Source organism: Hermetia illucens, chromosome 1 (assembly GCF_905115235.1).
Source record: "Hermetia illucens chromosome 1, iHerIll2.2.curated.20191125, whole genome shotgun sequence".
Taxonomy (NCBI): Eukaryota; Metazoa; Arthropoda; class Insecta; order Diptera; family Stratiomyidae; genus Hermetia; species Hermetia illucens.
Window position 1 is genome coordinate 140,143,692 of NC_051849.1, and position 51,378 is coordinate 140,195,069.

General features: G+C 41.4%; 2 protein-coding genes across 3 annotated transcripts; one reads left to right on the forward strand and one right to left on the reverse strand.

Annotated features, from left to right (window-relative positions):
* Positions 1-232: 232 nt before the first annotated feature.
* Positions 233-15,680, reverse strand: LOC119649307 (protein IWS1 homolog A-like). The gene is made up of 7 exons (XM_038051408.1): positions 15,438-15,680; positions 15,224-15,379; positions 1,607-1,734; positions 1,129-1,550; positions 927-1,067; positions 577-759; positions 233-510 (listed from the first exon to the last, which is right to left on the reverse strand). The coding sequence occupies exons 1-7, from the start codon at positions 15,519-15,521 to the stop codon at positions 308-310; spliced, it is 1,317 nt and encodes a 438-aa protein (XP_037907336.1). The 5' UTR covers positions 15,522-15,680; the 3' UTR covers positions 233-307.
* A 291-nt stretch (positions 15,681-15,971) lies between these two features.
* LOC119649293 (protein MON2 homolog) lies at positions 15,972-49,622 on the forward strand. 2 transcript variants are annotated; one of them, XM_038051389.1, is made up of 24 exons: positions 15,972-16,481; positions 29,556-29,687; positions 29,744-30,175; positions 30,241-30,366; positions 30,424-30,621; positions 30,684-30,930; positions 31,070-31,214; positions 31,332-31,455; positions 31,513-31,822; positions 31,880-32,181; positions 39,118-39,312; positions 39,372-39,584; positions 39,637-39,812; positions 39,865-40,027; positions 40,092-40,236; positions 40,295-40,575; positions 40,663-40,878; positions 40,940-41,100; positions 41,206-41,368; positions 41,430-41,714; positions 41,780-41,964; positions 42,046-42,465; positions 48,879-48,961; positions 49,019-49,622. In XM_038051389.1, exons 1-24 carry the CDS (start codon positions 16,362-16,364, stop codon positions 49,201-49,203), a joined length of 5,007 nt encoding a protein of 1,668 aa, XP_037907317.1. In that variant the 5' UTR covers positions 15,972-16,361; the 3' UTR covers positions 49,204-49,622. The 2 variants fall into 2 exon arrangements, with proteins under 2 accessions (XP_037907317.1, XP_037907326.1); XM_038051398.1 differs by having other exon boundaries at positions 31,513-31,807.
* Positions 49,623-51,378: the final 1,756 nt, after the last annotated feature.

Genomic DNA, 51,378 nt, shown 5'->3' on the forward strand with positions numbered 1-51,378 from the left:
TAAAGTCCTAAGCCCTAAACGAGGGGTCCGTGGACCAAAAAAAAGAGGGAGTAAGTTGCTCCCCATTTCGTCCGGTCCGTCATCAAGTTGACGCGGACTTAGGACCCCACAATTCTCAAAAAATAGGGGAAGATAGATTTTCCAATTACGTGCTGTCATCAGGAAAGTCTGAATATGACAGTTACGCAACTCACGTGACAGTATGCTCTGTTCTAACTGAGAAAAAAAACAATTCTTTAGGAATAATGTTTAATAATTACTTCAAAATAATTTTTCAAGAATAACAAAAGTGTGTTAGTCCTAAATACTACTTCTTCGTAAAGAAACTCATTATCGATCCTTGTTTTGTTGCGGGTTTCGAAGGAGGTTTCACCGTTTTACCTTTTCCTTTTGTCTGGGGTTCCTTGTTTTCCAGTTTGCTTTCAACCGTCTCCAATTTTACTGTCTTTTCATCAGATGGAGCGTCTTCTGGCTCTGACGAACTGTACTCTTCACTTTCTTTAACTGTCCCTAGGATAAGAACAACAATATATTAAATTATTCGGTATCGTCTGAAATGGTTTTGAGTCGAGTTACTTATAAACCCATCTTCATCCTCGTAAGTTTTTGTCACGATCCGACGTTTTTTAGATTTTCCAATTTTGGGAAGGTTGGGGCTTGAGATTTTGGTCTCCTTTTTTTCTTCTTCAACATTGTTACTTTGTTCTGGCTCTTCCATTTCATCGGATTCTTTTCCAGAGGTTTCAGGCTCGGATTTAACTGCAATTGTTTTTAAATTTGAAATTACCTCTTTGCACTTTGACTGTAATATTGTTGTTATTTGTTCCACATGAATCATAGCTTTTATTCTCAACTAAATATAGCCGACAATGAGAATACTGTTCGCAAATTAAAACAAGTATGTCCTTTTTAACATGTAAGCATACCTTCATCCTCATCACTATCAGCCATAAGCATGATTCTAGAGCCTTTTGACCGTGCTTTCTTTTTCTCTTGTTCGACCTTGCGACGTTTTGGGGGATTATCGGTCGACTCAGCCGGTATTTGCTCATCACTTTCAGAGTGTCCTAAAAGGCAGATAACACTTAGTTAAAATCTTATTAAACAATATTATGATAAAAATATTACCATTGGACACTGAACTTCGTTTACCATTATGTTTTTCAGATTTCGACTCTTCAGGTTTACCGTTTTCTTTCTTGATTTCTTTTTCAATTGGCGGACTTGTCACCTTCTCACTTTTAGTCTGAGATTTTGCAGAAAAGAATGATCCTATTAAGCCATTTTTCTTGCCCACTTCTTTTTTGATGGGGGACTTCTTCTTGGGTGAAATCTTTTCAGTTTTTGTTGAGGTTTGATGTTTAGTTGGAGATTTAGGTTCGGTTTTAACAGACTTGCTACTTGAAACACCGTTCTTTATCTTCAGCGAGTTTGCGGTGGCAAATGGTTGGGAGCCTTTTTGCGTTGATGCTTCATTTTTCAGTGGAGGTGAATCTATCTCTTTGTGAGATTCCCGTTGTGAACCACTGTCTGATAACTGTATCCGCTTCCTGAAGTACGGACGACAATTAATTTAAGAATATTATTTCGTGGGATTGACCATTACCTTTTTGTTTCTAGTACTAGTGGCGTTACTATTGTTGGTGTGTCTGGACCCAGCCGAATGCTATATAACATTGGAAAGCCTTCACTGAGCTTTCCCGAGAGTGATGGAATTTTCTCCTCTGAAGCTATCTGTAGTTGGTTTACAAAAAGGTGTCTTTATTTTAGTCATTGGTAAATACTGCATTACAAGTGTAAAATTTGGGATAGTTGTTAAATAGAGCCGGAAATTAGTTTTAGAGGTTTTGGGATAAATACTCAGACGTCTCTGAAACAGGAAGCAGATACCATTGGAGAGTTTATGACGTTAACTTATTTCAATGCATCAAGCAAAGCAATAGTAGCTACCTCCTCGAGGTTTAGAGTAAAAGGTCATACCCAGAATAATCTGCTTACTTAGTAGTTACCAGAAGAGGTCGAAAGCTGTAGGAGGTAGCAACTTATCAATATAAACATATCTTTTAAAGAAATGACAGTCATGCCACGGATATCTAGGTTACTGTTTATCATCTTAGATATTGAAGTGGAGGATATAATACCCTCCCCTGGAACCTGCTTCTCTAACATGATTACCGTAATGTGGATAATTTTCCAGAAAAAAGAAAAATGTATATCTCCTGTTAATTCCGTTGTGGGGCATAGAGTGTCCACACAGTTTCAGTTTTTAATGAGACTGTGCTTCAATTTCAGTATTATAATATTATGCTGTGCTGCTACAGCAGTGGGAAGGAATCATAAAGAATGACAGATTTAATGTATGAGCTCCATTTACCCCTTAATGGACATGACAGGTCAACGATGCCTACACGACATCGTTCACCACTCGCTGAAATGAACTTTCAGCTCCTTTCTGGATTTCCTGAGACCTTTGCACTTCTCCTCCACTGTTGTGCACCGTGTGGTCCTGTAACGTTTCACTCGTTGGCCATCTTTTGATAGAAGATTACACTGCATGGCGTAGCCAAAGGTGGAGTTATCGTCCTTCCTTAATTTGTGACCTATCAATTCCGCCGTTCGATCAATTTGTCCTGGGTAATTAGCCTGTACATAAGCCCACGAAGTTACTCGTTCGAAATTGTATCAGATGAGACGGTACAGACAAGTGTTGACGAAGGCTTGGAGCTTTCCAATAACAACTGTGGTTCCTTTGCAAGTGTTACTGCCATATAAGAACACAGAAAAAACATTAGCACAGAACAGTCTCAACTTGATCTTGGTGTTAAGATAAATGCATCTCCAGATGCAGATGCATCAATCACATCAAATTCGGTGCCACCATCAGCCTTCGATACTCTGCCCATTAATGCAGATAGATGGAATGGAGTGAAAGTCAAATTGAGAACTTGAATTTTCTTAGTGTTTATTTTTAGTATGACCCTACTGACCTCTCTTTTCAAATCTAGAGCCATTTGACCAAGATTCCTAACTCGATGAGCGAACAAACTGTTGTCATTAGTGTGGTTGAAGTGTTCGAGTGTCCGAGGCGTTGTTGACATTTCAGTAGCAATAAAATTTGCAAATTTGCAAGGTGTTTTAAGATCATAGTAGCACATATATAAATGTACTACAACTATCAAAGGGGCACAGTAGTTCTTTAAGATGCAGCACACATCCAATAAAACAATAAAAATAAAGCAGTTACACTTCCTCATTTTTGATAAATTAATAAAAAGAGCGTAGAGAAGATACATGGATTGTTCTATCCCTTGAATATTATGTCCGATAACAGTAAACTTTCGCTAATTTGCAGGTGGCTTGCCCACAAATTTCTATCCCTTTTAGTCGGCTTTTACGACAAACAGGGAATATTTGGAGTGTATTCGTAGACCCGAAATCACAGGGCAATTGAATGAATGGATTTGAGTGAATTGATATCAGGAGCCATGGATGAAATCAGGCAACTCCCTGAACTCTAGTATTATATAATAATGAAACAATTGTATGCATTGAAGAAATGGTCATTGACTTATTTGTATTTTAGTATTGGAAATTTCCGTGCTAGTTTACAGGTAGATGGATTCTTTAGTAGAACAGCTCAGGCAATATCATCAAAATCAACGGCGCAACAACCGGTATCCGGTCTAGGCCTACCTTGGTAAGAAACTACAGATATCCGGAGGTCCACGAATTCGATATCCCTAAGAGCTGTCTGACCTACGCCATCGCACCACCAGACGAGCCACATCTACGTTTCCCTGGGTAGAGAGTATGGGAATAATTCCGAAACTCCTTTGATTGATGCTGGTGAAGCGTCTCTCTGCAATTTGCGTCAGAGATTTCCCTCGAGTGCGTAAAATGTATTGTTGTCCGATCTTGTCTTTGAAAGGCCAGAATTGTTATTTTGTGTCTTAATATATTTAATTTAGCAAAATATCGACAATGAATTCTCATAACTAAATTCTTTTAGGAAAACCTCACAGCAAGGAAAGAACCCATAGTCCTATCTCACCGACACCTGAAACAGAAGAGATAAGGTTGAGGATGTGAACCATTTGGGGATCTCCCCTCTTCGCTGTTCATTTTCGAATTTTTTTTTGTTTTCAAAAGTATATTTTCAGATTATGGTCTAATCTAGCATCATGTATAAGACACTTGAGGAGTAGTACATGTTTGCTGCTGGAGGCTTGTCACTTATACACTTAATGGTAATAAGCACTGTCTCATTGAAAATCAAATGAAATGCTGAAATTATTAAATGAAAATACCGGGTGGCCACAACGACGGGCAATTCAACTCCTTAAAATTAAGCGCCCTTCCTATGAGTTGTGGTTTAATAATAACATCAGATCGTAAAAACCGACTAAATGGGATAGAAATTTATAGGCTAAAAGCCTGCAACTTTTCGAAACTGAATGCTAGACTGACCTCATGGCTACCGGAAACGATTTATAATTGGTTCCTGGAATGTACGCACGCATCCCGACAATAGTATCAAGGGCGCCAGAATACTCGCTTTTTCCAATTCCGCCGGTACAAATGGACCATTATGGGCCTATTCGAATTAATCTGAAGAGCGCTTCTCTCCCTATTAGTGCACTGTGCCTTTATACTATGGAAAACTTAGTGCTCGTAGGCGCAAATTCGGTGTCGGACTATTACTGACAGCTACCTCATGGCGCACGCTCATTACCTGCAGGTGGGTTTCTGACTGGATCTTGAGTAATTCTACTGTGTTGTTTTTAGTTAGAAAAGCCAAAAAGAAAAGCTACACTTTTTAGCAGTCTGCTAGACTAAAACGCACTGAAGAAGAGAATAATTGGCCCTCGAAATATCAGTATATGAGAAATATAAATTCTTATTCGGCAGTTCAGGAAAATTTAGTCTTTTCTTTCTAGTTTTTCTAACTAAGCATATTGGCGCCCAGATTCTGAAAAATGATAAATGACAATTTCGTCCAGAGCAGAGATAACTCACCAGACGGTGCCTTACCTTTGCCCTGGGACTAGCGTGATCGAAAGTGGCCACAAGTGGTAATGGTTCCTTTATATATAATCGCAAGCATGACGTGGCTGCGTATTATATACGCGTGAAAACCGCCTCACCTAAACACAGAAGTGAAAAGAAGTTTCTTCTCATGGTCGCTTACCTTTGCTTAGGGGTCGCTATTGCGAGCGGACCAGTGTATCGGTCTCATAAATTCAATATGGGCCGCCTCCGCGATCTAGTTGCCGTCCATCAGTGTGACAGCACCCTTACTGTGCAAACAACACAAACTCTAAACAACCTGACAGAAACAGGTTAGCACTGGGCCGCCATCAAAGGTGCCCTGGTCTCTATTGGGAATGAAGTTGTCATCCCAAAGACACGTTACAAGACCTGTATAGCTGTGAAAGCGTAGAGGCGATTCAATGAGCGTAAGGAGTTGGGAACTGTTTTGATGACTGCAAGCAGGGATGAGCGCGGCCCATTAGAGTTCCTTACCGCAAGAAAGTACGAAAGGTGATCATTAGCCTTTGGATCTTCGCGTTTGGATGTAATTGGTAGGCTCCTGAATAACGATGATGAGTTGTCGGAGAAGTTCCACATCTTGTAGATAAAGTAGCGGTACAAGCCGATATACATTGCTCCACCAAAAAAGCAAAATTATGATTGCTATTCGACTTCTTTCTTAGCCGATGATCCTTGAGATTCTGAAGAAAGACACCCGTCTTGAGTGCGACAACTGGAGGTTTATTTGCGTCGCAAAAGTGAATACAACGAAGGCTTGATTGACACAGAGCATGCTGGTTTCTTTTCTGGATCCTCCTGCATCGGCCACACTAACACCTTTCGAATCATTGTGGGATAGTGTGCCGAGTTTAGATAACCGCTCGACAGCGTGTACAGGGAGTGTATCTGGGATGATTGAACATTTCGGAGAAACTAATTGCAGTTATCAGAACGACATATGATGGCGCAAAAGTCACGTATTGAAAAAAAGTCGCAAGAGGAGGAGATGCCATTATCATCGATATTTCTTCACGTAATTAGTGGTGTTTTTCATTTTACCTTGGCCGGAAAACGGGGTGGAGTCCAATGGAAGATGCTACCTGACATGACATCTACTTGCTCTTTCACCTAGTAGGCCTTGACCAAATGGTTCCTGATTTGATTAAGAAGACGAGCAAAATCAAATCTGAAAATGCACCTATCTCAACATCAACTTCAAGATTTTTTGCACCGAAGTTCTCTCCCTGCTCCTAAGACAACAACTAATGAAAAACTTCCTCGGTGCACGGCCAGGTGCTTGTGGACATATCGATAAGAAAGCGGAAGTGATAGGTCACACATTAAGAAAAGGCGACCACTCCATTTCGAGTTGCAATTTGACCCACTACCGAAGATGGCCGGCGAGTGGTTCAACCTAGAACTGCATGGTGCAGAACAGTGGAAGAACATTGCAGACTTCTCTCACATAGGAGATCATGCTAACCCTGATAAGTCATGCGGGCAAGTGATTTCAAATGGCTCGAATTCGAACAGGATTGTTCTCCTTTGCTAGGTTGGTGCATGCTAAAGGAGGCAGCAGATACTCCAACATATCTCCGACAGACTCCCCGAAATAGTAGTTTCACCTGCCAAACTACCATATCCGTTAAAAAAAAATAAACTTCATTTGTTAATTACAATGGTTTAAAAATTGAATTCTCATAAGGCGGAACAGAAAACGCGTTGACACCATCAAGCGAGCAATTTGAATCTTATCTACGTGAAGGCATCCGGTTTAGTGTTTCTTACTTGTTATATTTGAAGTAACCAAGCAGTTTCTAACAGGAAAGTGGGAAATTGATGCATGAATGGACAATCCTCCAAGTTACTTTATGTTTCGGCAGTAATGGTAACAAGCTATGTAGCAAATTCTGACATTTTTACCTAAACAGCAATAAAACGTACGTTTCAGAAAGATTCATTGGCCCCAAAAACCGTTCGGCGGGGTTTTTGTGGAGTTATCTGTGCAGCAAGGCGCAAAACAATATTTCAGCGTCCCCCTTGGCATTTCCCGCGGGAAATTAATTTTGACAGTTTTATATTTTTATGAGTAACTGTCAGTTGCCGGGCTACTGAAGTTTCTTGGATCGAGTTGTGACGTCACACATGGCGCGGGCTTTTCAGTCTGTTTGAATTTCGTTTAAATCTAAAATGTTGATAATTTCAAACACACAGTTTTTTCCAAAAAGGGTTTTTGAGAGTTTTGTTAGATTGCACCATAGAAGTGATTTTCGTCATTAGTGAAAATCAGGTGGGGAGTCTACTGTCATCAGATAAACTGTTGCTAAACCCGGGCTGAAAGTGAAAATTATCCTGGCACTCATCAAAATGGCACAATCAAATCTCGTTAGTCCATTTTGTTAGTATTCTGGAAACCAGTAGAAAGTTTCGGCTTCAGGGAAAATCATCTACAGTGCTGGGCAAGAAAATCCGATCAGTAAGAGAATCTGATTTTTGAGAAAAAATATCCAGCTGATAAAAAAGTAAATATTTTAGGAGGGACTTTTATTGAAAATTGGTCTACTTTACGAAAAATAGGTGAATTTAGTTTGTGTTTCATATCAATCACAAAACTCGACGTATTACAATAATTTTTGTTTGTTTGTTTGTAAGCAATAACTTCATAAATACTTAATTAAAATTTCGTTGCATCTCCTTTTGCCTTATTAACGGCTCTAATCCTCGCTGGCGTTGATGAAATGCAATTCTGTAGAATTTGCAAGTCGATTTCGTCATTCCACGTCCTTAAGAGGATCAAATCCATCTCATGTTGGCTTTTCGGATTCTATTTAGCTTCCTTTTTCTTCTTTAATGCCTACAAGTTTTCTATGGGGTTTAAATTCGGACTGTTCCACTGAGTTTTCGGCCAGAAAGTTACGCGCCTCCAAAGTAAAAAAAGTCAAATAATTAGGAATAAAACAGCTAGAGAAAGGAAAATAAATTATTAGTTACAATGTGGGGCCTGTACGAGGGCGCAGAATCTTCCTGAAAGATGACCTCTCTTGAATACTGATATTGCTCTTAAATGCAAGGTATCAACTCCTTCTCCAAAAATTTGTTTATAGACTGGACCATTGACTCTTCCGTCAATTGATGAAAGTCCTCTCACACCATAAAACGAAAAGCAGCCCAAGATCATCCTGCTCACCGACAAATTTGATCTTCTCCATACGTGGTGGATCCCATCCGACCCAGAAATATGAAATTGGAATTCATCGGAGAATGTAACAATTTGCCACTATTGCAGGGTCCAATTTTCGTGATCCTTTGCCCATAAATAGCGTTGCTCCCGCATTTTTCTATTTAAAAAAGTCTTCTTTGCGGGTCGTCCGCTATGAAGTCCGCCCTCTCTATGCCTCCGACGAATCGTTCATGCATCAATTTCTGTCCGAATAGCATCATTGAACTATTTTTAATGTCCGATGGACTTTTGAACCGTTCTCGCGACTGATGTAGTCTTTCTCGTCCTTCCAGGACCCTGTTTTCGGCCAGTAAACCCAGTTGCCCGGCATTTTTATAAAAAGTTAGCTACAGAGGACTGACTAAACCCCACAACGACTGCTATTTGTCGTGTGCTATATTTTTCATGGAATAAGGCAATTATTTTTCTTGTCTCGATATCACTCATTGTATGTGTTTTGGCCATTTTTTTAATTAATGCACTTCAAAAACTCATCACTGCGAGAAACTACAATCTAACGGTGCTAATATTTTCTTCACTTATTTATACACCAAAAAACTGCTTGTCAATTCAAATTGAGACTAAGTAGGACGCACTTAACTGACCGGATTTATTTGCCCAGTACGGTACTCCTCCTCCCATCACTCTCGTCCGACCTCCGAGTTGCATGTATACCTCGAAGCAACCAATTATTTGGAAGGCATGCATAGTCACGTATGAAGTTCTATTCATGCTTACCAGCACGTAGCGTGTCAGACACAATCTTTTCACAACAAGTATATCTTGTCAGAAACAGCATAGGTGCATCCCAGTGGGCCTTTGTTTACTTGGTTTTTATATCAAAGATTTTACCAATGCAAACTGGAGAAAATGAATTCATTTAAAATTAATATGCTTTTCTCGACAAATTTAACTACCGTACTTTCTTCATGACATCGTAATCATTCGTCTAGTCATCCAAGCTGCTGACAAATTCACAGATGAAGAAAGAAGGCGCACACAGGATATGTAATAGGCAGTACCCATACTAAAAGGTACGGAATTGCGAATGCATTGGAGCTTATCCATACTTATCATAGGTCCTGAACCACAGGTAGATACTACTAGATGTTTACGGATAAGCTTACCCGATACATTCGCAAGTCCTTACCTTTTAGTGTGGGTACCGCCTATTAGATATACTCTGGCTGAAGTTGAACACACTTCTAATTAACATCTTAAGATTTTTTTGAATTGCAATTTGTCAAGGTGAATATGAGAGTTACAATAGAGGAATACTTATATGCTACAGGCAGCAACAACATCACATCACACCGACAAATTGCGCAGCTGTTTAAGACTTGTCAACGTGAGGCAACGTACTTTATACTATTCTCAATAAAACGGAAATAAAATGCTGATATCAGGTAAGAGATTAATAAAGTATAGTTCAAGTTACTCCACTATGCTAAATCCTACCTTATTTCTCTTGGTGACAAGGACGCACGACAGGTTGACCAAGAAAACTCACTAGAACGGGTCCCGGTCCTGTCAAGAAATGGGCAAGAGTTCTAGACGCATGGGCGACATCAGGACGTAAGTAAACTAGTCCGAGCAAAACATATACGTGTCTGCACGTTGAATAGTGGCAGCCTCACTGAAAAGATGGAGGAACTCGCAACTCGATGGTGCGGTGCCAAAAGCTGCGACATAGAACACGAACGCGGTAAAAATGGTTATATACTTCTCTATTTTGGTAGCCCACATACTCAATATAGTGTTGATATTGCCGCCTCTGAGGATTTCCGTCATGCCATTAAAGAAGTCGAGCGATTTGATGATAGGCTAATAAAGCTCACCATTATTTCGGCTTCACAATTCACGACCTTGAACTTGTAAATACATGATTCATGAAACGATTATCTCATCTTCCTACATTTTGTAGTGGGAACAGTAAAACGCAAGCCGACTATATCCTCATAAGACGCCGATAATTTATCACCATCTCTGACTACAAAGCCGTTCACTATGAAGCCATTGCACCTCAACATACGCTATTGATTGCTGTTTTTCGGATCAAGAAACCGATAAAACAGTGTGAGGGACGTACTGGCCCGCGCCACATTAAATGGCGGCGATTTCATGAGAAAAAAGAAATAATCTCACACGATTACCAACCATTACGAATATCGAAGAGTCGTGAAATCAGACTCAAAACACGATCCACAAAACGGCCTATGCAACCCTCGTGGTCACCAACCCAGGTAACCTAGAGATGTACTTGGCTTTTAAATGAGGATGTTCAAATGAAGGTCCGTGAAAAGAAACGGCTCTGCCATAAGATTCGGGACGATGAAGACCACAAGAATGCCGACCGGGAAGCAAAGAAAACGATCGCTATTACCTGAACGGTCCATTATAAATATCTTTACGATAAACTAGACACTAGGGACGGCGAGAGAGATCTGCATCGATTTGTCAAAAGCCGACACCAAAGCACACAGGATATCGAACACTTCTGTTGCGTTAATGACAAGATCGGTACTTTGCTCACCGATCGATAAGCCACGACGGATAGATGGCAGGAATATTTGGAGCAAGTTTCAACAGAAGAATCTGCTCTTCCTCCACTTCTACAAGCACTGCCAACATTTGGAATAATTCCATCTGTCAGCGCCACCACACTTTGATCTTAGCGATAAGGCGAGAGAAAGACGGGGCGGCAACCCTGTCGGCCAAACCAAAACCAAGTGGCCGAGGAGAACCTCCATAGTGGTGGCCCCGGGAGACGTTATACTCACTTTGGCTTGCCGGCTTTGATGTAGTAGGCGAATGCTCCAAAAGCCTAATCGGGGCGATCAGACCCGAGTCTGCACGGGGACTCATCTAAAGTGGCAAATTGGTAACGGAACGTCACCAGGGGTATACTGGTACCATGGGAACCGTTGTATGTGAGTACAGCTCGGTTATTTGCGGTTAGCCTACTAGTGGGAGCTTCATGGGGTTGTTGGTTATGCTCAAGTGAGAAGAGACGGGTGCCGTACTCCTTAGTTCGGTAGAGATTTAGGTATGTCTTGCATCCACCAGTATGAATGCTAAGCCATGCACTTGGTATAGACTGGTACCGTTGTTGCTTGTCTCAGCGGGGCTCTGATTGTGGTCAAAAAATCAATCCATGTCTTAAGAAGACCATGGGATTAACTCGTCGCTCACGTAAAACCCTCAAGGACTCACTCACTGTCAGCGCGACTGAAGTCGAAGAAGCAATCAAACGAATGAAATTGGGGAAAAGCAGCAGAATCTGATCTGACTCAGTGAGTTCTTCAATCGGCTTATTGAGGAAAGTGAAACACCATCTCACTGGCAACAACCTTTCCAATTTGGAAAAATATAGTCCAGCAGAGTCTCTCAGAGTGTCATATAATGAAGACTTTTGAACGCATGCGCAGATTTGTCAAAACTGAGGAATTACTGATGCAATACACGTTGCGCGATTACTCATGGAGAAACACCGCGAGAAGCATCGCCCCCTTCACATTGCATTTCTGGATCTAGAGTAGGCGTTTGACCGTATGCCACAAGAACTTTTAGCTAATAATACCCATTTAGTTAATACAACTTTATTTTACACATTATAGCTAACACTATTATTATAAAAACGTATCGGGATCAATTTTTTAATTCGAGTTAATTTTGTAAATAATTAAAATTACAACTTCTATCTCCCGTAAAATTCTCGATCCTAGATTCATAAATCTTTTTTCGTAATCTCCTTCTCTCTATGACGGCTGACGGAAGACTCGCCATTTTTTTCTTGTGATTCCGCCGCCTACTAATGGCATTCTTCCACCGCCTGCTCTTCACTACTGTGGCGAGTTCTAAAAAATGTGTGGAGAGCGCCGGTGGCGTCCTCTGACCGCTCACATTCGCAATATTCGAAATAAATTTCGTATGTCGCGAATACTGCCGCACCACATCGCTCCGCCCCCAGATGAAACCGAACTACGTTCCCCATCAGTCCGCGAAGCGAACGCACCGTTGCTTTGGGGCGCACACGGGCTTCAACCTGGACAGGGAGACCGCCTTCTCGTGTCCACCGATTTCCAGCTGGAAAAAATGTTTTCATCATCATCATCATCAACGGCGCAACAACCGGTATCCGGTCTAGGCCTGCCTTAATAAGGAACTCCAGACATCCCGATTTTGCGCCGAGGTCCACCAATTCGATATCCCTAAAAGCTGTCTGGCGTCCTGGCCCACGCCATCGCTCCATCTTAGGCAGGGTCTGCCTCGTCTTCTTTTCCTACCATAGATATTGCCCTTATAGACTTTCCGGGTGGGATCATCTTCATCCATACGGATTAAGTGACCCGCCCACCGTAACCTATTGAGCCGGATTTTATCCACAACCGGACGGTCATGGTATCGCTCATCGTCGTCATTGTGTAGGCTACGGAATCGTCCATCCTCATGTAGGGGGCCAAAAATTCTTCGGAGGATTCTTCTCTCGAACGCGGCCAAGAGTTCGCAATTTTTCTTGCTAAGAACCCAAGTTTCCGAGGAATACATGAGGACTGGCAAGATCATAGTCTTGTACAGTAAGAGCTTTGACCCTATGGTGAGACGTTTCGAGCGGAACAGTCTTTGTAAGCTGAAGTAGGCTCTGTTGGCTGACAACAACCGTGCGCGGATTTCATCATCGTAGTTGTTATCGGTTGTGATTTTCGACCCTAGATAGGAGAAATTGTCAACGGTCTCAAAGTTGTATTCCCCTATCCTTATTCTTGTTCGTGCTTGTGTTTGACCAGTGCGGTTTGATGTTGTTGGTTGATTCGTCTTCGGTGCTGACGTTGCCACCATGTATTTTGTCTTGCCTTCGTTGATGTGCAGCCCAAGATCTCGCGCCGCCTGCTCGATCTGGATGAAGGCAGTTTGAACGTCTCGGGTGGTTCTTCCCATGATGTCGATATCGTCAGCATAGGCCAGTAGTTGGGTGGACTTGAAGAGGATCGTACCTCTTGCATTCACCTCAGCATCACGGATCACTTTCTCGAGGGCCAGGTTAAAGAGGACGCATGATAGCGCATCCCCTTGACGTAGACCGTTGTTGATGTCGAATGGTCTTGAGAGTGATCCTGCTGCTTTTATCTGGTCTCGCACATTGGTCAGGGTCAGCCTAGTCAATCTTATTAATTTCGTCGGGATACCGAATTCTCTCATGGCCGTGTACAGTTTTACCCTGGCTATGCTATCATAGGCGGCTTTAAAGTCGATGAACAGATGGTGCAACTGTTGTCCATATTCCAACAGTTTTTCCATCACCTGCCACAGAGAGAAAATCTGATTTGTTGCTGATTTGCCTGGAGTGAAGCCTCTTTGGTATGGGCCAATGATGTTCTGGGCATATGGGGCTATCCGGCCTAGCAAGATAGTGGAGAATATCTTATAGATGGTACTCAGCAACGTGATACCTCTATAATTGCTGCACTGTGTGATATCTCCCTTTTTATGTATGAGACAGATTATGCCTCGCTGCCAATCGTTAGGCGTCAATGTTTTCCCTGCTCGAAAACGCGGTACAGGCCTTCATAAGGAGGCTGCAGCGGCTTCCGGACGACATCCGTCCTGACCAGGACGTGCGTACACGTGTCCAGTTCCTCGCGCGCACAGACAGGTGCGGACGCGTGTTGGGTGGGAGGTGTGGCCTTAATGCGTCGGAGATTGTCTCTCAGCAGACGCACCAACCCCGACTCTGTGAAACCCGATCTCTTGTCGATGACCGGATGACTTGAGAGTCTCGGGTTCTCCCCGTATACAAGCTCCGCGGGGTTGGCAGCAAATTCCTCTCGGCGGGTTGTACGTAGGCCGAGTAGGACGAGAAGCAAGGCTTGGATCCAAGACGGATCGTCGCGTGCCATAATGGCGGCTTTCAGCGTCCGGTGCCAACGTTCTAGCATCGTATTGGATTGCGGGTGGTATGCAGTAGTCCGACTCGCCATTTTTTTCTTGTCACTCCGCTGCCTACTAATGGCACTCTTCCATCGCCTGCTCTCCACTCCTGTGGCGAAATTCGCAACATTCGAAATAAATCTCGAATGCTGCGAATCCTGCCGCGCCATAGACTCATCTGGTGTGCTCTGCGACAGCAGCTGGTACCAGAAGAACTCATGCGCTGGGTTAAATTGCTCTACCACCATCCGGAAAGTAAAGTTCGATTGTGGAAAAATAGCGAGAGAGGTGTCTTAGATACACTATGAGGAAGCGTATCCACGGGGGTAGCGCAACACGGCAAAAATATTCTTTGCTACAATTCGGACGTGTGCTGTGGATTGTCTGTGAAAAATGAATGAAAAAATACTTTTGTGACACGCTCCGTGCTGATAGATATGAACAGAGCTTAAAACGTACGCAGAAGGGTAGGATAATTTGATCACCCCTTCCCATCCAGCCCAGCATCTGCGGCGTAGATTGAAAATTCCATCTAATCATTATCAGAGCGGCCAAACTAGACGCATTAACAGCGCAAAATTCACCTTCGCAGTCAGTTTTGTTCAACATCTGGAACTGCAGGAACAGCGAATGGAAGCTTGGAGCTTAGCCCCTCATGTCTGCATCGTTTCATTTGGATTCGTTGGCCTGAGACAATATCAAACAAAGAATTTCGTTCCGTGGACTTATTGACCAGAAAGCGGTAGTGGAAGTGGAGAGAAGACATACGAAAACTCCACTTCCGGGCGCAATGGCCTACGCCGGGCTGCCTTTAGAATTTTTAGCGTAGTAATAGCTTCTCGGGGCTTAGGGCTGAAAAACATTTCCGAACACCGTCGATGGCGCGTAAATGCGGTTGAAGGGTTACGGTCCACAAATAGGAGTTTATGGCAAACGCATATAAAATTAGCTATTTCTAACGACACAGCATATGCCTTACAATATAGATCATATGAATAGCGTCCATAACTTTCGATTTTGAATTGAAAACTTCGCTGAACCTACCGTCATGAACGTGGAACCATCCTCCCGGCTTCCGCGTACCAAGAACTGTTTTACGAGAGGTTTTCCTCCTGCACAATTGTTCATCCATTTCTCCAGAGTTGCTGCACTACTTTTCAAGCTCATCGACCAGTTTTCTGAGAGGACACTTATGTTCACCTGAGGGAAAATGGGAAATCAGCTTCCATTGCACAAATCGTGAAATTTTGTTATCCACCGTCTTCCCACTGTCAAGAATATCACTTGAAATTTCCTTCAAACACAGTTCGCTATCCACTTCATTCATGTTGGGGACCTTCATAGACTTAGGTATCTAAACTATTTATATAATAACAGTTGACGGCAAGTGGGAATTGTGCAAAACGTAATAATCACGAAAACACTTCACTGTTTATTTTCGCGCCTAACTTAGCTGCCACATTTGTCCGTTGCCGAACATATGTTAGTGCTGCCTTGTGGAAATATTTTTTAGTTGATGCTCAGCTGATGGATATCGCCAACTAAAGAATAAAAAAGTGTACAATGCTTCACATTACAAACTCAACACTTCTGATCTAAAGCAATTGTGTAAATTTAGAGAAGATTGCTATCTGATATTGTTATTTGCTGCTGAAATGATTTTTAAACAAGTTTAACCAATATTTATTTGATATTTTCGATACAGTCCCAACGGAAAGTGAATTCGCCGCGTATGATTCGCTTGTTTGGCTTTTCCACCATCAACAAACGTCAGATCGACTTAAGACTATTGTGAACACGCTCGGGATTTGAGTTTTCGATGCAGCCCCTGTGACAGCGCAAATCGCACGGAGAGTTTTCACGGTGTAGCCGAATTTTTCGTGAAGTTATTTCTCGTATGCTTTTCAAGTCCATACGTCGATAGCGGTGTCGCGGTGCACGTAAAATGGGTCAAATTGAATGCCTAATTTGAAAATTTCGGGTGCAGTACGACGTAGTGACTGGAGTGAAGTAATTACGTGTCGTTGAACTGTCAAAAGAGAGGATGTGTCAGCTTTCCGATTCCTTTCCTACATCGGTTCGTTCGGTGAATTTTGCAAAACTGATGCACACAATTTTCAATTTGATGTAAACGGGAAAAACTCAGGAACTCTACTTGCCTACTATAGTTTATAAGGCGAAAATGTCTTTTGTGAGTGGCACGACGGGCAGCGAGGCTGCACAAAAATTCCTGGAGGTTCTGCAGTCGGACTTCCGCATTCTGGCACAAGAAACGAAGAAGAAATATCCGCAAATTAAAGAAGTAAGTTGGAACTAGCAATGCACAAGTCGTGACCACTGCAACGACGTTAATTTTATTTGAAATAGCAACCAGCAAAGTGATGTAAGCAAGCTGTAAACGCCTGCCTTGTTCGAGCAAATTGAATTGATTTCCGAAGAGATAAACGATAATTCAGCCAACCTTGCACTTGCTTTATCTTCCCACACAATTTAGGTGAAACGGCACAGTGTTTGCTTTATGTTGGCATCAACACATTCTCCCTTGCAGTGCATGGTTGCTCCGCTAATCTGTTTTTTGTTTACATGAGATTAACCGGGTGACACGAACGTTTCTCCCTAAACTTCATTTGCACGAAATGTTGACATCATCCGCAATCCATAAAAATTTAAGTGGAATGAAGCAACATAAACTGGGGAACTTCGCACAATTCGTGAAATCGATAACAGATTACAGCTGCCTTTAGCGATAACAACTGAGGCAATCGGCTGGATCATGTCTACCTTCACCATGTGAACCTGCGGCAGAACCCTTCCTAATAACCGTTTGCAAACCGTCGAAAAGTTTGCTGTTGTCCCCGGTCCGTGCGAGAATAGATGTAGGAAACAAGGCGACCATAGTTTTTATTTATCATAGTGGCTTACGCTAATGCATAATTGATTACTTCTAGCTTAAATATTAAGCTTAACTAACTTAACTTTATTTCAATGGGTGGCTATTGCAATTGTTTGGCCTACCCGACCTTCTTTGTAAATTATTACTTTAATTGTGTTAATTTTAATACATATATCTTCACAATTATTTTGTATTCAACTGAACTATTTAAAGACTGCGCTGGCACTAAAAGTGCCAGAAGGCTTACTTAAAATAATTAAAACTAACTAAGCCTAAACTTAATCTAACAATAAATACTTAACCTACTATATACAATAGCACATTACGTTACTTGTGCTTAGCCTCGGTGTACCCCTACCAGGCAAGGAGAATCATAGAGGGAAAGGATGGCGGGTTTAAGAGATTCGCTCACTATTTGGCAGGGCCTTAGGAAGTTGGCCAATGGGAAGGTGCTACCCTGTTGGTAGAGTTGCCGGATCCGTGGGTTTGGATGATTCTCCGTTCTTTCGAAGTTGAGAACGAATTCTCGAAGAGGTTGTACCTTGGCGCGCCGGTACACTTCGGCGTTTCTTCCAACCTTCTTGGTTTTCCAATTATAGGAAAGACCGGTGCAGTACCTTAGAATCCGGCGTTCGAATGCCTCACATTTGGACATGGTTCGGGTGGAGCAAGTGATCCACGTGGGCGCTCCATAGCAGATAATGGGTCTGATCAGGGTCTTGTAGAGAGTTAGTTCGGCTTTGGTGCTGAGTCCTACCTTCTTTCGAAGAAGAAAGTAAGTCCTACTGAGTGCACCGCGTGCCTTACCGATAGCGAGCTCAAGATGTGGCTTGAACTTAAGGAGTTCGTGAAGTTTAACTCCTAAGTACTTAATGGTCTGGGAATTGCTCACTGTAGTGTTTCCGATCTTCATTTTTAAGCGTTTAGCTTTTCTGTGGATTCCTCCAGAAACTAGGTATCTAGCTTTCTTCCGAAAGGTACAGAATTGCGTTTTGACCTCATTAATTTTAATGCCCCATGTCAGGTAATGTTTGCCGAGGTCTTTCAAGTATTTCTCGACCGCTTTGGCTGCCCTGTTGGGGTGAAGGCTTGCAACGAAGATGAGAGTAACATCGGCATATTGAATAAGCTGGGACATCAGCCGTGAAGATATTGTAAAAGGTGGGTCCGGAAATGGATCCTTGCGGTACTCCCGATATTACCGACAAGAGATCGGAGAATTCATTTCCCCACGCTGACGTAGAAATACCTATCTTCGAAGAAGCTCGGTCCAATTCTAATGATCGGAATTGGGAACTCAAGATCTATTAGTTTGTAGATTAGTCCGTTTACCCATACGGAGTCGAAGGCCTTTTCTAAGTCTAATGCACATGCTGGTTTATTATTGACGTTGCCTTGCTACGACAGTGTCGTGAAGGTAGCTAAGTGTATGTTGAGTTCCGTGCTTGCTGCGGAACCCGAACTGATGGTTGGGTATAATCTCTTTGAGATTGCAATATTGGACTAGCCCCATTGTCCATGCTCTCTCAAAGATCGCAATTATTTTAGCTACTTTCCAGGTGGTGGGAAAGTAGCCATTATTTATCCAGTTATTAAATACTGCCAGCAACAATTTAATGGAGACTCGGGGAAGTTGCCTAATTACGTAATTAGGAATTTCGTCAGGTCCGGCTGATTTTTTACCGTTTAGGTTTGAGGTCAAGGCGGTGAGTTGTGATAAACTCAGGAAATATTGCGAATCCGTTGGTTTTACTGAGGAGTTCGTTTGGGAGAATGTCACTAACTTATTTGAATGATTAGAGACGAAGTCGGCGATAGTTGTTTCAACCATCGACATTATTACCGGGTTACTTTGAGGCGGAGGGGTATTGAGCTGAAACTCAAATGATTCCGAAAGGACTTGCGCCTTTCTGGCGTCTCCGCAGATTGGTTCCTTGTTCTTGGTAAGAACGAAATTACGGGACTTATTTTTCCCCGCTAGCCTATTTATATGTTGAAACATATCTGGCCCGGGCTTAATATCTGCAAGATTACGGGTTAATTCTTTATTGCGGAATTGCGCCACCATTTCCCGAATAATTGTATTCAGGCAATTAATCCGGGAGAGCAGTGCTTTGTATTCAGCGTTAACTTTATTTCCATATTTATGGAAGTTGCGCTTGAGGTTCCTGCGCCAAATCTGTCTGACCTTCATATGTAGCATGATTTCATGAGGGTAATTTGTTGTATACAAACTCATCGACTTTGATCAGCCTGGTATTTCTCTGCGTGCAGCAGTATTGATGGCGTCCGCGGCAAAATGATTGCTTCGTCGAATTCTTTGCCCGACAGATTGCGATCTGTAGCGAGTTTCTTCAAGTTCAGCATTGGTGCTAAATCTGACTTGAGTTTGTCCCAATCAGTGTGGGCGAATGATCTGATGATTACCTTAACTCGCTTCTGCAGTTGTGAAGTTGAGGCCATTTTGAGTTCAACTGCAAAATGGTCGGACATGCCTGGCAAGGTTTTACAGGAAGTTACCTGAAAGCTTTGCTTGGTTTCATCAGACAGCAGGAAAAAGTCAATAATGGATTGACTAGCGAGTTTTGTCGTCGAATCCGGCGACACCACCTCAATGTTGGCTGGCGGGAAAGGGTCGTGGATCCAGTTGTACAGGGTTTTCTCATTTAAATTTTCTGCCTTATCGCCCCAGGATTTGTGCCGTGAGTTAAAGTCGCCACCGAAGATAAGATTTTTGATTTTAACTGAAGGTCGCCCAAGACCTTTAAGTCATGGCCCAGTTGCTCACTTGGGGAATTGTATTTGAAATAAACGGAAACTACCAAAATCCGCTTATTATCGATAGTTTTAACTATTGCCACTGCAGCGGAACAGACTAGTAAACCCTCGATGACGACTTCCTCAAAATGGTAGTCTTTTTTGACTAGAAGGGCAGCGCCCGTGTTGCTGTTATGCCGAATAGTGGTGTATCCGGTGAAATTGACATTATGTCTGTGGTTTAGATGAGTCTCAGAAACGCTGAATATGTCCGCTTTCAGAGCGTCAATCAACTCTTAGGCAGTGGCACGTTGTGTGTATGAGACCAGGGACGCGGAGTTAAATGTGACTATGTTTAACTTAAACTAATGGATGGCGGCAAACTGCCGCTGCTCGTTCGTCTGGGCGGTAGGATGACTTTCGACCAGATTCTTGAAGGCCAGTTTGTTGCCTTGTGGAGCTTGAGGTGCTGCAGCTCTTGGAAGATTATTTCTAACTGCTTGGGCGTACGATACGCCTGGCCGAGACAAGCTTTGTGACATATGAGTCACCGTTTGCTTGTTCCTTGCCGTTTCCGCGTTTTTCGTTGCCCTGCCAGCTTCTGGCAACCATATCTTTATATGTCGGGCATCCGTGGTAGTTGGCGGGACGTGGCGTCTCCGCCGAGGGTGTAGGGCATTCCCCACGAACGTGTGTTTTTGTGCACTTCACGCACCTGTGCACAATCGAACAGTTGAGGGCGATGTGCCCGAAATTCTAGCAGTTGTAGCACTGCACTTCTTGAATTGGCTTGACTTTCTCAAGCGAAATCTTTTGGTGAAGTATATATTTCACTTTATATACTTAACTGAGCTCTTGGGAGGGCTCGAACGTAGCTATAAATAGTCCCGATTGTGACTTCATCGGGAGCGCCGGATTTTGGCTGTGCAGAAGCTTGTCTGCTCGCGTGACTAAGTTGGCCACGGTTTTCAATTTGAATTGCGGGTACTCCTCGTTGAGCTCCCGCAATATTTCCGCTGGATTTGTCTCCCTGTGGAGACCGCGAATGATCAGCGACTTCGTTCTTAGGGTCGGTGGGGTGCTGATGGTGGCATGCAGCCCTTTCTCTCTTATGAGAGCGAAAATCGCGGCATGATCTTCAATCGTCTCGGCGAAGATGAGGGTACTGTCAGCCCCCGTGTTTTTCAGGGTTGCTTTCAACCCTTTCTCTTTAATTAATTTTAAAAATTGCAGTACATTTAGTTTGTAGCCAGTTATCGGGGGAATTTTAAGTTTCTTGGGAGGATTGTGGGGGGGTTGGTGGGGCACTTGCAGTAGTGGCACTAACCTTAGGTTTAATTGACTTCTTCCTTCGTTGAACAAAATTGAAGGGATCTCCTTCCACCTCCTGAAGGATGACTTCCAGGCACATGCCGTCATCTTCTTCTGGCTGCTGCTGTCGTTGCTGCTGCTGCTGTCTTTGATGTTTTCGTTGCTGCTGCTGCTGCCGCTGCTGGTTCAGTAGTTGCTGCTGATTTTGATGATCCTGCTGCTGTTCTTGCTGCTTTTCCTCATTAATCTGCTGTTTCGCGGCCATGTTGGCTGCTTGTAGCTCAGCCATCTGCTGCTGCAGCTGATTGATGAACGCCAACTGGCACTCCAGTTATTGGACCATGGCGGCCTTTTCTGGCTCGAGCTCCGCAATCCTGATGAGCAAGCGTGAATCTGCGTCCATTCTCGATGTGGGGCCCGCAGCTCCCTCTTCCTCCGATGACATCTCGTCAGGGAGAACCAGCTTACTTCTCTTGGCGGACATTATTGTCCCCAAGCCCATCCTCTGTTGGTGCCGAATTCACTTTTCACTTTACAATTGGCGATTTGATAAAATCACCATGGACTGTAATCGTAAAACGCTCTGCCACAAGTCTGCTCGCTACGAAGACTCGGAGCGAACTCTGAGGCGACCATATACAATGCACCCCTTTTATGCATAAGGCTCTAACCTGTTCGGAGCATCTTTACCTTAAGTTGGTGTCTAGTGCTAATGTGGCCATGAGGTATCCATTAAATGAACAAGCACACACACTTTACTATATAAGAATGTTATCTGTCCATCGTAGGGACCGTTATGGCACTCGAGGTGTTATTATGAGCATTTGGTAAATTCGTGAATTTATTTAATATAGTGGATAGCTAGTCTCTAATATTTTCGAAAATTAACACTAGGCAGGAAATAATGAATGATTCTGCGAACAACGGAGTTACAATCGAGAAGATAATGATTTGAGTTTTTGCTATTTTTTCCTTTAAATGGAAGGGGATTCATCTATGCGGATTGTGGCTCATGCTGCTTTCCAGGTAGTTTTTCATTTGCTTTGATTCATTTGAGAAGAAAAAACCTGCAAAGTTGACGGCGGAAGGAAAAAAAGTTTTTCTTTTTTTTCAAATAGTGGTGGTTTGTTTTCGAGTCAGCTTGCTTGACAAAGCTGGCAGACTTGTCTGTACAAGAGGCTCGAAAAGATGGTTAGCGCGACCTTATATGTTCACATATCAACGTAATAATATATTCGATTGGAAGCGAAACACTCTGGACGGTGGCAGTGAGTTCAGGTCCCGTGTGAGATTTATTATTTCTGTTTTCCTCACAGTTCCGGTTCTCAGAACAATAGCGAAAAGGTGAGGGAAAAGTGCACTGTGCCGATTGGAATTTAGGGATTTATGTGGAGGCTACCTAGATTGGTACAAAACAAACCGGAAAAATCTCAGTTGATTCCCTGAGGTAGCCTGGAAAAACAGTTTCTCCCACAACCTCAAGAAGCGTTGAGGAATCTTTCTATTTTCTCCACAAATGAATGAAACTTTGAAAAAATTTACTTTTATTTTTAATCTCATTCGTTGTTTTCTTCGTAGTCTATTACATACTGCCAACGCTGTTAGTGACTAAATCCACTTTTTAAATTCCAGATAATTTGGATGAGGAGAAATCCATAAGTTCAGTCTTCAGACCGTCTTCGTTAGTAAAATCCTCTCTTTTCAAATGATTGTCCAAGGAGGGGAACAATTGGATCTCTGGAAAGTCAAGATCAGAGGCGTGCGGTCTAACACCTGATGTTAACCTAGCTCCGCAATGTTTCTCTGAAGAAGTGCGTCAGTGTGAGACCTAGCATTGTCATAGTGAAATTTGACGTTGCTTCTATTCCCCAGAAATGGGAGTTTTTCCTTCAAATCTGCCTCGAGACGGTCTAGCTGGGGACATTATACTTCCGCTTTTAGGATTTGGTGCGTAATAACATGAATAATGCCTCAAATAGCCTGTTAAAACACTTTTCACTGTCGAAAATTATTTTTCGATGTCATGGCCACCGCGAGTCGCACTTGCGTGTGTCCGACACGCAAGTTGCTCGCTCCGCCACAAGCCCAACAAACGGTTTTTCAGCCTTTGAAATGTTTGTATGATCTAAAAACCTTCCGATTTTTTGCCTTTCAGGAGTGAAATGCAATTGTCCAGGTGGTCTTCCTTATTCCTAACTCATGGGGAGCACAGCAATCTAATTTCACAATTTAACCCAGGGATCGAATTCGTACTTTTATGGTGGTGCGCTATACGTTGAACTTTTTTGATAATTCAAAAACAATAAGCTACCCTCCAATCGCACTAACAAGGGGAAGGGATGAAAGTGGTGATGTGGGGAAACCGAAAAATTTATTTTCGGAGTTGTCACAATCTCGGCAGATACCGGATTTTATCTAATGCTAGCATTAGGTGGCAAGGATTTACTACTTAAAAGATAAAGGGGGTCTGAGGATGGTTGCCCAGTTCATGGGAGATATTTTTTATTTATTTAATATTTAAAAACCCAATATATTTTTAAGGTTTTGTGTAAAACAAAACCTTATAAAAATTGATTCTGCCGCACGCACTTTTCTCCAAAACGGAACTATGAAATCCCACGCGTACACTGAGTGACATAAATTTCGGTGGAGTTTAAAGGGGGGTTCCCGATATAATAATAATAATAATCGTTGGCGCAACAATCCATATTGGATCAGGGCCTAGAAGTGTGTTAGAGCTACACTGTAGGAGGCAATGTGGTCAGCATTGCGCTCGTCCGATATTATTACACTGATTTGACTCAGGTACTCATTCACAGCTGAGTCGACGTCAAATCATGATACAAATCCCACTGCCACCAATGAGATTTGAACCTCCAGCTACCGTACGACAGCCTTGTGCTGTAACCACTCAGCTATCCGAGTTCCCGATACATGCAAAACAAAATTCTAAAAAAATCAGGAGGGTGCACTAATATGAAATCTAGGCCTCAAAATATGTCCCATTCCGATATCTGCTCAAATCTTCTTTTTCTTCAGCATTTGTCCCGTTTCAAAGAGGGTCGGCTCGTCGTGATCGGTTTCACCATTTTAATTTATCAAATGATCCAATCCAGATGCAATCGCGAGGCTTCTAAATCCCCATCCAGCGTATCAAGCCACCGTTGTTTCGGCCGGCCTTTTACTCGCTCACCATCGACTTCGATGTTCAGACCAATCTTGGCAAGTGAACTCTCGTTAGCGCGAATTACCTGTCTATACCATTGAAGACGCCTCTCTTGCAGTTCTTCCACGATCGGTACGACCCCATATCGATCGCGGATATCTTCATTTCGGATATGATCAAAACCATTACCGCGAAACGTCGTTCATTGTCTTCTATAATCGGCCAACACTCAGAACCATGGAGGCAGCACGGACGACATTGCGGAAAATTTTAAATTTGAGACGTTCGTTGATACGTCGATCACAAAGAACACCAGTTGCGGAACGCCACTTCATCCAGGTTGGGTTAATATGTGGGATTTAGGTGCAATACCTTTAGCTAACATTATTATTAGAACTACAAATACCCTCTCGAAACAGTTGTATAGTTCACCTTTTTTTTACGTAGGTAGTCAGGTAGCTATAACTGGCCGCTTCGAGGAACCTAATTAGCATCGTGTTGCGCCGTTTCAATCCCAAAAACTCCTAAGACCATGAATGCTGTGGAAAAGCAAGGGAAGCCGGGAATGCCCCGTAGCATTTACGATAGGATAGCAGCACCCGCCCCTATAACTAGGGATCTATACAGATTGTTTAAGTATTCTCCGCAGCGTGGCTCTAACTCTGGACAATCGCAAAGGAAATACTTGAGGGTTTTCCCTCCTTTCCGCGCCTGATGACTTGGTTCCCTATAGACCAAGTGTCCCACGAAAACCGAAGCAATCCTGCATGGATTTGAACGCATCTGTCCGAAAAGCTCCCGCGATGGAGTCTATAGAAGGACTAAATCCTCCTCAACTTGGGGTATCTGAAATCAGCAAATATTAAGTAGTGCGAGCTGATTCTTGCCTCGACAGTCACCAGCGGAGGCCGACTGCGCCCACCTCTAAACTTTTAAGAACAGCGTCTCGCCTGGTCACTTCGACTTACTCGCTTCCCTCTATCTTCCTATGACCAGGAACCCAGAGGGAGGACTTTGAGCGTGCCTCTCAATCTGTTCAGCACGTCCACGCACTGTCCTACCTGCGTGGAATATGCCGTTACTGACTATCAAGCCTTAATGTTCGCTTGGCTATCGACCAGAATGACTGTTACGGTTGGGGTTCGGTTCATAATTCTGGAAGACGGTACGACTGAGCTACTGTTACGTATGTAACAACTGTAACCCCACAACTGTGGCCTCACGTTAGGCGCCAACTATGTTACGATGAGAGTCCAGCGTTGCATCACCTTAGCACCAAAATGGTCATCAGGGGTGTCAACCAATCAAACTCCCCTAACAGGTTTGCCAGTCGTGAGAAGCGACTGCGCAAGTTAATATGAGGAACCGGACGGCACGTGCTCGAGCTAACCAGAATGCTAGCAGTTCGGAGAGATGAGGGTCAAGGCCGGCGATTATTGCTGCGATCTACTGACAAATCTGTTTTATATATATAAAAAAAGTGGTGACGGCCCAATACTGTTTTAAACAGGGTTCAGTATCATGCGAGAGATCCAGCAGCACCATGTGCCAGCTTCTATGATTAGTTCTCGTTATGTTAGAACCTTCTGAAAGAGTTTAAATCCTTATATTCATCATTTTCCTCGATTTTTTTCACACCGACGTAGCCATCGATTTGCTGCTCAGCGAATCGATGTTCTATCATGCCCTGCTTGTTCATCAGCAGGCATAAGTCCAACAGAAAATCCTTAGGCAATTATTATAGTAGCAACAAATGATATTATAACGTCAGTAAACATAAATTACAGGGAAAGGTTAAATCAACCAACCATACTTTAAACTAAAGAGAAAAGAACTGACCAAATTTATACTTCCTTGGCACAGTGTATACAGTAACGTACCAAAAAATACACTAAAAGTTGTGAATTATACTAAAGTTCTGTAACGAATTTTCAAAGCACCTTAAATTTTGTGGGCGTTTCAGCCTAGAGCTTTCTACTTATTTAAAAAAAAAACTACATTCCTAGAGTAATGCGTTCCATGCACGGATGATAAAACCAGCAATAGAATGGTCACGCTTTCTGGATATGTGATTCATGCACTGCCATTTTCGCATATTGTGTGGGGTAGTACCCCGATTTCAAGACCATCTCTCTTAATACCTCGAACGATATCAAAATCAGTGGCACCATCAGCAGACAACAAAGTTACTTAAATATATAAACTAATCGACTCCTTTGATACTCTCACTATTCATGGAGATAGGAAGAGTTCGATACTGTCAAATTGAACACTTTGGCTTTATTGGTAATTATTTTCAGTACGACCCTCATTGCTTCCTTTTTCAAATCAATCAGTGTACCCGATTGATCTGAGGAAAGATGCAATAGTCCATTAAGGGGGGTCATCCTGTGTGTCGGATTCGTGGAATCGAATTTTTTTTTGGCATTGATTATATCTAGATATAGTGTAGAATATATGGGCAAAGTGATTTTTTGATATTTGTTCGGAAGTTACAGTGTTAAATACGTGACAAGTCTCGTATTTATCGATCCGAATGACTTCGCTAAAGGACAAGAATTGAAGCCAAGGCTGTACATGTGTTTCTTCAAGAAACCTAAGGTTTATGGATTAGGTATAGCAGATTAGTGGTCAGTTAAGGTTTTATGGCTTAAAATCGCATTCTACTTTTTGAATGCGTTTTTCTTTTTCATTCATTGAAGAAGCCGTAAAAAATTATCAAAATTCAAAAAAAAAAGTTTAACATGGCACCAAAAATTTAGTTTTTAATATTTTTTAATAATCCTAGTTTGCGGACTGTAGTTAAGTCTGTACGTTAAAATGCCGTTTACTTTTTTCCTCAAAGATGATCGCAGAGGCCTCTAATGTGGCAGCAGAAAAACTCCTTTTTTTGGAGATGGGTATATAAATTACTGTGTATTTTAATAACGAACTATGTGATCGGGCTAGAAAAATTATTATGCACGCTCAAGATATTAATAAATCTATGGTGAAAAATTCGTATTTTTATCTTTCCCCAGTTCTTCACAAAAAATTTCTAAAAAAGCAAAAAAACGCTCTCACACGGGATGACCCCCTTAAACTCCTCACACGAAATACAGCGCCTGAAGATGAATTGTTCGCAATGCAATTATGAAATAAAATCTAAGTTTCAAGGAACATTTTCGGGTTTGCTATGATACTAAGGAAGAAAAGGACGCCTCTCCTGATTACATTTTTACACCAGTAGAAATTCTATTCAAAATATTTTAATCAAGTTTTTGTGTTCTATTAGTGGAATACAAAATACACATGTACTCAAACAATTTGTTCCTGGAAATATTCTATTGGAAATACATAAGCAGGAGCACTTATAAATGATTTGGTTGATATTTGTGTAGTAAACCAAGACCTTATTTAAATTGATGCAGAGTGGGGGTACATTTTTTTCTCTGAATAAAGCCGAGTACTGTATAAATTGAAAGCTATCGATTATGGATTAGCAATTTTTGAAGCCGGTTTTAGTTTCAGCATTGCTTGTGAAATATGAGAGAGGGATAAAAAGATATAAGCTTAGGCTTTTTTCAACAATTTTTTTTTTTTCAAATAAAACATAATTTACCACTGAAGACGCCAATTTAGAGAAATCATTAAAATGAATATCTAAATCGAGCTGAAAGTATTCGCTCGTAGTTGTCCGCTAATCAGTTATTCCTGATCTCCTGATCTTCTGTTGTATTTCGGTGTGCGTTTGAATTGCCAGTCTTTTGCTTTGAAGGGAGTCGACATTGCAAAGTATTCTGGAAATACTACTGAAAAAAGGTTATCAACGGAGAATTGAATTTGATAAGACTGACTAGGGTGACCCTGGCCAATGTGCGAGGCCAGATAAAAGCATTAGGATCACTCTCAAAACAACAACGGTCTACGACAATGGGATGCCTTATCATGTGTCCTCTTTAACCTGATGCTAAGGTAAATGCAAGGGGTACGATCCTCTTTAAGTCCACCCAAGTACCGGCCTATGCTGACGATATCGACATCATGGGAAGAACGACCCGAAACGTACAAACTACTTTAATCCAGATCGAACAGGCGGCTCGAGATTTTGGGTTGCACATCAATGAAGGCAAGACAAATTATATGGAGCACCGAAAACCAATCAACCAACAACATCAAACCGCACTGGTCAAACGGGAAGAAGGAGACTATAACTTTGAGACCGTTGATAATTTCTCCTATCTAGGGTCGAAAATCACAACCGATAACAGCTACGATGATGAAATCGTCGCAATGTTGTTGGCAGCCAATAGAGCCTATTTCAGCTTACAAAAACTGTTCCGCTCGAAACGTCTCACCATAGGGTCTAAACTCTTACTGTACAAGACAATGATCCCCCCAGTGAGCCAGTCCTCATGCATTCCTTGGACACTTGGGTTCTTAGCAAGAAAAATTGCGAACTCTTGACCGCGTTCGAGAGAAAAATCCTCGAAAGAATTTTGGGCCCCCTACATGAGGATTGACGATTCCGTAGCCTACATAACGACGAAATCTATGAGCGATACCATGACCGTCAGATTGTGGATAAAATCCGGCTCAATAGGTTACGGTGGGCGGGTCTCTTAATCCGTATGGATGAGGATAATCCAGCCCGGAAAGTCTATAAGGGTAGTCTATGGTAGAAAAAGTCTTGAGATGGAGCGATGGCGTAGGTCAGGACGCCAGACAACTTTTAGGAATATCGAATTGGTGGACCTCGGCCCAAAACTGGGATATCTCCAGTTCCTTATTAACGCAGGCCTAGACCGGATATCGATTATTGCGCTGGTGCGATGGTGATGATGATAAACGGAGAATTACAGTTCATGTTGGAATCCTGAATCCAACTAAAGAGAGCTGTCCGGGAAATTCATTTCCTCTGAGGCCTTGGCGACTGCAGCTCCTGTCCAAATAGTTTCAATCCCTTCCACTCTGCTTTGACTTCAAACAGATTTTATATGAACATTTTTCTCTATCCATACCTCAATGTCCATAATGGATCTTGCCTGCTCATTTTTCAATCGGGCGTATGTTCACATCTACCGTTTGCCATGGACGACGCAGTGAGGCAAATTGTTTTATCTGCTATTCACTCAAAGATGTGTTTATTGGAACATGCTTACCATGGGCGAACAGCCACTTTTAACTACCGAACTATTACAGAAAACTTTTTGTATGATCTTTCCTGGAGATTTTTCGTTATCTAAATGATTAATTTTTCTTCTTTTCAGTCATGCGAAGAAGCAATATCGAAACTAAACACAGCAGGGGCCAGTCAGCAGACCCCAGTATATTACGTGGTAAATCAAATCTTATATCCCCTCGTTCAGGGATGTGAAACCAAAGATATTAAAATAATAAAGGTTTGTTGGTAAATCAAATTAGTGGTATTTTAAGGTTAACATTGTAAATTTTTCAGTTCTGTTTGGGAATGATGCAACGGCTGATAACGCAACAAGTAGTTGACCAGAAAGGCGCACGATATATAACAGACGCTTTGTGGATGCTTATGGAATACGGGCTCGAAGAAGTGAAAGTGTTGCAAACTATTACATTACTGTTAACAACAAACTCCGTAGTTCATGGTGAAACGTTGGCGAAGACTTTAGTACTATGCTTTAGGCTACACTTTACAAAGGACTCAACAATAGTAAATACAGCAGGAGCTACTATACGTCAACTAGTTTCTCTGGTGTTTGAGAGAGTCGTAACAGAACAAGCTACCAGTAGCACTGACGAAGGAAATGCAAAAGCAAACAATGCAGTGGAGCAACATTCGCAAAACAGTTCATCTGGTGTTGATATAAAAAATCTCAAACCATGTGCTGCAGATGCATTCCTCTTATTTCAAGTAAAACGTTTAATGGTCATTAAAATTTCACATTAAAAAAAGTTTTTTTTTATGAACACTGATAGGATTTAGTGCAATTAGTGAATGCCGATCAGCCATACTGGCTGCTAGGAATGACTGAGATGACAAGGACCTTTGGCTTAGAACTTTTGGAAACGATATTGACTAGTTTCTCTTCTGTTTTTCATAAGGTACAGCTGGAAAACTTCTCTGAGAAATTTCCATTGTTTATTTCAATCTTATTATAGAATCCCGAATTCACTGTACTCCTGAAAGAACGTGTTTGCGCATTAGTAATAAAGTTATTCTCACCTAATATAAAACATCGATCATTGCCGCCAGCTGCTATTCCAGTTGGTGCGGGTCACGACAAGCCGTATTTTCCTATCAGCATGCGACTATTGAGATTGGTTTCGATCTTAATACAGAAATACCACAGTCTGCTGGTATGTTGATTGATTTAAGTCTAAATAGGGCATTTAGGGAAAAACGTATTCTCTCATTTCAGGTTACAGAATGTGAAATTTTCCTATCATTGATAGTGAAGTTCTTAGACCCAGATAAACCGGTGTGGCAACGGGCGCTCGCCTTGGAAGTTATACATAAGATGGTTGTGAAACCGGAGTTGTTGATTTCATTCTGTAAATTCTACGACTTGAAGGATCATGCAACCAATATATTCCAAGACATGATCAACTCTCTTGGAGCTTATGTGCAGAGTTTGTTTATAAACTCACAGATGGCAAGCACGATGGGTATGTTGTATCAAATTCAACCAAATAATGAAACAAGATAGGACTTTGCTATTTTGTTAAATTTTAGCAAATATTTTACTATACATTTATCTATCCACGATAGACTAACAATTTATCGAGAAATTAAATTCTTATTAAGGTTTAAATGGTCAGCCACCGGGATCAAATCTACCTGTAAATCTCCCCACTGGACCATCAGCATCGCCTAACCTTGGATTCATGTTCCGTGGCGTGTGGCTGCCTATTGTAATCACTTTTCCCACTGGCCAGTCAAAATCAGTCTAGTAAGCTTGCACACTATTTTTTACTGTTCATTTGGTAGTGGATTTGTGTTCAACAGCTTGAATATTCTATAATGCTTCATAAATGTAGAAAACAATATCAACCCTTAAACATTTCAGCTTGGAGATGTTAGATAAAATGGAACCGCCTTCAGTGCCCGATGGATACGGAATATCTGTTGGATATGCAAGTCTTCTGGATATTGTGAGATCACTCTCATTGGCAATAATGGGTCCATCCACGGTATAGTTTTTACTTAAAATAATCACGGGTTGTATATATCGTAACATCCACTTCTAGCTGGGCGAAACAACTCAAGTTCCCTATAAGGATCGTGTGACAGAAGAAGACAAAGTTTTGCACTGCCAACTTATAAATTCCAGTTGGTGTGGACTTTTGGCCGCGTTTACGCCCCTTGTTGATGCAGCGACGGATGAGTCAACAACAGAAAGTATCTTAAAAGCGATGCAAAATTATGCGGCGCTCTGCGGAACTTTAGAATTATACACCCCGAGGGATGCGTTTATAACAGCAATATGCAAAGCGTCTTTGCCGCCACACTATGCACTATCTGTTTTGAATGTTGGACATCCAGGTGTAGGCTTTAGATGTAAGGTTGATTGTTAATGCTTATTGTATTAAAAATATGCAAATATTCCACGTGCAGGCCATTCGAGAACTAATAGTCAAGATTTAAGCGGCCAATATATTAGTACATGCGGAGAAAATGATTTCCGGCAGCAGGTAGTTGCAGTTGGTACACCATTACCCACATCTTCACTTCCTGTCGGTGCACAGCAAGGACCGGTGATGCTCACTGCCAAAAATTTACAATGCATGCGAGCATTATTGCATGTAGCTCATTGTCATGGGAGTATATTGGGTACATCTTGGCACATTGTCTTGGCTACTCTTCAACATTTAGTATGGATTTTAGGATTGAAGCCGTCCACTGGAGGAAGCTTACAGGTTCGTTTTTTGAATTGACTTGTCGATGTATGTACACTCATAGACAGACAAATAACACTATAGTTCAAGCTAAAAGGTTTTATGATGGGTTCTGTTGCCAATTGGTTAGATAGGTCCTTTTATTTTGTGCGCAATGCTCTTCAGCCACGAAAAATAAAGATTATAAAGAAAAATACAACAAAATAGCGTTGAAAACTACTGACTGACGCATTATTGCACTCGTTAAAGAAGACCCTTTCATGACTTCGAGGAGTATTATTGCCGAAGAAAACTTCTAGTGTGCAGATGCAAACACAGGTAGAAAATCTACTCGGAAGAATAGCTAGGGGAGCTCCTTTCCTACGTAAACATAATTTAAGTAGTTGGTGAAATTAGCAGGGGTCATCTGGAGTGGGAAGGACTTGAGGGAGAGAAGAAGTTATGAAAAACTTTGTGTACTGATGAGTTTACCTTAAATTTGTTCTTCAATGATTATGCACGCCACGTGTGCAAACTGTTTAAGTCATAAAAGATTTGGTTAAGTATTACAGGATACAATCGGTTGAGAGACTTTGTCAGTCACCGGCCCTAAATCCAATTGGAAACTTATTGGGTGTTTTCTTGTAAAATTTCTGCGAAAAGGAGCGATTTTTGAAACTTCGTCCAGGACGAATAGAAAAATATCCCAATAGCAAGCGGCAGAAATTTAATTTGGACTATGCCTAACAGGATATAACAAGCGGTTCAAAATAAATATGGACACTCCAGATATTAACCGCAGAAACGAATCGAAAGAAAAAATATTTTAAATAATTTTATAGCTATAATTTCGAGGAAACACCAAATGTTCTCATTTCTTTGTCCAGGGTTCTCTCGTTATAATTCCTTTTTTTTGTAAAAATGCATGTTCTTTTATATAACGTTTAACAATGGAATAATTATTTTACTTGAAGCGGAGTTAATGCATTCATTTTAAAAGGCATAAATCGCCTAATAAGTGTTCAATTACGATATATGTTGTGTGATAGGTGTTCTTATTTATCTGTCCATGAGTGTACATATTAAAAATTAGTTTATATCATTTCAATTTTCGTTCGATCAATATAATCTATGTTAAATTAGTATTATGTGCTGTATAAGACGTCATAATTAAAAATTCAGCCGTTTCCTTTAAGTAGATTATCGTTTTCCGAAATGAATGTGCAGAAGACAGTAAGTGGTTAACCAAAATTTGTATCTGGATAGAAACAATCATTGATTTAAAGGAAGCGGCTTATGTTAGATTATCAGCAATCAAATTTATTTGATACAATTTTGAGCGCAGATAATATTCAGTTTAGATGGAACCTAATCAATTATGGTTCTAATTTTTATTTCCAAGTGGTTTCCCACTGTGAGTGACGGAACCTTGATAGTTTATATTGGGTATGATCAATAAGATCCTTCATTTCAAGAATTTTTTTTCTCAACGTTAAGGTATATTTTTAACAAAATTTGACAAGTTTCATTTTTATTCGAAAAGTTTTTCGTTCATTCATTTGGGCCGGCTATTCGTTGAATAACTTCAAAGTTCAAAAGTGAGTTTACTCTGTATGTCAAGAGATCATTGTCACGACAATGTAGTAGCTATAGGAGGGGGGGGGGCAATATAGCGATTGTGTCAAGTATTACAGCAATTGGTAATTGGCGAGTTCCGTGTTATTTGGAAGAGCTAATCATACCCAGGCTTCCCATCTGATGTTTCTTTCGTGGTTGGATCTTGGCATACACTATACACTAATACAACAGGTACAAACGGTATTAACACGGGAATTGAAGTCAAGCCACCATCGTTAATGCGGGAAGGTTGCAGTTTGTACTCCAAAGGCAATAAAACGCGGGCGAATAATATCTTTTTAAGATGAAGTGAAATCATGGTAAGCGACTATTTGCTCGAAGCACACGCTGGAGTAATACAGGGTTATCCATCTCATGTGCTGTTGTAAGTTGAAATTTATCGTCCGCGAAAGTTCATCAATTCATGCAGTGTAATTTTATAAAATATTTGGTCACTTTGATTCCTATTTTTATTGGATATTCTGTATGTTAAATAGTTGTCAAGGGAAAATTATTTGTTAATTTAATGACAACATACCAACTGTCATACCATTCGTTACGCTGAAGAGGATATCATCCTTTTGCAATATACAACGATAAACACTCGTTTTCCTATAGCAGTTCGACGTCGGATTTACTGGAAAAGAACCTTTTTTTGAAGCTTTGATTAAAACACAACCTTGTTAAAAATGTACTGCTTGTCTTTTTGTCCAGGAGGAAAAGATATTCAAAAGGTACTGGCACATATGTTATCATCGTGTGGGATTTAATAAAATCTATGTTAAACGACATTAATTTAGTAATAGCATATAGTTTACAGTCCGAAACGGTCTTGAATGCATGAGACACTCTTATGGTGGTTTTTCTATGAACCGCATCTCTTGAACATCGCGTATAGGGTGGAGTGCAGATACATAGAGCAATACGGAACTCACCACCCTAACTAAAAACATCCTACAAACGCATCGCAGGCTTCCGATGTTTGGCATTGTGCTTACCAGGCTTGGATGCCTTATATTACAACAATTCGTACAATTTTGCAAACATTAGCTTTAGATCTAATCAAGTAGCTTTTTCCATTAAGAATACGTTTCTTTCGAAACAATTTTTTTATGGTTTGCTGTACTTTTTGGAGGAATTACTTAGCCGGTCCTCATCAAATTTCGAGCACATATTCCACACATACAGGGCTTATTGCTACCGAAACGTCCACAACACCTCGGATAGGGGGTGACCTTGTGGCTAGGACCTTTGGCTCTCGAAAATGGGCTATCATTGGTTTCTGTAATAATGTGCGTACGTTCCTCGATAAACGGTAGCGTGGGTCCTCATAATGCTGGCTTTTCCCAGCGTAGGTAGGAATTCCAACGATATAAGCTGACCCTGTGCCTAAGCGAAGTAAGATGGTAGGACTCTGGAGAATTCTCCCTCTTGCGGCAATGTGCTTTTTTACTTTGGAAAGCCAAGTGATAGCGGACGTGAATCCAGTGTCGAGCTGTTTCTGACGGATATCGCGAGGCGCGCTCTTTTAACCTAGAAGCCGGTTTCTGGTAGACTTCTAACTGTAGAATTCCAGTTCAGGTTAAAGAGCATCACAATTGTACAATGCTATGTACCAACGGAGATTTCCGATACAATGGAGAAGCATCCTTTCTATCCTAAAGGTTCTATTGTGATCGTGATGGGCGATCTGAATGCTAACCTGGGCTCTGATAACATCTTGCTCGGACATGTGATGAGGAAACACAGTGGGAGGTTTGTGGATTTCTACAACTTCCAATGCCTCGTCATTGGTGCCACATTGCTAGAGCATAGAGTCTGCCAAAAGGCCAGTTTGGCTTCAATTAACCGACATCGTATGAGCAATCAGACTGACCACTTCGCGATCAGCAGTAGGTTTAACAGTTGTCTTCTAGATGTTCGTACTAAGAGAAAGAGTTCGCCATCTGATGGTCGCTTACTTTCGCTTGCGAGTTGCTTCACATCTTTCTGCAGGATTAGGGAGCTGCGACCCCCATGTTCAAGATCGACCGCTTATATGATGCAGCTGTCGGCCGACAGTGGGAGAGATATCTTGCTGATTGGACGGTAAATACACTGAGTAACACACCTGAGAATATCGATAAGCATTGGACTGCCATTAAAAATGCTCTTTTTTCGGGTGCTTCATAGGTTGTCGGTCGCATCTCGAAGGGGCGTCATAGGATCTGGCTGTCTGTGGAATCGCGGAAGCGGATCGATGAACTAAAGGGGTTGAAAGCTCTATTGACTGCTGCGGATGATGGCGAGTGTGACAAGCTCGAACTCTGATAACGAGCGCAGTCTCGGAAAGTTCATGTTCTGTACGCCGTGACAAGAGAGAATTTGCTATTGCGCTAGTCGGGGAAGCGGAAGTCGCCGCAGAACTCAATGATTTCAGAAGTGTATACCGCATCACGAAAGAACTGAAGAGGTGGAAAGAACACTTCACCACAGTTCTTGACCGTATCACCTCAGGTGAGATTCCTCGAAGCAGAGAGAAATCTTTTCGGCCATCATTACACTGAAACGGAGTAAATTCGCTGGGCTTGACGATCTCCTCGTGGGGTTATTAATCGTTGTATCTACACATCTGCTGCTTCCACTCGTATGGAAATATTGGGACTCCGAGACTTTTCCCAGAGAGTGGAAAAAGGGGATGATCGTTAGGATTCCAAAGAAGGAAACCCGTCTAGAGTGTGATAATTGGAGTAGCTCTTTCAATTTGCAAAGATAATAGCTAAAATAATCCGCATCAAAAAACATTTCGAAAGCTTAATCGACAGAGATGAGGCTGGTTTCCGCTTCAGATCCTCCTGCATAAATCTTCGCTGCCCTTGCTCTTCATCGATGTCGAGAAAACTTTTGGTAGCGTGAACAGGTTGTGTATCTGGAGTGCTTTACGCAGGCGGGGCATTACGGAGAAACTAATAGCCATTATCCGAGCGATATATTATGGCGCGAATTGTCACGTGCTGCACCGAGGTAAAATCTCAGAGGATTTTGAGGTCGAAATCGGAGTCCGCCAGGGTTGCATCTTGTCACCGATATCATTCCTTGTTATCGGCGACGATCTTCATGCTGCCTTGTCCAGAGGGGGTGGAGGAATTTTATGAACTATGATATCTTTCCTCAAAGGTCTCGACTACGCTGATGACATCTGTTTGCTCTCTCATTCGGTCATGGACCGTGGCTAAATGGCTCTGAATTTGGAAAGAGAGGCGAATAGTGGACTGAATATAAACCCCAACTAAACCAAGGTTCTTAATCTGATGGGTCATTACACTCTCTCTATCCGCATTAACGAGTAGAGCATCGATGTATATGTGGGAAGCGTGATTTCTATCGACGACAGTCAGACAGACGATTGCGTTGTTGGCTATGCCATGCAGTGGAGTCATCTGTCTCAAATGGACGAGGAGTGCGGGCGTGTTGGGAAGTTGTATCATATAGCGGGTATTTTGAGGAGTGTTTATAAGGTTTTGTTTGCAAAACATTAAAATCGGTTCAATCTCTGTCTGTCACACGCACTTTTCTCAGAAACGGCTATACAGATTGACACGAAATTTGGTGAGAAGGTGGGAACTGTGAACGCCCAAACATGCAGTGAGTGATATCATTCTACGTTGAGATTTAGGGGGGGGGGTCCCCATACAGGGTGGTGTAACATTTTTTTTTTTATAGTCATGTGGGGTATCAAATGAAAGGTCTCGATTAGTACTTTTCGAAGCCGGTATTAGTTTTGAGATTTGTAAGAAAGGCGAGAAGTGGGAGGGGTGGAAAGTGATGATTTCTTTAACGGACCCATTCTCAGAAACTACCCGAAAAAATCTAAAAAAAAATCATGAATATGCCTCTATATAGTGCCCAGGACTCAAAATACTCTCCATATCGATATCTGCTCAAAATAAATTAATAATAATATATTACCATATTTTTGGGGAAATTGAGTAAAACCCCCCTTAAGTTTATCCCAGAGTTATAAAAGTTGGTAGTAGTATAAAATATAATATGTTGCATATTGTCCCCAAGTTTGATCAAAATCATACTATTAGTAACAAAGTTACAGTAGCTCAAAGTTTATTTTACCGCGTAAATTTACTGCAACTAAATATCAATATCACACTAAAGTGGGTAGTCAGACATGCTAAATGCATATACATAACGGGCTACGTACAAACGGGATAGTTCTATACTCAGTCATAGAAGAAGCAAACAAAACCTTTCATACCTGAAGTGCCCAGCTTCCGATTTCCCGACTTGTTTTTTCAGGTTTTTAGTCAGGGTTTTTTCTGAGAATGAGTCCGTCAAGTAAGTGATCATTTTCTAGTCCCCGTTAAAATTTTGAATTGAATTTTGAAAATCGCCCTTGTTCCTTTCTTGACTCAGTTTCGCCCTATGTGTCGGAGCAAAGTCTTATTGAACCATCCGATTCGAATCGTTGAAGTACTGTTAAGACTACAAAAGTACCATAGCATGGTGCAAATTCCGCTCCGAACCATGATGCGTTGCAAATGTTAAAAGTTTTGATGATTAACCAAACTTTGTCATTTTGCTGATTATGGGTTTGTTTCACAGATATGCAACCAATACTAACCTTCGGCCCGATTTTTAGGTTGAATCGTCCTTGGAAACATGCGAGCTTATTTTTATTGCTGATACGAGTTTCACGAACGATTTTCCTCATGGCAATCTTAAAATTTAATGAAACTCATTTTTTGATACATTAGCGGCTACTGAAGGTGGCCTTATGGCCAAGTTTTTTGAACTGGTGAATCGCATCGAATGCCATTTGTTACGGTATACTGAGCAAACGGAGAATTTCAGTTTGGAGATTTCTTTTACGAAGCAATTCAAAAATTGCCGTGTGTCTTTGACATTGGCATTGAAAAAAAAGCTATACGGAAACTAAATTTGATGTACTGTAGTGCAGTGATGTAGTACAGGACAACATGGAGAATTCCATTCAAAGAAAATTATTTGGTTACATTGTAAAACAATTTGTGGGATGCATTACACTTTCTTCCGATTTTTTTGTCGTACCCTGTCCACGCGCAAATTCCACCAAAAATTTACCTGTGATAAGCGCATATCCGAGAACTTTTTTAAGATCTTTTTTCTATGATGGCTGGTACTCCGTGAATTTCTTATTGCCTTTTCCAAATATTTCAATTTACGCATTGGCCTTTCCTTTCTCTTTGAGTTTTTATCAAGCTATCTGTCGGATTTTAAATGTTTTAATAGTTGTAATGACTAACGATACCCTAAGATGTTGATTCGTAGATGGTCGCTTATATTCCATATTCTAATATTATATTATCTGTTTTCAAACAAACATTTTAGGCTGCTCCAAAGCCAGCGATTGATGCTAATGCTGGAATACAAACGGCAGTAATGGCAGATTTGCCGGTGTTGTCACAAATGCTGAGTCAACTTTTCGAATCGAGTCAGTATTTGGATGATGTAGCCCTTCATCATCTAATTGATGCGCTTTGCAAACTTTCTCATGAAGCAATGGAACTTGCGTATACAAACAGGGTAAGTATTATTCGATTGATTGTCAATTGAGGTGTATCTTATGCTAAGAATATTTGAAGGAGCCATCACTTTTCGCTGTCGCTAAACTGTTAGAAACGGGTCTAGTGAATCTTCCACGAATAGAAGTGCTATGGCGACCCTTAACCAATCACTTGCTAGAAGTGTGTCAGCACCGTCACATACGCATGCGAGAGTGGGGCGTTGAGGCAATAACTTACTTGGTTAAAGCTGCTTTGCAACATAAATATGAGACGCCATTGAAGGAAAATATGGTAAAGTCAAATGTGTAAGTTGGATGAATTGAAGTAAAAAGTATTTTCGTAGGCGTTACAAACGCTTCTTCTCAACCCCTTGGCCGAACTATCGTCAGTACCACACGGAGATGTAAGACAACGTCAACTTGAGTGCGTTCTTCAAGCTCTGAACGGTGCTGGTGAAACTTTATCGTACGGATGGCCTGCAGTGCTCGGTATTATCGGCGCCGTGAATGATCATCATGGGTAATATATATGTTTAAATTGGGAAATTAATGAGTGAACATTACATTTTTAGGGAAGCACTCATACGAATAGCCTTCCAATGTTTACAATTGGTTGTAACAGATTTTCTACCAGTCATGCCATTTAGATGTCTGCCGTTGTGTGTCAATACGGCCGCTAAGTTTGGATCTCAGACTCAGGAGCTGAATATATCCTTGACTGCAGTTGGATTAATGGTAGAAACGGACTAGTCTACGAGGTTGGTGTTATACAAACTGATCGTTTTCGTTTACATTTCAGTGGAACATTTCCGACTATTTTAATCAAAATCAAAACAAGCTGATGCAAGCTGTTATTGACGATGGATCAGTATTACCAGATTTTCCGGGTACTGTGAACATGCCTCAATTTGATAAACTGTGGATGTGTTTATACGCTAGATTAGGTAGAGGTTTTTTTTTATTCATTCCCTTTATAAACTGTTGATATGTATACATTTCTAGGAGAACTTTGTGTCGATTTGAGACCAGCTGTAAGAAAATCAGCCGGTCAAACACTATTTTCGACAATATCAGCCCACGGCAACTTACTGAACCCACCGACTTGGCAAGCTGTGCTTTGGCAAGTATTGTTTCCACTATTGGATAAAGTCAGAAGTCTATCGAGTTCGGCAAGTAATGAAAAAGTTGACACAAGTGGCAATATTTTGATACATCATTCGCGAAACACCGCTCAGAAACAATGGGCTGAAACTCAAGTACTAACGTTGTCGGGAGTGTCTAGGGTGAGTTTTCTATTTACTCTGGGCGAGGAGCTGAGGAACGTAAAATTTTTTTGTGTTTGACTGATATTCGTTTCCAATGCATTACAGGTTTTTAACACGAAACGTCAATTACTGCAAATGCTGGGTGATTTTCCCCGAGCGTGGTCGCTTCTGTTGGAATTTATCGAAAGTTCAGCACTGAGCAAAAGCAATGAAGTGTCACTGGCTGCTCTGAAATCTTTTCAGGAAATTTTGTACAACAAACCTGAGAAGAGTGATAAGTCGAAAGATACCAGTCAAACCAATGATGCGGACATTTGGAATGTAAGTGTGAGAATTCTCTTAAGGAGTTTATTAGTATGACAGTTGGTTCACATATTTCTAGGTTGCTTGGCAAGTTTGGCTTAATATCGGTACTGAAAGCACTGAACCCCCAAAACCAGAAAATTTGCATGAAAATACTGAGGAACTGTATATTCCGAGTCAAGCATTTTTAACGGCCTTAGTACAAATATTTCCCGCCTTGTTCCAACACATCAAGACAAGGTATGATAGGCTTTAACGCTTTTATTTGCTTTTCTATTAAAAGAGAATAGTTACCCACTTCCGCAAGCAGAGTCAGATAGTGATCACTTTTTGCCTTATTAATAGATTCACGGAACAAGGTTTGCACAAACTTTGCGTTGTCTTAATGAATGCTGTTGCAGTGCCAGTGCATAGCGACGTGACACCCTACATTACTTCGACTGCCTCTGATTCCCTCCTGTCACCGTTGCACGACGGAGTTCTAGAATGTATGGAGCTTTTACAAAAAGTGAGTGCAGCACATAACTTCAAAGAGAAGAAACTACTTAACAATACGGTGGTATTTTTAGGAAGCCATGGTCGAATCTTCACACATGAAAAAAATGATCCCTGCCATTTTCCGTCAGCTACTTAGTTTTAGTAAGTTCGCATGCATTCCACCGTCATTCGAAACGATGGATTCATCTAATATGAAATCGAGTCGAATAAATCCCAGCAATTCAACCATCGAATGGGTTAGTATGAATTACATTCCGTTCGGTGAGAAGGCGTTAAATCTTTCAGTGAAATTGTATTTGGAAACGGCACGAGAAGATGTTGTGATTGAAGGACAAATTTTACATGAGATAATTAAGGTTTGTGAAATACGAAATTAGATGTAATTTCAGAAATTTCGATACATTGACTTCTTCTCGAATAGGCACTAAAAGTTCCGTTGTCGCTTAAATATAAATGTATGTCGTCAAGTACGTGGAAACTGGCGATTTCAAGCCTATTGTCAGTGTTGCATACTGGATTCCAGGTGGCCAGATCAAGACCGAACTACTTTACAGGGATGTGGACAGATTTGTTTGAAACTCTAGATCAATTCCTGTTCCCCACGAGGTACTGCAATGGTCAAAAGCAACGACGCGACTAGTTGCTCCTGTGCCTTCTAGATTAATTCAAAATTAAATTTTCTTTCAGTGTATGCACGGTGGAAGATCGTGGATTAGAAGAAATTGTTTTAGACGAAACCATAGATTGCCAAGTGATTGAATTACTGCGAGATGAAATACTGCCTTATTCAAATGAAATACCGCATCAATTCATACTAAATATTGTTGTACTTTTAAACAAAGGATCTATCCATTCAGCGACTGGATCGAATATAGGTTGTGAATCAGATTGGAAATTGCGTGAAATGTTTGCAAAAGTATGCTTCGAAACTCTACTTCAATTCTCTCTCCTTAATGACAGCAGCAATAATAATGCAGCCACCACTCCAAATGGTGAGAATGGATTTGCTGGACGTTTAGCAATTACGGCGCTTCTGCATCGATTCCAAGAAGTTTTGAAACGCTTCAATGATGACGAACGTCAAAGCGGAAAGTGTCCATTGCCAAGGTACGTATCGTAATTATTGTTGAGGCAATTCGTTGATTATCTCACCTATTAATCTTGCCTACTTAGTTAATCATACGTTATTCAGTGTTGTAATGCATTAAATATACCACTTTGGTTACTCTTGGAGTCGTACGCAGAGACTCCTTGTAGTAAAGCAGATAATGAACTATTGTATAGAAAATTTTGCAATCAGAGTCATATTTTGCAAATAATAACAGACATACAAAACAGTTAGAATTATGAAGTTACTTTTTATGCAAAGAAAATAATAAAATCGAAAGGGCGGCAGTAGCACTGGAAAGATAATCAGTCCACACATTAGCCTCTATTGAAATATATTCACTATTTCCCATCATCTTAAATTCAGTAAATTAAGTTGTTACGTTTACGAACACAATTAACCATTTCAATCAAAATTAAAATCATTCAAATCGAAGACCTCAACTACTTCAGCCATTGGACTGCACACGAGGAAATGATCTGGCATATCAAAGTGAGATACGCGATGGACTACAGAATTGAGTCGTTTCCCACTACGTGTCTGTTATTAGAATATTCATAAACCTAATTACGATTACACGCGGCACTGAAGAAGGGAACCAGTTGTTTCCGAAATATCGAAATGTACCGAATAAGCGACGAAGACGGCGTTGAATTCGAATTCCTAAAAACTCTTTGTTAGAGATACCGCGAACACGCATTGATTCTAATTACGATGTTTTTCCGGATTTGTGGACGATGGTCGAATGGTGTTTTTACCTGACATTTCGTCTGCAATTCTGGTAGAATTTCTCAAGGACGATACGTTGGTTGGCATAGAATTTTCCCCAATAGCTCAAGTCGGATTGGTGGTACGGTATATGAGGCGCCGTGAATTATTTCTACCATTCCTTCTGTTAAAAAAAAATCACTGCTACGACTGGTAACGAACGTTCCGCTTCGAGTCTCTGTTCTTTCCCGGTTGGTAGACGCCCGGAGTGTGGTTTTTAGAAGTGTAATTAGCAAGTACTCTTTTAGTCTATGTCTATACTTTGTTGCGACCTTCCCCCTTCTTTTTGAAATTCTTATTGTATTTTTGAACTGTATAGACCGCATTGACCATGACATCGAGAAGCAATTTTTGACAGTACTACTGCCATTCATCGCCACATGTGAACCTCTCTGGGCATTCGCTTTTACTCTTAATTAAAGGTTGAATATTAATTAAATTGATTATACTAAAGTAAGTAAAGTTATTTATAACAGACTTAATATGTATAAGATAGTTGTCCCCAAAGCCAATTTTCCGTTCCTGTAACAATACGCATTTATCGATGTCACCAATTTCGTCGATGCTCTTTTATCGTAGTTTTAATAATTATTTTTGTATTTCAATACACGCAGTGTGCTTTAGTGAGGCTGAAAGTATTTTTTATATAATCATCATCAACGGCGCAACAACCGGTATCCGGTCTAGGCCTGCCTTAATAAGGAACTCCAGACATCCCGGTTTTGCGCCGAGGTCCACCAATTAGATATCCCTAAAAGCTGTTTGGCGTCCTGGCCTACGCCATCGCTCCATCTTAGGCAGGGTTTGCCTCGTCTTCTTTTTTTACCATAGATATTGCCCTTATAGACTTTCCAGGCTGGATTATCGTCATCCATACGGATTAAGTGACGCCTACCGTAACCTATTGCTTCGGATTTTATCCACAACCTGACGGTCATGGTATCGCTCATAGATTTCGTGCTTATGTATGCTACGGAATCGTCCGTCCTCATGTAGGGGGCCAAAAATTCTTCGGAGGATTCTTCTCTCGAACGCGGCCAAGAGTTCGCAATTCTTCTTGTTAAAAACCCAAGTCTCCGACGAATACATGAATACATTCTCTCATGGCCGTTTTACCCTGGGTATGCTATCATAGGCGGCTTTAAAGTCGATGAATAGATGGTGCAACTGTTGTCCATATTCCAACCGTTTTTCCATTGTTTGGCGCAGAGAGAAAATCTGATCTGTTGCTTATTTGCCTGGAGTGAAACCTCTTTAGTATGGGCCAATGATGTTCTAGGCGTATGGGGCTATCCGGCCTAGTAAGATAGCGGAGAATATCTTATAGATGGTACTCAGCAACGTGCTGCACTGTGTGATATTTCCCTTTTTATGTATGAGACAGAAAATGCCTCGTTGCCAATCGTCAGGCATTGATTCGCTGTCCCATACCTTGAGCACAAGTTGATGAACCACTTGGTGTAACTGGTCGCCTCCATATTTAACCAATTCGGCTGTAATTCCATCGGCTCCTGGCGACTTATGATTTTTTAGCCGATGAATTGCACGGACTGTTTCTCCTAAACTTGGTGGTGGCAGTATTTGTCCGTCGTCTTCAGTTCGCGGAACCTCCAACTCGCCAATGTTCTTGTTGTTCAGTAGCTCATCAAAGTGCGCAACCTATCGCTCCAATCTGTCCATTCTGTCGGAAATCAGATTTCCCTCTTTATCTCGGCAGGATGAGCATCGAGGTGTATAAGGCTTCATCCTGCTGACTTGTTGGTAAAACCTACGCGCCTGGTGAGGTTGCTCCCTGTACTTTTCGAGTTCACAGACTTGTTGGTTCTCCCAGGCTTCCTTTTCCCGTCTTTGAAGTCGCTTCGTCGCTCGACGGAGTTTGCGATAAGTCTCTGCGCGTGCCCGCGTTCTTTGAGAATGCAACATTACTCGGTGTGCGGCATTCTTTCGTTCCGTTGCTAGCTTATATTCATCGTCAAACCAGCCGTTCCGACTCCTTTTGCGGCAAGTATATTTGTGGCCGTATCAATGATAACGTTCTTGAGGTGGTTGTGAAGATCATTTGTTGATGCTTTATCTCCAGGTCCTCTGTTGACTGCGGTTATTTCGGCATCCATTTCCCTCTTATAGGTGTTGCGGAGGGCTGTGTTGTGGATGGCTTCAGTGTTAAACCTCACCTGATTTTCAGAGGGGATTCTAGGTGGTGTTGTTATTCGAGGTCGGAATACCATGCCAACGAGATAATGATTTGAGTCTATATTGGCCCCCTATATGTTCTGACATTCATCAAGGCTGAAAGGTGGCGGCTTTCGATCAACACGTGGTCAATTTGGTTGAAAGTGGTCCCATCTGGAGAGGCCCATGTATGTTTGTGGACCGCTTTCCGCACAAATCAGGTACTTCCAACAACCATTTCGTGTGACACTGCCAACTGAATAATCCGCAGTCCGTTATCATTTGTATTTTCGTGTAAGCTATGGGAGCCAACGTATCGCCTGAATACGAGCTCCTTCCCTACTTGGCTGTTAAAATCCCCAAGTATATTTTATATAATGCTTCTCCAAAACCTAACCTTTTTATCTCCAGTATTGCTGGAGAGGACGAACCAACAAAATCACTGCAGTGGATTTTCGATTTCAAATCTTTCCTGAATACATGGGTCCAAAGAACGCCAGTTGTGGAACACAAACTCATCCAGGTTACGCTGATGCGTGAATCAATTTCAGGGTGCAGTTCACCGTTGGCTGATAGTATCGATCCATGATACTTAAATCGTTAACACTTGGCAGGTCGCTATGTGCCTGTTTCATGGGTCCCGCTCATCAAAAATTCTGTTTTTTCAGTTTAAATCGGAGACGGTGCTGCATGAGGCTATCATTCCACTTCTAGACAAGATGTGACATGCTAGACAAATATAATCAAGATAAAGTATTGTGTCGGGTGTCGTGCGTGGAGGTGCTCATGACTAGAACGAAGGAAAGTGGCGAGAAGGCATTTCCATGAAGCGAATTTGCTGCGAATTTTTACTTGCCACAGTTCAAACGTTATTCTTGTGATCACAAAAGAAAAATTTACCCGATGAGTTCCTCTTTCACTAGGTGTTTTCGCAGTGCATACTGCTCGACCGCGCACGTGGAGTCGTAACACTGCGGATCCGAGTGCTGCAATCAAGAGGGAAGACCACGACGGATCGCATCCTAAATCGACGGTTCTCCTGCCTCAGATGTACAATGGGGCCCGCCCTTTGATGTTCTGGTTTTGGGCCGTAAACCAATCGCATTTTGCCCTTACACATGTGGAATTTTTTGAACGTTCTTAATGGTGGACAGTCGGTTAAGTGAGATTATTTTTTTTTTTTTCCCAAAAAAATTACCGTTTACTTTTTCGCTGACATAACCATTCGAACTTTATTTCCTTCTTTTCTCGATCTCAGTATTTTATTTTACTGAGGTTAGTAGTAATTATATTGCCTTAAATCGCTTGGAGCCGGCATGTGGTCAAAAAATTTCCGCCCAGGGAAACTTCATTTTTGGTAGGATTTGACATTTATCTGGGCTTTTTGGCACATATTATTTCCGCTTCTAAGCAACTATTAGAAAAGTTTTTCCTTGACTACCTGTCTACCAAATATGGATCGCTCGATCGCTATCGTCAACGTCTTGACTAAACCTCTATTTTATCGTTTTTGGTTGGCTTATCCAGATAGAGTGCTTTTTTTTGTATACTTAAAAGGTCTGATTGAGTGTGTATTTCCATAGTAAACTAGATCTTAAATGGTGAAGAAAGTTGTTTAGTCCTTGGGGCCATGGCTCCATGCGACAAAGTTACCGTCGACGTATCGTTTTTCTGAAATTTTTCAGTGAACAAAGTCGCATTAACTGACTTCAATGGACCTCCCATCACGACGTTATCAGCTAATTTATAGAATACGTTGTTCCAGTGGAAACAAGTAGTAAAGAGAGACTATCGGAATAAAGCCGTGATGTTATCTGGGATTCCTCAATTTATATATTGCAGCGGCGACTGAGTTGAATTGAGGGAATGGTGGAAATCCGCGACGCCTCACTCATACTCCATAAAATTCATAAAACAGCAAAAATAACACGTGTAACTTTGGGGTGAAATAATTGAAATACAGACCCAAAGCATCTTCAATTGGGGTTTTCGCGGGAACTTTTGTTGTGAATTTCCCAAATCAGGGCTCATTTAATTATGCTCCCCGAGAAGACTCATTTGAATAGATGACTACCAGTTCAACCCCGTGTGAATTCACAATTAACATACCATTCTACGTGTAAATTTGTTGAAAAATTGTAAGTTGACATATTTTACATATAAGGCAACAATCGGATCTGAATCTAGAGTTAGAAGTGTGCTATAACATTTCAATTTTACGTCGTAACGATATATAAGAAGCATTGCCCTGGCCCGGGATTATACCCTGATTAGACTCTAGTACTCATTTGTAACTGTGTTGACTGGCATCCGACGTTCAGCCAGGATACAAATGTTTCTTCCATCGGTGACTGTCGGCCAAACCAAAACCAAGTGGCCGAGGAGAACCTCCATAGTGGTGGCACCGGGAGACGCTGTACTCACTTTGGCTTACCGGCCGTGATGCAGTAGGCGAATGCTCCAAAGGCCTAATCAGGGCGATCAGACCCGAGTCTGCACGGTGACTGATACCATGGGAACCGAGATAGCCCCTGGACTCTCATACTTTGGGTGAACTCCCGTTGTATGTGAGTACAGCTCGGTTATTTGCGGTTGGCCCCTTAGTGGGAGCTTCATGGGGGTTCTTGGTTATGCTCAAACGAGAAGAGACCTTCGGGCCTCGGCGTGGTGTTGCGTTTCAACACGAGTGCCGTACTCCTTAGTTCAGTAGAGATTTAGGTAGGTCTTACATCCCCCAGTATGAATGCTAAGCTATGCACTTGGTGTAGAGTGGTACCGTTGTAGCTTGTCTCAGCGGGGCTCTGATTGTGGTCACAAAATCAGTCCGTGTCTTAAGAAAATCGTCCAGACAGGTGCTCACGTTAAACCCTCAAGGGCTCTCTTCCACTCCACAAGATGACCTGCGTGGATTATTTAACATAATGGTTAACATAAAAAACTGTAAGGTTCTCGAAAACTGTCAGATTAATCCCCAAAATGGTAAACATATCTAAGGCGATGTTCTTCTAAATTCGCAAAAGTGTTTCATTATCTTCGTCCGATATACTACATCGACGCGTAATCGCTAAGGATACTGACCTGACCTGTAAAATATTAGTTTACAGCGAAAAGAAGCTATAAACTAACATTTCTACACCTTCTCTCCGTTTCCAAGCGAGCACAGTAGTTGACCTGAACATCTCACTTATCATGGCAGCTCGGAGACTATTTGTTAACTTTTACTTATTTGATTACTGTTCAAAATCTCTCAAGACAATTCCTCTCATTCTTACCTAGCTTGCAATTGCAAACTAGGCTCCCATTTTGGCCTTTGTGATCTCAGTATTTGAAATCTATAAAGTGCTACGGGTTTCGTGCTTAGTTTTTTTTATATTTATATGAATTTTGGTAACATACCCTATGTATATATCCGATATAGTTTTCTCAAAATCTACACAATTCTTAATAATGTAAAACATATCACGTTGAACAGGTACAGGCTGTCTGAGATATCATTCGTCCTGAAAGCTGTAGCAACCCTAATCATGTCCATGAAAAAGGCTCCACCAGCAAAAGGTATTTTGTTAGTCACTAATTTTCAGATCATTCACTCATTGTTTCCATAAATTACAGTGAATAAAACTGCCTGGGAGCAACTTATTGGCTTGTATCCATACCTAGTAGATTGCACAACAACAACATCAGCAGAAGTCTCACGATCGTTGCGAGAAGCTTTACTTCAATACACGGAGCTGCTACAGGCCCCATCGAACGCTAGCAATGAGTCGATCGCAAATGGTGTGGAGAGCGTTTGCTAAAATCAAACGGCACGAGAAAAATAATTTTATTAATATACACTTTAGCGAGTAGAAAAGGCAAAGAATAAAATCGTTTATAACTTCAAGAGAGCTGATATGAATTTCTATACTTGTTCCTTTTCCCTCTATTTTCATTTGCTTGCTAATAATGCGTCAAGAAGTATTGTGTACGAATTGCTTCTAAATAATTGAATCGAAACATATTAAATATGTAGTATTGAATGTGCAATCTTTTGTATATTTATTTGTCATATTTACTGTCGTCCTATTTCTCACCTTGTTATCTTAATTAGTATTGAGTTTAGTGTTGTAATTATGTTGTTGTAATGTGAGTGGTAAAAAGACATTGGGAAACCGATTAATGGCTGAATCAAGTGTTAATGGGAGTTTTTCATTAAATTTTAGTTATGAAGAATTAATTCGTAAGACTTTTATTTAGTACTGCATCAAACATGTAGAGTTGATAACCGATTTCTATTTCGGATGAACATGGCTATGTGAGCGCTGAAAGCTTGCTTCAAAATATAAATATTTTCACAAAACCACGGCGACCAGAGTTCGTTATTACCGCGGCCAATAAACTGGCTTATAGATATCAGGTAAAGCAAATTTTATTGAATCGTTCGCCAGTTTACATATAGGCAGAGAATCGAGTACCTCACAATTGGTAAAATACCTACTTTGCCAGCGCAGTATGAAATGAATTGATTAACCATACAAGGTTAAAATAAGGCCATAAAACAAACTAGTTTTACTTATGAAACTAGTAGGCAAAACAGGCAACTTCCCAATTACTGAAAATGTTATCATTTCTAATGTGAATATCATAAAATCATCACTGAAAACTTGAAACACCCAATAAATACCTTTAGACCATTACGGTATAGTGAAAAGGGGGCCTGCATATTAACGCGAGTTGGACGAGCATGATGACTGGGATCAGAAAGAAGGAATCAACTAAAGAAAATATAAAAATGGGAAGCTAAGACTGTGAACATAACTTTGTATATTTGAAACGAATCAGTGCAATTTGTATTACAATTTCTTTGAATCGTTATGGAAGACGGTTTGAGGCTACGTACTTTGAACTATCCTCAATAAAACAAAAATAAATTACTGAGATCAGGGAAAGAAAGAAATAAAGTACAGTTGGAGTTGTTGATGTTGATGCTAAATCCCATCTGGTTTCTCTTACTGACAGGTCCCGCAGGGGCGTTCACCTAGAGAGGTACGGGTAAGGGTTTTTGACGCGATAGCGTCCGGATGTAATAAGTTAGTTCGAAAAAAACATATGTCTGCACGCTAAATATTGGCATCCTTACTGGAATAACTCAAGAACTCCCCAAGAGCCCTTCGAAAAGGCAAATTGATATTTCCGCTCTAAAACAAACCCAATGGTTTGTTGCCAAAAGTTGCGTCATAGAAGACGGTAAAAAAAAAGGCTATAACCTTCTCTATTTTTGTAGTCTAAGCACTCACTCAAAAAAAAAATTGTAAACGCGATTTAAACACAATACGTGAACTTCGTGATAAACCGCTATACTTTCTCAAGGCGGACAAGGGGAACAACGTCGTCGTTATGGAAAAAGCTAAGTATGGCCAGGTTGTTTTTCGAAAATTGGAGAGTGGAAACTTCTTCGAATTGAGGAACAACCCGCTGCCCGAATCTATCAAAAGGGTCGATCGAGCGTTGAAGGACGCTAGTGTGGTATTCCCAAATATATTGGGCGACTCCGAATGCCTAATCCTGTACTTCCAAGAATCAGATGTCAACCGAAGATCCACAAGGAAGGGGATGAGATGAGAGAAATCATTGCGGACTTGAACTACAACATAGTCAAGTGGTCCCGCTCGACCCTTGCGACGACGAACAGTAAGTACTCAGTTTCAAAATCCCATGAATTAATACAGAAGCTGCAACGCATTGAGAGGATGGGTGATGACGAGGTGATGGTGTCGTTCGATGTGAAGGCATTGTTTCCCAACACACCAGTGAAAGAGTCAGTTTTCGAACTCGAGAGATGGCTGAGCCAGTTTGGGTCTGGCCCGGAATGGAGAAGAAAAGTTCATATCTATGCAAACCTTGCCAGGCTCTGCATGAACGAAAACTATTTTACATTTCGGGACAAATTCTACAAAACTACCTCGGGAGTAGCGATGGGGAAGCTCTTCTTG

Excerpts from the sequence above, each read along its gene's own strand:
- LOC119649307 (XM_038051408.1), bottom strand. The coding sequence starts at position 15,521 with ATGAAGGTCCCCAACATGAATGAAGTGGATAGCGAACTGTGTTTGAAG. Across the intron at positions 760-926 it reads TGATAGTGATGAGGATGAAG|TTAAATCCGAGCCTGAAACC; the intron begins GTATGCTTACAT and ends AAACAATTGCAG. Across the intron at positions 511-576 it reads GGATGAAGATGGGTTTATAA|GGACAGTTAAAGAAAGTGAA; the intron begins GTAACTCGACTC and ends TTCTTATCCTAG.
- LOC119649293 (XM_038051389.1), top strand. The coding sequence starts at position 16,362 with ATGTCTTTTGTGAGTGGCACGACGGGCAGCGAGGCTGCACAAAAATTC. Across the intron at positions 30,931-31,069 it reads ACAGATGGCAAGCACGATGG|GTTTAAATGGTCAGCCACCG; the intron begins GTATGTTGTATC and ends ATTCTTATTAAG. Across the intron at positions 41,369-41,429 it reads GTATGGAGCTTTTACAAAAA|GAAGCCATGGTCGAATCTTC; the intron begins GTGAGTGCAGCA and ends TGGTATTTTTAG.